Source organism: Arachis hypogaea, chromosome 16 (genome assembly GCF_003086295.3).
Source record: "Arachis hypogaea cultivar Tifrunner chromosome 16, arahy.Tifrunner.gnm2.J5K5, whole genome shotgun sequence".
Lineage (NCBI taxonomy): Eukaryota > Viridiplantae > Streptophyta > Magnoliopsida > Fabales > Fabaceae > Arachis > Arachis hypogaea.
The window spans coordinates 64666096-64738184 of record NC_092051.1 but is presented as its reverse complement, the minus strand read 5'-3'; the positions used below and the strand labels follow the sequence as shown (position 1 = coordinate 64738184).

At 38.5% G+C, this 72089-nt stretch overlaps 4 non-coding genes and 1 pseudogene across 4 annotated transcripts; 4 read left to right on the top strand and 1 right to left on the bottom strand.

Moving 5' to 3' along the window:
* The first annotated feature begins 28894 nt into the window (after nucleotides 1-28894).
* LOC112761896 (small nucleolar RNA R71) lies at nucleotides 28895-29002 on the top strand. Its single transcript, XR_003182267.1, has one exon. It is a non-coding gene; the product is annotated as a small nucleolar RNA R71 (small nucleolar RNA).
* Nucleotides 29003-33447: 4445 nt separating this feature from the next.
* LOC112760444 (small nucleolar RNA R71) lies at nucleotides 33448-33555 on the top strand. The gene has a single exon (XR_003180885.1). It is a non-coding gene; the product is annotated as a small nucleolar RNA R71 (small nucleolar RNA).
* Nucleotides 33556-40911: 7356 nt separating this feature from the next.
* On the top strand, nucleotides 40912-41019 carry LOC112761997 (small nucleolar RNA R71). The gene has a single exon (XR_003182360.1). It is a non-coding gene; the product is annotated as a small nucleolar RNA R71 (small nucleolar RNA).
* A 14336-nt stretch (nucleotides 41020-55355) lies between these two features.
* LOC112761572 (small nucleolar RNA R71) lies at nucleotides 55356-55446 on the top strand (annotated as a pseudogene).
* A 6553-nt stretch (nucleotides 55447-61999) lies between these two features.
* LOC112761333 (small nucleolar RNA R71) lies at nucleotides 62000-62103 on the bottom strand. Its single transcript, XR_003181733.1, has one exon. It is a non-coding gene; the product is annotated as a small nucleolar RNA R71 (small nucleolar RNA).
* Between the last annotated feature and the right edge of the window lie 9986 nt (nucleotides 62104-72089).

The following is a 72089-nucleotide window of genomic DNA, read 5'->3' as shown; positions in this document are numbered from 1 at the left end:
GTGGTCAATGGCTGTATCCTATCCTCTTGTGAAAATGGTCCAAATGCTCTGTCACAGCACGGCTAATCATCTGAGGTTCTCGATCATACTGGAATAGGATTCACCCTCCTTATGCGTCTGTCACTTCGCCCAGCACTCGCGAGTTTGAAGTTCGTCACGGTCATTCAATCCCAGAGCCCTATTCAGAATACCACAGACAAGGTTTAGACTTTCTGGACTCTCATGAATGCCGCCATCAATCTAGCTTATACCACGAAGATTCTGATTAAGAGATCCAAGAGATAATCATCCAATCTAAGGTGGAACGGAAGTGGTTGTCAGGCACGTGTTCGTGGGGGAATGATGATGATTGTCACGTTCATCACATTCATATTGAAGTGCGAATGAATATCTTAGAAGCAGAATAAGTTGAATTGAATAGAAAAACAGTAGTACTTTGCATTAATTCATGAGGAACAGCAGAGCTCCACACCTTAATCTATGGAGTGTAGAAACTCTACCATTGAAAATACATAAGTGATGAAGGTTCAGGCATGGCCGAATGGCCAGCCCCCAAAACGTGATCACAGGATCAAAAATACAATCCAGGATCTTCCAAAAGATGTCAAATACAATAGTAAAAAGTCCTATTTATACTAAACTAGTTACTAGGGTTTACAGAAGTAAGTAATTGATGCATAAATCCACTTCCGGGGCCCACTTGTTGTGTGCTTGGGCTGAGCTTGAATGTTACACGTGCAGAGGCTCTTTCTACAGTTGAACGCCAGGTTGTAACGTGTTTTTGGCATTCAACTCTGGTTCGTGACGTGTTTCTGGCGTTTAACTCCAGACTGCAGCGTAGAACTGGCATTCAACGCCCTTTTGCGTCGTCTAAACTCGGCCAAAGTATGAACTATTATATATTGCTGGAAAGCCCTGGATGTCTACTTTCCAACGCAATTAGAAGCGTGCCATTTTGAGTTCTTTAGCTCAAGAAAATCTACTTTGAGTGCAATGAGGTCAGAATCCAACAGCATCAGCAGTCCTTCTTCAACCTCTGAATCTGATTTTTGCTCAAGTCCCTCAATTTCAGCCAGAAAATACCTGAAATCACAGAAAAATACACAAACTCATATTAAAGTCCAGAAATGTGAATTTAACATAAAAACTAATAAAAACATCCCTAAAAGTAACTAGATCCTACTAAAAACATACTAAAACAATGCCAAAAAGCGTATAAATTATCCCCTCATCACAACACCAAACTTAAATTGTTGCTTGTCCCCAAGCAACTGAAAATCAAATAGGATAAAAAGAAGAGAATATACTATAAATTCCAAACTATCAATGAAACATAGCTCCAATCAGATGAGCGGGACTTGTAGCTTTTTGCCTCTTGAATAGTTTTGGCATCTCACTTTATCCATTTAGGTTCAGAATGATTGGCATCAATAGGAACTCAGAGTTCAGATAGTGTTATTGATTCTCCTAGTTCAGTATTTTGATTCTTGAACACAGCTACTTTATGAGTCTTGGTCGTGGCCCTAAGCACTTTGTTTTCCAGTATTACCACCGGATACATAAATGCCACAGACACATAATTGGGTGAACCTTTTCAGATTGTGACTCAGCTTTGCAAAAGTCCCCAATTAGAGGTGTCCAGGGTTCTTAAGCACACTCTTCTTTTGCTTTGGACCTTGACTTTAACCGCTCAGTCTCAAGTTTTCACTTGACACCTTCACGCCACAAGCACATGGTTAGGGACAGCTTGGTTTAGCCGCTTAGGCCAGGATTTTATTCCTTTAGGCCCTCCTATCCACTGATGCTCAAAGCCTTGGGATCCTTTTTATTTACCCTTGCCTTTTGGTTTTAAGGGTTATTGGCTTTTTGCTCTTGCCTCTTGGTTTTAAGAGCTTTTGGCTTTTTCTGCTTGCTTTTTTCAAAAACTTGGTGCACGAAATTGTGATGTCAATGTTCACATTACTCTCTAACAATTTTGCACAACTAACCAGCAAGTGCACTGGGTCGTCCAAGTAATACCTTACGTGAGTAAGGGTCGATCCCACGGAGATTGTTGGCTTGAAGCAAGCTATGGTTATCTCGTAACTCTTAGTCAGGATATAATATCAATAATAATTCTTAATTTGAATTGTGAAAAGTAAGAAGGGCAGAACACAAATTATACTTCTATGCAGTAATGGAGAATATGTTGGAGTTTTAGAGATGCTTTGTCTTCTGAAATTCTGCTTTCCTCTGTTTCTGATTCACGCACGCACGTCCTCCTATGGCAAGCTGTGTGTTGGTGGATCACCGTTGTCAATGGCTACCATCCATCCTTCCAGTGAAAAGGGTCCAGGTGCGTTGTCACCGCACGGCTAATCATCTGCAGGTTCTCAATCGTACCGGAATAGGATTTACTATCCTCTTGCATCTGTCACTATGCCCAGTACTCGCGAGTTTGAAGCTTGTCACAGTCATTCAATCCCTGAATCCTACTCGGAATACCAAAGACAAGGTTTAGACTTTTTGGATTCTCTTGAATGCTGCCATCAATCTAGCTTATACCACGAAGATTCTGATTAAGAGATCCAAGAGATATTCCTTCATTCTACGGTGAACGGGAGTGGTTGTCAGGCACACGTTCGTGGGGGAATGATGATGATTGTCAGGTTCATCACATTCATGTTGAAGTGCGAATGGATATCTTAGATAGGAACACACATGTTTGAATAGAAAACAAAAATACTTGCATTAATTCATCAGGACACAGCAGAGCTCCTCACCCCCAACAATGGAGTTTAGAGACTCATGCCGTCAAAGAGTACAAAATTCAGATCTAAAATGTCATGAGATACAAAATAAATCTCTAAAAGTTGTTTAAATACTAAACTAGTAACCTAGGTTTACAGAAAATGAATAAACTATGATAGATAGTGCAAAAATCCACTTCTGGGGCCCACTTGGTGTGTGCTGGGGCTGAGACTAAAGCTTCTCACGTGCCTGGGCTGTTTTGGGCGTTCAACGCCAGGCCGTAACCTGTTTCTGGCGTTGAACTCCAACTTGTAACGTGTTTCTGGCGCTGGACGCCAGACTGCAACATGGAACTGGGGTTGAACGCCAGTTTACGTCATCTATCCTTAAGCAAAGTATGGACTATTATATATTTCTGGAAAGCCCTGAATGTCTACTTTCCAACGCAATTAGAAGCGCGTCAATTGGAATTCGGTAGCTCCAGAAATTCCATTCCGAGTGCAGAGAGGTCAGGATCCAATAGCATCAGCAGTCCTTTTTCAGCCTGAATCAGATTTTTGCTCAGCTCCCTCAATTTCAGCCAGAAAATACCTGAAATTACAGAAAAACACACAAAATCATAGTAAAGTCCAGAAATATGAATTTTTCCTAGAAACTAATGAAAATAAACTTAAAACTAACTAAAACATACTAAAAACTATATGAAATTAACCCCAAAAAGCGTATAAAATATCCGCTCATCATAACACCAAACTTAAACTGTTGCTTGTCCTCAAGCAAATAGATAAATAAAATAGAATACAAATGAGTCAAGAAACAATAATATCTCAGAGTTTTTGAGTGAAGCTCAGATTCTAATTAAATGAGCGGGGCTAGTAGCTTTTTGCTTCCGAACAGTTTTGGCATCTCACTTTATCCATTGAAGCTCAGAATGATTGGCATTTAGAGGAACTTAAAATTCAGATAGTGTTATTGATTCTCCTAGTTCAGTATGTTAATTCTTGAACACAGCTACTTTTATGAGTCTTGGCCGTCGCCCTAAGCACTTTGTTTTCCAGTATTACCACCGGATACATAAATACCACAGACACATAATTGGGTGAACCTTTTCAGATTGTGACTCAGCTTTGCTAAAGCCCCCTATTAGAGGTGTCCAGGGTTCTTAAGCATACTCTTCTCTTTGCTTTGGACCTTGACTTTAACCGCTCAGTCTCAAGTTTTCACTTGACACCTTCACGCCACAAGCACATGGTTAGGGACAGCTTGGTTTAGCCGCTTAGACCAGGATTTGGTTCCCTTAGGTCCTCCTATCTACTGATGCTCAAAGCCTTGGATCCTTTTTATTACCCTTGCCTTTTGGTTTTAAGGGTTATTGGCTTTTTCTGCTTGCTTTCTCTCTCTCTTTTTTTTTGTATTCACTGCTTTTTCTTGCTTCAAGAATCATTTTTATAATTTTTCAGATTACCAATAACATGTCTCATGTTTATCATTCTTTCAAGAGCCAACAAATTTAACATTCAAGAACATCAAATTCCAAAGACATATGCACTGTTCAAGCATTCATTCAGAAGGCAGAAAGCATTTCCCCCACATGTAAACAATTAGAATTTGTTTTATTAAAAACTCGAAATTTATTTCCTCCTTGTTCTAAAGAAAATCTTCTATTTTATTCATGTTTAATGATGATGAGAAAAATAAACTATAGCATAATTGGGGATAAAATCAAAATATAAATACTAATTGCCATTATATGACTCCTAAGGTGAAACTCAAATAACAGAAAAAAAGTTATCACAGGGTTAAGGTTAAGATCAGAACTCAACAACCTTGACTTTGGAAAGCGGATGCCTCTTTAGTCTGTGGGGTGCTTGGTCCTTCAAGGGATAGTTTCTGACGCTTTAGTTCTCTTAATTCACGCCCTTGCACCTCTTGTTCTCTGAGCAGTTTGCAAAGCATGCTGTTTTGATTTTGCTGTTCTTCCTTCAATTGGTCCATGGTTTCTTGAAACTTAGTGACAGATGCCTCAAGATGCTCCCAGTATTCAAATTGAGGGAGTTCTGGTAGGAATTCTTGTGCCCTCCTCTTGATGGGGTCATCCTGCATTTGTTGTTTTTCCATTGTGATTTTAGTGATTGGTTGCTCCACTGAGATATACTCTGTTATTCCCATCTTTACTCCAGCATCTTTGCAGAGCATAGAGATTAGGCTTGGATAAGCCAACCTGGCATCCTTGGAGTTCTTGTTGGCAAGTATGTAGAATTCAGATGGGATCAGTTGATGAACTTCTACTTCTTTTCCCAACATAATGCAATGGATCATCACTGCTCTTCTAATATTGACTTCAGAACGGTTGCTGGTGGGCAATATAGAACGCCCAATGAAGTCCAGCCATCCTCTGGCGACTGGTTTGAGATCTTCTCTCTTGAGTTGACTTGGGGCACCCTTCGTGCTGGTGGTCCACCTAGCTCCAGGGATGCATATATCCTCTAGAATCTTATCCAGGCCCTTGTTTGTTCTCATCATTCTCCTATTGAAGGAGTCTGGGTCATCTTTCAGCTGAGGTAGCTTAAAGATCTCCCTGATTTTGTCAGGGTGGATGTGAACAATCTTTCCTCTGACCACAGTCCTGTAGTCATAGAGGGCAGCTCCAGATATTCTCTGCCTGTCTGTTTGCCACAGATTAGCATAGAATTCTTGAACCATACTCCTTCCCACTTTTGTTTCAGGATTAGCTAGGACTTCCCAGTTCCTGTTTCGAATCTGCTCTTGGATCTCCGGATATTCATCTTCTTTCAGATCGAACTTGACTTTCGGGATCACAGATCTTAGACCCATTATTTTGTAGTAATGGTCTGAATGTTCTTTGGTTAAGAACCTCCCTTGATTCCAAAGTGGTTTTGGAACACTCTCTTTCTTGCCTCTTGGAGTGGGTTGTTTTCCTTTAGGAGCCATGATCTTTAGTGGGTATGGTTTAGTGATCACGGATAAACACACCAAACTTAGAGGATTGCTTGTCCTCAAGCAAAAGAAAAGAAAGGAGAGGGATAGAAGGAGAGCTAGTGTTGAATGGTGGATGAGAGGAAGAAGGCCGAATGTGTTTTTAAAAGGGAGGGCAGGTGGGTTTTTCGAAAATAGGGAGAAAGATAAGATAGAAGATATGATTTAAAAAGAGATAAGTATGATAAGAAAAGATATAATTTAAAATTGAAAAGATATGAAAGATATTTGAAAAAGATAAATTTGGATATTTTTTTTTGAAAAAGATAATATGGAGATTTGAAAAAGATATTGATTAGTTGAAAAGATTTTTGAATGAAAAGAGATAGATTTGTTTTGAAAATTTTGAAAAAGAGTTGAATTGGATAAAAAAAGGATTTGTGCTTATGGATTAAGATACATTTGATATTTTGAAAGTGGGGTTTTTAGAAATTAGGGATTTTAGAAATCAGGGTTTGTAACATGTTTATGCAAGAAATCATGAATTAAAACATGAAAATTAAGATTAAAATGAAAAATATGAAGAAAAAATGAATTTACCTCCTCCCCACCATCCTGGCGTTTGAACGCCCAAACGCTGCATGTTTTGGGCGTTCATCGCCCAACTGCTGCTTCTTCTGGGCGTTCAACGCCTAGCTGTTGCTTCTTTCTGGCGTTGAACGCCAGGAACTCCTTTGTCACTGGGCGTTTTTCTGAACGTCCAGGACGCTATAAATCTGGCGTTAAACGCCCAGAAGGAGCTTTTTTCTGGCGTTCAACACCCAGAAAATGCTTCTTTCTGGCGTTTAACGCCCAGATGGCTATCCTTACTGGCGTTTTCTTGCCAGTGAGCTCTTTTACTCTGTTTTGTGTGTAGAATCCTTATGTAACCCTGTAAACTTATACAATTGACTCTTTACCTTAGTATCAATGAAGTTTTTGTAAACAAATAAAATCAAGAATAGGGCAAAATGCTTAGAGGAAGTGATGCCCCCTGGCTGGGTTGCCTCCCAGCAAGCGCTTCTTTATTGTCTTTAGCTGGACCTTGCTTAGCTTTTAATCTAGCCTAAGCTTTGAGCACTCTTGCTCAACATTGCCTTCAAGATAGTGCTTGATTCTCTGTCCATTAACAATGAACTTCTTATCAGAATCAATATCTTGAAGCTCCACATAACCATATGGTGATACACTTGTAATCACATATGGTCCTCTCCACCGGGACGTCAGTTTCCTGGGAAATAGCTTGAGCCTAGAGTTAAACAACAGAACCTTTTGTCCTGGTTCAAAGATTCTAGATGACAACTTTCTGTCATGCCACCCTTTTGATTTCTCTTTGTAAAGCTTGGCATTTTCGAAAGCAGTGAATCTGAATTCCTCTAGCTTATTCAGCTGGAGCAATCTTTTCTCTCCAGCTAATTTGGCATCAAAGTTAATGAATCTGGTTGCCCAGTAGGCCTTAAGTTCCAGTTCCATGGGCAGGTAACAAGCCTTACCATACACAAGTTGGTAAGGAGAGGTCCCTATGGGAGTCTTGAATGCTGTTCTGTAAGCCCACAGAGCATCATCCAAGCTTCGTGTCCAATCCTTTCTACGGGTACTTACAGTCCGTTCTAGGATTCTTTTTAGTTCTCTATTAGAGACTTCAGCTTGCCCATTTGTCTGTGGATGATATGGAGTTGCCACCTTATGGCGAATCCCATACCGGACCATGGCAGAGTAAAGCTGTTTGTTGCAGAAGTGAGAGCCCCCATCACTGATTAGTACCCTAGGGACACCAAACCTGCTGAATATATGTTTCTGGAGGAATTTCAGTACTGTTTTAGTATCATTGGTAGGTGTGGCAATGGCCTCTACCCACTTTGATACATAGTCAACCGCCACCAGAATATAAGTGTTTGAGTATGATGGTGGGAAAGGCACCATGAAATCAATACCCCAAACTTCAAACAACTCAATCTCCAAGATTCCTTGTTGAGGCATGGCGTAACTGTAAGGAAAATTACCAGCTCTCTGGCAACTGTCACAGTTACGTACAAACTCTCTGGAATCTCTGTAAAGTGTAGGCCAGTAGAAACCACATTGGAGGACCTTGGTGGCTGTTCGCTCACCTCCGAAATGACCTCCATATTGTAGAGGGGGAGGACGCCCCTTCCACTGGTTCTATCCGGGACAGATGGTCAGTCACTTGGTTCTCTGTCCCTTTTCTGTCTCTTATTTCTATATCAAACTCTTGCAGAAGCAACACCCATCTTATGAGTCTGGATTTTGAATCCTGCTTTGTGAGTAGATATTTAAGAGCAGCATGATCTATATACACAATCACTTTTGATTCTACTAAATGTGATCTAAACTTGTCAATGGCCTAAACCACTACAAGCAATTCTTTTTCTGTGGTTGTGTAATTTTTTTGGGCATCATTCAAAACACGGCTAGCATAATAAATGACATGCAGAAGCTTGTCATGCCTCTGCCCAAGTACTGCACCAATGGCGTGATCACTGGCATCACACATTAATTCGAATGGTAATGTCCAGTCTGGTGCAGAGATAACTGGTGCTGTGACCAGCTTAGCTTTCAGAGTTTTAAACGCCTGTAGGCATTCTGTGTCAAATACAAATGGCGTGTCAGCAGCTAACAGGTTACTTAGAGGTTTTGCAATTTTTGAAAAATCCTTTATAAACCTCCTATAGAATCCTGCATGCCCCAGAGAGCTTCTGATTGCCTTAACATTGGCAGGTGGTGGTAATTTTTCAATTACCTCTATTTTAGCTTGATCCACCTCTATTCCCTTGTTTGAAATTTTATGCCCAAGGACAATCCCTTCAGTCACCATAAAGTGACATTTTTCCCAGTTTAAAACCAGGTTGGTCTCTTGGCATCTTTTCAAAACCAGTGTCAGGTGATCAAGACAGGAGCTGAATAAGTCTCCATATACTGAGAAGTCATCCATGAAGACTTCCAAAAATTTTTCCACCATATCAGAGAAAATAGAGAGCATGCATCTCTGAAAGGTTGCAGGCGCAATACACAGCCCAAAAGGCATCCTTCTGTAAGCAAATACTCAAGATGGACATGTGAATGCTGTTTTCTCTTGATCCTGGGGATCTACTGCAATTTGGTTGTAGCCTGAATAGCCATCCAAAAAGCAGTAATAATTATTTCCTGCTAGTCTTTCTAGCATCTGGTCTATGAATGGTAAAGGAAAATGATCCTTTCTGGTGGCTATATTGAGCCTTCTGTAATCAATACACATGCGCCACCCTGTAACTATTCTTGTAGGAACCAGTTCATTTTTTTCATTATGAACCACTGTCATGCCTCCCTTTTTAGGGACAACTTGAACAGGACTCACCCAGGGGCTATCTGAAATAGGATAAATAATCCCAGCCTCCAGTAATTTAGTGACCTCTTTCTGCACCACTTCCTTCATGGTTGGATTTAGCTGCCTCTGTGGTTGAACCACTGGCTTAGCATTGTCCTCCAATAAGATCTTGTGCATGCATCTAGCTGGGCTTATGCCTTTAAGGTCACTTATGGACCACCCAAGAGCTGTCTTGTGTGTCCTTAGCACTTGAATTAGTGCTTCCTCTTCCTGTGGATTTAAAGCAGAGCTTATGATCACTGGAAAAGTGTCACCTTCTACCAGAAATGCATACTTCAGTGATGGTGGTAATGATTTGAGCTCGGGTTTAGGAGGTTTTTCCTCTTCCTGAGGAAATTTCAGAGACTCTTTCAATTCCTCTGAATCCTTTAGATCAGGTGGAACATCTTTAAAGATGTTTTCCAGCTATGATTCGAGACTTTCATCCATGTTGATCTCTTCTACCAAAGAGTCAATAAGATCAACTTTCATGCAGTCTTTTGGTGTGTCTGGGTGCTGCATGGCATTGACAGCATTCAACTTAAACTCATCTTCATTGACTCTCAGGGTGACTTCCCCCTTTTGGACATCAATGAGAGTTCGTCCAGTTGCTAGGAAAGGTCTTCCTAGAATGAGAGTAGCACTCTTGTGCTCCTCCATTTCCAGCACTACGAAGTCAGTGGGAAAGGCGAAAGGCCCAACCCTGACAATCATGTCCTCAATCACGCCTGATGGGTATTTAATGGAGCCATCAGCAAGTTGGAGACATATCCGGGTTGGTTTAACTTCTTCAGTTAAACCATGCTTTCTGATAGTGGATGCAGGTATTAGGTTGATCCTTGCCCCAAGATCGCATAAAGCTGTCTTGGTGCAATTTCCCTCTAATGTGCATGGTATTAGAAAGCTTCCGGGATCTTTAAGCTTTTCAGGAAAGCTTTTCAGAATGACTGCACTGCATTCTTCAGTGAGGAAAACTCTTTCAGTTTCTCTCCAATCCTTCTTATGACTCAAAATCTCTTTCATGAACTTGGCATCAGAAGGTATTTGCTCAAGTGCCTCTGCAAACGGAATTTTAATTTCAAGAGTCCTGAGATAATCTGCAAAGCGAGCAAATTGCTTATCCTGCTCCTCTTGGCGGAGTTTTTGAGGATAAGGTATCTTGGCTTTATATTCCTCAACCTTGGTTGCTGTAGGTTTATTTCCTACAGAAGTGGTTGAAGAAGCCTTTTTAGAGGGGTTGTCATCAGTACTTGTGTGTGTCTGATCCCTCACTGGCATTTGAATGCCAGGGTTGGAAGCTGGACTGACGTTAGATGCCAACTCCTCAGCTGTTCCTAGCGTCTGAATGCCAGAACTGTGCTTCCTTTGGGCATTCAACGCCAGTTCCTTGCTTGTTTCTGGCGTTGAACGCCAGTCCTGAGCATGGTCTGGGCGTTTAGTGCCAGCCTTCCACCCAATTTCTGGTGTTTTACTGCCAGAATTATTTTTTCCTGGGCTCTTACTGTCCTCAGATGGATTTTGGGTGGTTTGATCAATTCTTAGCTTCCTGCTGCCTTGAGGTGGGGTATTTAATGTTTTCCCACTTCTTAATTGAACTGCTTGGCATTCTTCTGTTATTTGTTTTGACAGCTGCTGTTTTGTTTGCTTCAATTGTTCTTCCATATTTATATTAGCCATCCTTGTCTCTTGTAGTCTATCTTTGAATTCGGCTAACTGTTGTGTTAGAAAGTCCAATTGCTAATTGAATTCAACAGCTTGTTCTACAGGACTGAGTTCAGCAGTTACTGTTTTAGCCTCTTCTTTCATGGAAGGGTCACTGCTTAGCTTCTTCAATTGTCTTTCTCATGTGGATTGATCCACCAGTTGAGTAATCTAGAGAGATCTGAGCTCTTTCTGTAAGCCCATAATAGAAGATGTCTAACTGAACCCACTCTGAAAACATTTCAGAGGGGCATTTTCGTAGCATCTCTCTGTATCTCTCCCAGGCATCATAAAGAGATTCATTATCTCCTTGTTTAAAAGCCTTGGATGTCCAGCCTTAGCTGTGTCATCCGTTTTGGAGGAAAGTATTGATTCAGGAATTTTTCTGTCAGCTGTTTCCATGTCCTTATGCTAGCCTTAGGTTGGTTATTTAACCACCTCTTGGCTTGGTCTTTTACAGCAAATGAAAACAGTAATAATCTGTAGACATCCTGATCTACTTCCTTATCATGTACTGTGTCAGCAATTTGTAAAAACTGTGCTAGAAACTCTGTTGGTTCTTCCTGTAGAAGACCGGAATACTGACAGCTTTGCTACACCATGATAATGAGCTGAGGATTCAACTCAAAGCTACTGACTCCAATGGAGGGTATGCAGATACTACTCCCATATGAAGCAGTAGAGGGGTTAGCATATGACCATAGAGTCCTTCTGGACTGTTCATTTCCACTTGGATCCATGATGGAGAAAGGGAGATGATGTAATAAAAAAAATTATTTTTATTTATTTATTTATTTCAAAAATAAAATAAATTAAAATAAAATAAATAAAAAGGGGTGAAGATTTTCGAAAAAATGAGGAGAGAGAAAGTGGTTAGGAAGTTTTGAAAAGGATATGATGATTTTTGAAAAAGGTTTTAAATTTTAAAATAAAAATCTGAATTTTAAAGGTAAATTTCAAAAATTTGCTTTAAAATAGAGAGAAAAGATATTTTTGAATTCAAAGAGGAGAGAGAAAAATAATAAGATAGCACAAGATTTAAAATTTTTAGATCTAATGCTCCTTGTTTTCAAAAATTTTGGAGAGAAAACACCAAGGAACACTAAACTTAAAAATTTTAAGATCAAGATACAAGGAAAACTCAAGAACACTTTGAAGATTCACAAGAACACAAGAACATGAAGAATGAACACCAAACTTAAAATTTTTAGAAAACCAAAATAAGATTTTTCGAAAACCAAAGAAAACTCAACAAGAAAACACTAAACTTAAAGTTTGGCACAAGATTTAATGTAAAAATTATTTTTGAAAAAGAATTTTAAAAGGAAGGTACCCAATTTACCAAGAACACAGACCAACGCTCTAGCCAAATGGGCATTAAATGTAACACTTGTTTTGAAAAATATTTTTAATAACTAAGAAAAAATATTATTTTTATTTTTTTTTGAAAGGAATATAAAAGACTCTGACCCAAAAGACAAAATTTTCCTAATCTAAGCAACAGAATTCACCGTCAGTTGTTCAAACTCAAACAATCCCCGGCAACGGCGCCAAAAACTTGGTGCACGAAATCGTGATGTCAATGTTCACATTACTCTCTTACAATTTCGCACAACTAACCAGCAAGTGCACTGGGTCGTCCAAGTAATACCTTACGTGAGTAAGGGTCGATCCCACGGAGATTGTTGGCTTGAAGCAAGCTATGGTTATCTCGTAACTCTTAGTCAGGATATAATATCAATAATAATTCTTAATTTGAATTGTGAAAAGTAAGAAGGGCAGAACATAAATTATACTTGTATGCAGTAATGGAGAATATGTTGGAGTTTCGGAGATGCTTTGTCTTCTGAAATTCTACTTTCCTCTATTTCTGATTCACGCACGCACATCCTCCTAACAAGATGTGTGTTGGTGGACCACCGTTGTCAATGGCTACCATCCATCCTTCCAGATAAAAGGGTCCAGGTGCGCTGTCACCGCACGGCTAATCATCTGCAGGTTCTCAATCGTACCGGAATAGGATTTACTATCCTTTTACGTCTGTCACTACGCCCAGCACTCCCGAGTTTGAAGCTTGTCACAGTCATAAAATCCCTGAATCCTACTCGGAATACCACAGACAAGGTTTAGACTTTCCGGATTCTCTTGAATGCTACCATCAATCTAGCTTATACCACGAAGATTCTGATTAAGAGATCCAAGAGATATTCATTCATTCTACGGTGAACAGGAGTGGTTGTCAGGCACGCGTTAGTGGGGGAATGATGATGATTGTCACGTTCATCACATTCATGTTGAAGTGCGAATGGATATCTTAGATAGGAATACACATGTTTGAATAGAAAATAGAAATACTTGCATTAATTCATCAGGACACAGCAGAGCTCCTCACCCCCAACAATGGAGTTTAGAGACTCATGCCGTCAAAGAGTACAAAATTCAGATCTAAAATGTCATGAGATACAAAATAAATCTCTAAAAGTTGTTTAAATACTAAACTAGTAACCTAGGTTTACAGAAAATGAATAAACTATGATAGATAGTGCAGAAATCCACTTCTGGGGCCCACTTGGTGTGTGCTGGGGCTGAGACTAAAGCTTCTCACGTGCCTGGGCTGTTTTGGGCGTTCAACGCCAGGCTGTAACCTGTTTCTGGCGTTGAACTCCAACTTGTAACGTGTTTCTGGCGCTGGACGCCAGACTGCAACATGGAACTGGCGTTGAACGCCAGTTTATGTCATCTATCCTTAAGCAAAGTATAGACTATTATATATTGCTGGAAATCCCTGGATGTCTACTTTCCAACGCAATTAGAAGCGCATCAATTGGACTCTTGTAGCTCCAGAAATTCCATTCCGAGTGCAGAGAGGTCAGGATCCAACAGCATTAGCAGTCCTTTTTCAGCCTGAATCAGATTTTTGCTCAGCTCCCTCAATTTCAGCCAGAAAATACCTGAAATTACAGAAAATACACAAACTCATAGTAAAGTCCAGAAATATGAATTTTGCCTAGAAACTAATGAAAATAAACTAAAAACTAACTAAAACATACTAAAAACTATATGAAATTAACCCCAAAAAGCGTATAAAATATCCGCTCATCACAACACCAAACTTAAACTGTTGCTTGTCCTCAAGCAACTAGATAAATAAAATAGAATACAAATGAGTCAAGAAACAATAATATCTCAGAGTATTTGAGTGAAGCTCAGATTCTAATTAAATGAGCGGGGCTAGTAGCTTTTTGCTTCCGAACAGTTTTGGCATCCCACTTTATCCATTGAAGCTCAGAATGATTGGCATCTATAGGAACTTAAAATTCAGATAGTGTTATTGATTCTCCTAGTTCAGTATGTTGATTCTTGAACACAGCTACTTTTATGAGTCTTGGCCGTGGCCCTAAGCACTTTGTTTTCCAGTATTACCACCGGATACATAAATGCCACAGACACATAATTGGGTGAACCTTTGACTAAAGCCTCCAATTAGAGGTGTCCAGGGTTCTTAAGCACACTCTTCTCTTTGCTTTGCACCTTGACTTTAACCGCTCAGTCTCAAGTTTTCACTTGACACTTTCACGCCACAAGCACATGGTTAGGGATAGCTTGGTTTAGCCGCTTAGACCAGGATTTGATTCCCTTAGGTCCTCCTATCCACCGATGCTCAAAGCCTTGGATCCTTTTTATTACCCTTGCCTTTTGGTTTTAAGGGTTATTGGCTTTTTCTGCTTGCTTCTTGGTTTTAAGAGCTTTTGGCTTTTTCTGCTTGCTTTTTTTCTTTTTTTTTTCTTTTTATTCGAAATTGTGATCTCAGGCAATGGCGCCAAAAACTCTGTACGCATGTCTTAATAAATTGTTTTTCATTCACAACTTCGATACAACTAACCAGCAAGTGCAATGGGTCGTCCAAGTAATAAAACCTTACGTGAGTAAGGGTCGATCCCACGGAGATTATTGATATGAAGCATGCTATGGTCACCTTATAAATCTCAGTCAGGCGGATATAAAAATGTTATGGAGTTTTCGAAAATATATAATAATTAAACATAAAATAAGGATAGAAATACTTATGTAAATCATTGGTGAGAATTTCAGATAAGCGTATAGAGATGCTTTTGTTCCTCTGAACTTCTGCTTTCCTGCTGTCTTCATCCAATCAATCCTACTCCTTTCTATGGCTGGCTTTATTTAAGGACATCACCATTGTCAATGGCTACTTTTCATCCTCTCTGGAAAATGGTCCGATGCATTGTCACTGCATGGCTAATCATCTGGAGGCATCACCGTGGTCAAAGGCTGCATCCTATCCTCATGTGAAAATGGTCCAAATGCTCTGTCACAGCATGGCTAATCATCTGAGGTTCACGATCATACTGGAACAGGATTCACCCTCCTTTTGCGTCTGTCACTACGCCCACCACTTGCGAGTTTGAAGTTCGTCACAGTCATTCAATCCCAGAGCCCTACTCGGAATACCACAGACAAGGTTTAGACTTTCTGGACTCTCATGAATGCCGCCATCAATCTAGCTTATACCACGAAGATTCTGATTAAGAGATCCAAGAGATAATCATCCAATCTAAGGTGGAACGGAAGTGGTTGTCAGGCACGCGTTCGTGGGGAAATGATGATGATTGTCACGTTCATCACATTCATATTGAAGTGTGAATGAATATCTTAGAAGCGGAATAAGTTGAATTGAAGAGAAGAACAGTAGTACTTTGCATTAATTCATGAGGAACAGTAGAGCTCGACACCTTAATCTATGGAGTGTAGAAACTCTACCGTTGAAAATACATAAGTGGTGAAGGTTCAGGCTTGGCCGAATGGCCAGCCCCCAAAACGTGATCACAGGATCAAAAATACAATCCAGGATCTTCCAAAAGATGTCAAATACAATAGTAAAAAGTCCTATTTATACTAAACTAGTTACTAGGGTTTACAAAAGTAAGTAATTGATGCACAAATTCACTTCTGGGGCCCACTTGGTGTGTGCTTGGGCTGAGCTTGAATGTTACACGTGCAGAGGCTCTTTCTGGAGTTGAACGCGAGGTTGTAACGTGTTTTTGGCGTTCAACTCTGGTTCGTGACGTGTTTCTGGCGTCTAACTCCAGACTGCAGCGTAGAACTGGCGTTCAACGACCTTTTGCGTCATCTAAACTCGGCCAAAGTATGGACTATTATATATTGCTGGAAATCCCTGGATGTCTACTTTCCAACGCAATTAAAAGCGCGCCAGTTTGAGTTCTATAGCTCCAGAAAATCTAATTTGAGTGAAAGGAGGTCAGAATCCAATAGCATCCGCAGTTCTTCATCAACCTCTGAATCTGATTTTTGCTCAAGTCCCTCAATTTCAGCCAGAAAATACCTGAAATCACAGAAAAACACACAAACTCATAGTAAAGTCCAGAAATGTGAATTTAACATAAAAAATAATAAAAACATCCCTAAAAGTAACTAGATCCTACTAAAAACATACTAAAAACAATGGCAAAAAGCGTATAAATTATCCCCTCATCACAACACCAAACTTAAATTGTTGCTTGTCCCCAAGCAACTAAAAATCAAATAGGATTAAAAGAAGAGAATATACTATAAATTCCAAACTATCAATGAAACATAGCTCCAATCAGATGAGCGGGACTTGTAGCTTTTTGCCTCTTGAATAGTTTTGGCATCTCACTTTATCCATTGAGGTTCAGAATGATTGGCATCTATAGGAACTCAGAGTTCAGATAGTGTTATTGATTCTCCTAGTTCAGTATGTTGATTCTTGAACACAGCTACTTTAAGAGACTTGGCCATGGTCCTAAGCACTTTGTTTTCCAGTATTACCACCGGATACATAAATGCCACAGACACATAATTGGGTGAACCTTTTCAGATTGTGACTCAGCTTTGCTAAAGTCCCCAATTAGAGGTGTCTAGGGTTCTCAAGCACACTCTTATTTTGCTTTGGACCTTGACTTTAACCACTCAGTCTCAAGTTTTCACTTGACACCTTCACGCCACAAGCACATGGTTAGGGACAGCTTGGTTTAGCCGCTTAGGTGGTGCACGAAATTGTGATCTCAGGCAACTTCAGGGAAAACTCTGTACGCACGTCTTAATAAATCGTTTTTCATTCACAACTTCGATACAACTAACCAGCAAGTGCATTGGGTCGTCCAAGTAATAAACCTTACGTGAGTAAGGGTCGATCCCACGGAGATTGTTGGTATGAAGCAAGCTATAGTCACCTTGTAAATCTCAGTCAGGCGGATATCAAAAGGTTATGGAGTTTTCGAAATTAAATAATAAGTAAACATAAAAAAAGGATAGAAACACTTATGTATATCATTGTTGAGAATTTCAGATAAGTGTATAGAGATGCTTTCGTTCCTCTGAACCTCTGCTTTCCTGCTGTCTTCATCCAATCAGTCTTACTCATTTCCATGGCTGGCTTTATGTAAGGACATCATCGTTGTCAATGGCTACATTTTATCCTCTCTGGAAAATGGTCCGATGCACTGTCACTGCATGGCTAATCGTCTGGAGGCATCACCCTTGTCAATGGCTGCATCCCATCCTCTTGTGAAAATGGTCCAAATGCTCTGTCACAGCACGGCTAATCATCTGAGGTTCTCGATCATACTGGAATAGGATTCACCCTCCTTTTGCATCTGTCACTACGCCCAGCACTCGCGAGTTTGAAGTTCGTCACAGTCATTCAATCCCAGAGTCCTACTTGGAATACCACAGACAAGGTTTAGACTTTCCGGACTCTCATGAATGCCGCCATCAATCTAGCTTATACCACGAAGATTCTGATTAAGAGATCCAAGAGATACTCATTCAGTCTAAGGTGGAACGGAAGTGGTTGTCAGGCACGCGTTCGTGGGGGGAATGATGATGATTGTCACGTTCATCACATTCGGTTGAAGTGCGAATGAATATCTTAGAAGCGGAATAAGTTGAATTGAATAGAAAAAAACAGTAGTACTTTGCATTAATCTTTGAGGAACAGCAGAGCTCCACACCTTAATCTATGGAGTGCAGAAACTCTACCGTATGAAAATACATAAGTGATAATGGTTCAGGCATGGCCGAATGGCCAGCCCCCATGAAAGTCTAAGATAGCATAAAACTGATCAAAGATGTCTAATACAATAGTAAAAAGTCCTATTTATAATAAACTAGTTACTAGGGTTTACAGAAGTAAGTAATTGATGCATTAATCTACTTCCGGGGCCCACTTGGTGTGTGCTTGGGCTGAGCTTGAATGTTACACGTGTAGAGGTCAATCTTGGAATTGAACGCCAGTTTGTAACGTATTTCTGGCGTTCAACTCTGGCCTGTGACGTGTTTCTGGCGTTTAACTTCAGACAGCAGCGTAGAACTGGTGTTCAACGCCCTTTTACGTCGTCTAAACTCGACCAAAGTATAGAATATTATATATTTCTGAAAAGCCCTGGATGTCTACTTTCCAACGCAATTGGAAGCGCGCCATTTTAAGTTCTGTAGCTCCAGAAAATCTACATTGAGTGCAGGGAGGTCAGAATCCAACAACATCAGCAGTCCTTCTTCAACCTCTGAATCTGATTTGTGCTCAAGTCCCTCAATTTCAGCCAGAAAATACCTGAAATCACAGAAAAACACACAAACTCATAGTAAAGTCCAGAAATGTGAATTTAACATAAAAACTAATGAAAACATCCCTAAAAGCAACTATATTCTACTAAAAACATACTAAAAACAATGCCAAAAAGCGTATAAATTATCCGCTCATCACAACACCAAACTTAAATTGTTGCTTGTCCCCAAGCAACTGAAAATCAAATAGGATAAAAAGTAGAGAATTTACTATAAATTCCAAACTATCAATGAAACATAGCTCCAATTAAATGAGCGGGACTTGTAGCTTTTTGCCTCTTGAATAGTTTTGGCATCTCACTTTATCCATTGAAGTTCAGAATGATTGGCATCTATAGGAACTCAGAGTTCAGATAGTGTTATTGATTCTCCTAGTTCAGTATGATGATTCTTGAACACAGCTATTTTAGGAGTCTTGGCCGTGGCCCTAAGCACTTTGTTTTCCAGTATTACCGCCGGATACATAAATGCCACAGACACATAATTGGGTGAACTTTTTCAGATTGTGACTCAGCTTTGCTAAAGTCCCCAATTAGAGGTGTCCAGGGTTCTTAAGCACACTCTGTTTTTGCTTTGGACCTTGACTTTAACCGCTCAGTCTCAAGTTTTCACTTGACACCTTCACGCCACAAGCACATGGTTAGGGACAGCTTGGTTTAGCCGCTTAGGCCAGGATTTTATTCCTTTAGGCCCTCCTATCCACTGATGCTCAAAGCCTTGGGATCCTTTTTATTTACCCTTACCTTTTGGTTTTAAGGGTTATTGGCTTTTTGCTCTTGCCTCTTGGTTTTAAGAGGTTTTGGCTTTTTCTGCTTGCTTTTTCTCTTTTTTTTCTTTCTTTATATTTTTTCGCTATTTTTTTTTCTGCAAACTTTGTTCTTTGCTGCTTTTTCTTGCTTCAAGAATTATTTTTATGATTTTTCAGATTATCAAATAACATGTCTCCTTATCATCATTCTTTCAAGAGCCAACATATTTAACATTCTTAAACAACAACTTCAAAAGACATATGCACTGTTCAAGCATTCATTCAGAAAGCAAGAAGCATTGTCACCACATCAATATAATTAAACTAAGTTCAAGGATAAATTCGAAACTCATGTACTTCTTGTTCTTTTGAATTAAATCAGTTTTCATTTAAGAGAGGTGATGGATTCATAGGACATTCATAACTTTAAGACAAAGTTACTAAATACTAATGATCATGTAATGAAGACACAAACATGGATAAGTACTTAACATAGAGAAAACGAAAAATAGAGAATGTAAGAACAAGGAATGAGTCCACCTTAGTGATGGTGGCGTTTCCTTCTTGAGGAACCAATGATGTCCTTGAGCTCTTCTATGTCTCTTCCTTGTCTTTGTTGCTCCTCCCTCATTGCTTTTTGATCTTCTCTTATTTCATGAAGGATGATGGAGTGCTCTTGATGTTCCACCCTTAGTTGTCCCATGTTGGAACTTTATTCTCCTAGGGAGGTGTTGATTTGCTCCCAATAGTTCTGTGGAGGAAATTGCATTTGAGGCATCTCCGGGATCTCATGGTGATGAGCTTCATGCGTCTCTTGAGATCCATGAATGGGTTCTCTTGCTTGCTCCATCCTTTTCTTAGTGATGGGCTTCTCTTCCTCAATGGGAATGTCTCCTTCTATGAAAGCTCTAGCTGAGTAACATAGATGGCAAATAAGATGAGGAAAAGCTAGCCTTGCCCCAGGAGAGGGCTTTTCGGCTATTTTGTAGAGTTCAAGGGAGATGACTTCATGAACTTCTACTTCTTCTCCAATCATGATGCTATGGATCATGATGGCCCGATCCACAGTAACTTCAGATCGGTTGCTAGTGGGGATGATGGAGTGTTGGATGAACTCCAACCATCCTCTAGCCACAGGCTTGAGGTCCAGTCTTCTTAATTGAACCGGCTTGCTTTTGGAGTCAATCTTCCATTGAGCTCCTTCCACACATATGTCCATGAGGACTTGGTCCAACCTTTGATTAAAGTTGACCCTTCTAGTGTAGGGGCGTGCATCTCCTTGCATCATAGGCAAGTTAAACGCCAACCTCACATTTTCCGGACTAAAATCTAAGTATTTCCCTCGAACCATTGTAATATAATTCTTTGGGTTTGGATTCTTACTTTGATCATGGTTCCTAGTGATCCATGCATTGGCATAGAACTCTTGAACCATTAGGATGCCGACTTGTTGGATGGGGTTTGTTAGAACTTCGCAACCTCTTCTTTGGATTTCATGTCGGATCTCTGGATACTCATTCTTCTTGAGCTTGAAAGGGACCTCGGGGATCACCTTCTTCTTGGCCACAACATCATAGAAGTGGTTTTGATGAGCTTTGGAGATGAATCTTTCCATCTCCCATGACTCAGAGGTGGAAGCTTTTGTCTTCCCTTTCCCTTTTCTAGAGGATTCTCCGGTCTTGGATGCCATCAATGGTAATGGAAAAACAAAAAGCTTATGCTTTTACCACACCAAACTTAGAATATTGCTCGCCCTCGAGCAAGAGAAGAAAGAATAGATGAAGAAGAAGAAGAAAATATGGAGGAGAGGGGGGAGGGGTGTATTCGGCCAAGTAGGGGAAGAGAGGGTTGTGTTGTGTGAAAATGAAGAAGAATGGAGGACTTTATATAGGGAAGGCAGGGGGGGTAAGGTTCGGCCATAAGGGTGGGTTTTGGGTGGGAAATTGATTTTGAATTTTGAAGGTAGGTGGGGTTTATGAGGTAGGTTTATGGGGAAGAGTGGATGGATGTGAGTGGTGAAGTGGTTATAGGGAAGAGAGATTGAGGTGATTGGTGAAGAGTTTTGGGGAAGAGTATTTATGGGATTGTGTGAAAGAGGGGTGAGAAGAAGTGAGTGGAGGTAGGTGGGGATCCTGTGGGGTCCACAGATCCTGAGGTGATCCTGTAGGGTCCACAGATCCTGAGGTGTTCAAGGATTTACAACCTTGCACCAAATTAGGCATGCAAAATGCCCTTGCACACAACTCTGGGCGTTCAGCGCCAGATTGGTGCTTGTTCTGGGCGTTGAACGCCCATTTGTTGCCTATTTCTGGCGTTGAACGCCAGAATCATGCTTGTTCTGGGCGTTTAGCACCAGCTCTTCTCCAGGGTGCAATTCTGGCATTCAAATGCCCAGATGCTGCCCATTTTGGGCGTTCAGCGCCAGAACCATGCTCTGTTCTGGCGTTGAACGCTAGCCAGATGCTTCTTACTAGCGTTTAAATGCCAGTAAGGTCTTCCTCCAGGGTGTGATTTTTCTTCTGCTGTTTTTGATTCCATTTTCAATTTTTATATTTAGTTTGTTACTCCACATGATCATGAAAGAACAAGAAAAATAAAATCAGATAAATAAAAATTGGGTTGCCTCCCAACAAGCGCTTCTTTAATGTCAATAGCTTGGCAGTGGGCTCTCATGGAGCCTCACAGATATTCAGAGCATTGTTGAGACTTCGCAACACCAAACTTAGAGTTTGGATATGGGAGTTCAACACCAAACTTAGAGTTTTGTTGTGGCCTCCTAACACCAAACTTAGAGTTTAACTGTGGGGGCTCTGGTTGACTCTGTTTTGAGAGAAGCTTACTGTGCCTCTTTTCCATGTTTACAGAAGGGTAACTTTGAGTTGTAAACACAAGGGAGTCCTCATTCAATTGAAGGACTAATTCACCTCTGTCAACATCAATCACAGCTCTTGCTGTGGCTAGGAAAGGTCTTCCAAGGATGATGGATTCATCCTCATCCTTCCCAGTATCAAGGATTATGAAATCAGCAGGGATGTAAAGGCCTTCAACCTTTACTAACACGTCCTCTACTTGTCCATAAGCCTATTTTCTTGAATTGTCTGCCATCTCTAATGAGATTTTAGTAGCTTGCACCCCAAAGATTCCCAGTTTCTCTATTACAGAGAGGGGCATGAGGTTTATCCCTGAACCAAGGTCACACAGAGCCTTTTCAAAGATCATGTTGCCTATGGTACAAGGTATTACGAACTTTCCAGGATCCTGTTTCTTTTGAGGCAATGTCAGTGGATCCAGATCACTCAGTTCATTAGTGAACAAGGGAGGTTCATCTTCCCAAGTCTCAATACCAAATAATTTGGCATTCAGCTTCATGATTGCACCAAGGTACTTGGTAACTTGCTCCTCAGTAACATCCTCATTCTCTTCAGAAGAGGAATACTCATCAGAGCTCATGAATGGCATCAGGAGGTTCAATGGAATCTCTATGGTCTCTAGATGAGCTTTAGAGTCCTTTGGTTCCTCAGAGAGAAACTCCTTATTGATCACTGGGCGTCCCAGGAGGTCTTCCTCCTTGGGATTCACGTCCTCCCCTTCCTCTTTGGATTCGGCCATGATGGTTATATCAATGGCCTTGCACTCTCCTTTTGGATTTTCTTCTGTATTGCTTGGGAGAGTACTAGTAGGGATTTCAGTGATCCTTTTACTCAGCTGGCCCACTTGTGCCTCCAAATTTCTAATTGGGGACCTTGTTTCATTCATGAAACTTACAGTGGCCTTGGACAGATCAGAGACTAAGTTTGCTAAATTAGAGGTATTTTGTTCAGAGTTCTCTGTCTGTTGCTGAGTGGATGATGGAAAAGGCTTGCTATTACTAAACCTGTTTCTTCCACCTTTATTAAAGCCTTGTTGAGGCTTTTATTTATCCTTCCATGAGAGATATGGGTGATTTCTCCATGAGGGGTTATAGGTGTTTCCATAAGGTTCACCCATGTAATTCACCTCTGCTATTGCAGGGTTTTCAGGATCATAAGCTTCTTCTTCAGAAGATACCTCTTGAGTATTGTTGGATGCAGCTTGCTGGTGCACGAAATTGTGATCTCCAGGCTCGAACAAATCCTGGTAATGGCTCCAAAGCTTGGTGCTCTGATCTTAATTCAAGATTGTCACAACTTCGATACAACTAACCAGCAAGTGCACTGGGTCGTCCAAGTAATACCTTACGTGAGTAAGGGTCGAATCCCACGGAGATTGTTGGTATGAAGCAAGCTATGGTCACCTTGTAAATCTCAGTCAGGCAGATATAAAGTGATAATGGTGTTTTCGAATATTATATAATAAAATAGGGATAGAGATACTTATGTAATTCATTGGTAGGAATTTCAGATAAGCGAATGGAGATGCTTTTCGTTCCTCTGAACCTCTGCTTTCCTGCTATCTTCATCCAATCAGTCTTACTCCTTTCCATGGATGGCTTTATGTGATACATCACCACTGTCAATGGCTACTTTCGGTCATCTCTCGGGAAAATGATCCAATGCCCTGTCATGGCACGGCTAATCGTTTGGAGGCATCACCCTTGTCAATGGCTTCATCTTATCCTCTCAGTGAATAATATGCTCACGCACCCTGTCACGGCACGGCTATTCATCTGTCGGTTCTCGATCATGCTGGAATAGGATTTACTATCCTTTTGCGTCTGTCACTAACGCCCTGCAATCGCGAGTTAGGAGCTCGTCACAGTCATTCAATCATTGAATCCTACTCGGAATACCACAGACAAGGTTTAGACCTTCTGGATTCTCTTGAATGCCGCCATCATTCTAGCTTACGCCACGAAGATTCTGGTTAGGAGATCTAAGAGATATTCATTCTAGCTTAATTCATGTAGAACGGAAGTGTTTGTCAGGCACGCGTTCATAAGGGAGAAGGATGATGAGCGTCACACATAATCATCACCTTCATCACGTTCTTGGGTGCGAATGGATATCTTAGAAGCGAAATAAGAAGAATTGAATAGAAAACAGTAGTACTTTGCATTAATCTTTGAGGAACAGCAGAGCTCCACACCTTAATCTATGGAGTGTAGAAACTCTACCGTTAAAAATACATAAGTGAAGGTCCAGGCATGGCCGAGATGGCCAGCCCCCTAAAACGTGATCAAAGGATCATAAGGTAATCCAAAGATGCCTAATACAATAGTAAGAGGTCCTATTTATAATAAACTAGCTACTAGGGTTTACATGAGTAAGTATTTGATGTATAAATCCACTTCCGGGGCCCACTTGGTGTGTGTTTGGGCTGAGCTTAAGTGTTGCACGTGCAGAGGCCAATTGTGGAGTTGAACGCCAGTTTTTGTGCCAGTTTGGGCGTTCAACTCTGGTTTTGGATCCTTTTTTGGCGCTGGACGCCAGATTTGGGTAGAAAGCTGGCGTTGAACGCCAGTTTACGTCGTCAATTCTTGGCCAAAGTATGGACTATTATACATTGCTGGAAAACCCTGGATGTCTACTTTCCAACTCAATTGGAAGCGCGCCATTTCGAGTTCTGTAGCTCCAGAAAAGCCACTTTGAGTGCAGGGAGGTCAGAATCCAACAGCATCAGCAGTCCTTTTTCAACCTCTGAATCTGATTTCTGCTCAAGTCCCTCAATTTCAGCCAGAAAATACCTGAAATCACAGAAAAACACACAAACTCATAGTAAAGTCCAGAAATGTGAATTTAACACAAAATATATTAAAAACATCCCTAAAAGTAACTAGATCCTACTAAAAACATACTAAAAACAATGTCAAAAAGCGTATAAATTATCCGCTCATCACAACACCAAACTTAAATTGTTGCTTGTCCCCAAGCAACTGAAAATCAAAATAGGATAAAAAGAATAGAATATACTATAAATTCCAAACTATCAATGAAACAGAGCTTCAATCATATGAGCGGGACTTATAGCTTTTTGCCTCTTGAATAGTTTTGGCATCTCACTTTATCCATTGAGGTTCAGAATGATTGGCATCTATAGGAACTTCAGATTTCGAATAGTGTTATTGACTCTCTTAGTTCAGTATGATGATTCTTGAACACAGCTTCTTTATGAGTCTTGGCCGTGGCCCTAAGCATTTTGTTTTCCAGTATTACCACCGGATACATAAATGCCATAGACGCATAATTGGGTGAACCTTTTCAGATTGTGACTCAGCTTTGCTAAAGTCCCCAATTAGAGGTGTCCAGGGTTCTTAAGCACACTCTGTTTTTGCTTTGGACCTTGACTTTAACCGCTCAGTCTCAAGTTTTCACTTGACACCTACACGCCACAAGCACATGGTTAGGGACAGCTTGGTTTAGCCGCTTAGACCAGGATTTTATTCCTTTAGGCCCTCCTATCAACCGATGCTCAAAGCCTTGGGGTCCTTTTTAATTGCCCTTGCCTTTTGGTTTTAAGGGTTATTGGCTTTTTGCTCTTGCCTCTTGGTTTTAAGAGCTTTGGCTTTTTCTGCTTGCTTTTTCTTTTTCTTTCTATTTTTTTTTGCCTATTTTTTTTTTTCTGCAAGCTTTGTTCTTTGCTGCTTTTTCTTGCTTCAAGAATCATTTTTATGATTTTTTAGATTATCAAATAACATGTCTCCTAGTCATCATTCTTTCAAGAGCCAACATATTTAACATTCTTAAACAACAACTTCAAAAGACATATGCACTGTTCAAGCATACATTCAGAAAAGAAGAAGCATTGTCACCACATCAATATAATTAAACTAAGTTCAAGGATAAATTCGAAACTCATGTACTTCTTGTTCTTTTGAATTAAAACATTTTTCATTTAAGAGAGGTGATGGATTCATAGGACATTTATAACTTTAAGACAAAGTTACTAACTACTAATGATCATGTAATGAAGACACAAACATAGATAAGCACACAACATAGAAAACGAAAAGCAGAAGAATTAAGAACAAGGAATGAATCCACCTTAGTGATGGTGGCATTTCCTTCTTGAGGAATCAATGATGTCCTTGAGCTCTTCTATGTCTCTTCCTTGCCTTTGTTGCTCCTCCTTCAGTGCTTTTAGATCTTCTCTGATTTCATGAAGGATGATGGAGTGCTCTTGATGTTCCACCCTTAGTTGCTTCCAATAATTGTGTGGAAGAAAATGTATCCCTTGAGGTATCTCAGGGATCTCTTGATTTGCAGTCAAATGTTCTACCACTGAGCTATAGACCCTTGATGGAAGCTTTTGTCTTCCCTTTCCTCTTTCTAGAGGTTTTTCTGGCCTTAGGTGCTATCAATGGTTATGGAAAAAACAAAAAAGCTATGCTTTTACCACACCAAACTTAGAATGTTGCTCACCCTCGAGCAAAAGAAGAAAGAATAGAAGAATAAGAAGAAGATATGGAGGAGATGGATGGGAGTGTGTATTCGGCCATATGGATGGGATTGGGTGGGAGAGAGATATTGAATTATTGAAGGTAGTGGGTGTATGGATGTGAGTGGTAAATGGAAAAAAAGAAGGGATGATCATGAATGGAAAGAGAGATGATGAGGTAGGTGGGGATCCTGTGGGGTCCATAGATCCTGAGATGATCCTGTGGGGTCCACATATCCTGAGATGATCCTGTGGGGTCCACAGATCCTGAGGTGTCAAGGCATTTACATCCCTACACCAATTTAGGCATGTAAAATGCCCTTGCACACAACTCTGGGCGTTCAGCGCCAGGTTGGTGCCCATTTTGGGCGTTCAACGCCCCTTTGCTGCCATTTCTGGCGTTGAACGCCAGAACCATGCTTGTTCTGGGCGTTCAGCGCCAGGATGCTCCCATTCTGGGCGTTCAGCGCCAGAACTATGCTCTGTTCTGGCGTTTGAACGCCAGACAGATGCTCCTCCAGGGTGTGATTTTTCTTCTGCTGTTTTTGATTCTGTTTTCAATTTTTATATTTATTTTGTGACTCCTCATGATCATGAACCTATAAAGACACATAACTAAGAAAAATATAGTTAGATAAATAAACATTGGGTTGCCTCCCAACAAGCGCTTCTTTAATGTCAATAGCTTGACAGTGGGCTCTCATGGAGCCTCACAGATGTGCAGAGCTTTGTTGAGACTCTCCAACAGCAAACTTAGAGTTTGGATATGGGAGTTCAACACCAAACTTAGAGTTTGGTTGTGGCCTCCCAACACCAAACTTGGAGTTTGACTGTGGGGGCTCTGGTTGACTCTGCTTGGAGAGAAGCTTTTTCTGCTTCCTCTCCATGGTTGCAGAGGGAGATCCTTGAGTTTTAAACACAAGGGAGTTCTCATTCCATTGAAGGAATATTTCACCTCTGTCAACATCAATCACAGCTCTTGCTGTGGCCAGGAAAGGTCTTCCTAGGATGATGGATTCATCCTCTTCCTTTCCAGTATCCAGGACTATGAAATCAGCAGGGATGTAAAGGCCTTCAACCTTTACTAACACGTCCTCTACTTGTCCATAAGCCTGTTTTCTTAAGCTGTCTGCCATCTCTAATGAGATTTTAGCAGCTTGCACCCCATAGATTCCCAGTTTCTCTATTACAGAGAGGGGCATGAGGTTTATTCCTGAACCAAGGTCACACAGAGCCTTAAAGATCATGGTGCCTATGGTACAGGGTATTATGAACTTTCCAGGATCCTGTCTCTTCTGAGGCAATGTCAGTTGATCCAGATCACTTAGTTCATTGATGAACAAGGGAGGTTCAACTTCCCAAGTATCAATGCCAAATAATTTGGCATTTAGCTTCATGATTGCTCCAAGAAACTTGGCAGTTTGCTCTTCAGTAACATCCTCATTCTCTTCAGAAGAGGAATACTCATCAGAGCTCATGAAGGGCATAAGGAGGTTCAATGGGATCTCTATGGTCTCTAGATGGGCCCCAGAGTCCTTTGGTTCCTCAGAGGGAAGCTCCTTATTGACCACTGGACGTCCCAGGAGGTCTTCCTCCTTGGGATTCACGTCCTCTCCTCTCCTCACAGGTTCGGCCATGATGCTTATGTCAATGGCCTTGCACTCTCCTTTTGGATTCTCTTCTGTATTGCTTGGGAGAGTACTAGGAGGGATTTCAGTGATCCTTTTACTCAGCTGGCCCACTTGTGCTTCCAGATTTCTAATGGAAGACCTTGTTTCATTCATGAAACTTACAGTGGCCTTAGATAGATCAGAGACTAGATTTGCTAAATTAGAAGCATTTTGTTCAAAGTTCTCTGTCTGTTGCTAAGTGGATGATGGAAAAGGTTTGCTATTGCTAAACCTGTTTCTTCCACCATTATTAAAGCCTTGTTGAGGCTTTTGATCCTTCCATAAGAAATTTGGATGATTTCTCCATGATGAGTTATAGGTGTTTCCATAAGGTTCACCTAAATAATTTACCTCTGCTATTGCAGGGTTTTCAGGATCGTAAGCTTCTTCTTCAGAAGATGCCTCTTGAGTACTGTTGGATGCAGCTTGCATTCCATGCAGACTCTGAGAGATCATATTGACTTGCTGAGTCAATATTTTATTCTGAGCCAATATGGCATTCAGAGTATCAACCTCAAGAACTCCCTTCTTCATAGGCGTCCCATTACTCACAGGATTCCTTTCAGAAGTGTACATGAACTGGTTATTAGCGACCATGTCAATGAGTTGTTGAGCTTCTGCAGGCGTTTTCTTTAGGTGAATGGATCCACCTGCAGAAGTATCCAATGACATCTTAGATAACTCAGACAGACCATCATAGAATATATCCAGGATGGTCCATTCTGAAAGCATGTCAGAAGGACACTTTTTGGTCAACTGTTTGTATCTTTCCCAAGCTTCATAGAGAGATTCACCTTCTTTCTGTCTGAAGGTTTGAACATCAGCTCTAAGCTTGCTCAGCTTTTGAGGAGGAAAGTACTTGGCTAAGAAAGCCGTGACCAGCTTATCCCAAGAGTTCAGGCTGTCTTTGGGTTGAGAATCCAACCATAATCTAGCTCTGTCTCTTACAGCAAAAGGGAAAAGCATGAGTCTGTAGACTTCAGGATCTACTCCATTAGTCTTAACAGTATCACATATCTGCAAGAATTCAGTTAAGAACTGAAAAGGATCTTCGGATGGAAGTCCATGAAACTTGCAGTTCTGCTGCATCAGAGAAACTAATTGAGGTTTAAGCTCAAAGTTGTTTGCTCCAATGGCAGGAATGGAGATGCTTCTTCCATGTAAATTGGAATTAGGTGCAGTAAAGTCACCAAGCATCTTCCTTACATTATTATTATTTTTGGATGCCATCTCCTCTGCCTGTTCGAAAATTTCTGAAAGGTTATCTCTGGATTGTTGTATTTTAGCTTCTCTTAATTTTCTCTTCAGAGTCCTTTCAGGTTCTGGATCTGCTTCCACAAGAATGTTCTTATCCTTGCTCCTGCTCATATGACAAAGAAGAAGGCACAGAAAATTAATAATAATAATAGAGATCCTTTATTCCACAGTATAGGGATCCCTGTGTGAGTAGAAGAAGAGGGGGAGACAAAGAATGTAATATAATGGAAGAAACACAACTGTGAGGAGGCTAGAGATGTGAGATGAGATGTTATGATATGAATGAATAAATAGAGTAAGATGGGGGAGGGAAATTTTTCGAAAATTATTTTGAAAAAGAGTTAGTGATTTTTGAAAATAGTTTTTGAAAAATGATTAGTATTTTTTTTTCGAAAATTTTTTTGAAATCAAAAATAAAAATTAAAAATAATTAGTTAATTAAAAAGAAATTTTGAAAAAGAGGGAATATATTTTCGAAAATTAGAAAGAGAGAATTAGTTAGGTGGTTTTGAAAAAGTTAAGAAACAAACAAAAAGTTAGTTAGTTAGTTGAAACAAATTTTGAAAACCAATTTTGAAAAGATAAGAAGTTAGGAAGTTAGAAAAGATATTTTGAAAAGATATTTTGAAAAAGATAAGATAAGAAGATATTTTTGAAAAGATATGATAGAAATTAGTTTTTGAAAAAGATTTGATTTTTAAAATCACAATTAATGACTTGATTCACAAGAAATCACAAGATATGATTCTAGAACTCAAAGTTTGAATCTTTCTTAACAAGCAAGTAACAAACTTGAAATTTTTGAATCAAAACATTAATTGATTAGTTATTTTCGAAAATTTTATATAAAAATAAGAAAAAGATTTTTGAAAAATATTTTTGGAATTTTCGGAAATAACTAATAATTTTGAAAAAGATTTGATTTTTTTTGAAAAAGATTTTGAAAAAGATAAGATTTTCAAATTGAAAATTTGATTTGACTCATAAGAAACAACTTGATTTTAAAAATTTTTGAAAAAGTCAATCCAAATTTTCGAATTTGATGAGAGAAAAAGGGAAAGATATTTTTTTTTATTTTTGAATTTTTATGATGAGAGAGAAAAACAAGAAAAATAATGCAATGCATGGCAATTTTAGATCAAAACTATGAATGTGTGCAAGAATGCTATGAATGTCAAGATGAACACCAAGAACACCGTGAATATCATGATGAACATCAAGAACATATTTTTGAAAAGATTTTTTAATGCAAAGAAAACATGCAAGACACCAAACTTAGAAATCTTTCATGTTTAGACTCTAATAAATAAAAAATGTACATGTAAAACAAGAAAAGACACAAAACAAGGAAAACATCAAGATCAAACAAGAAGACTGACAAAGAACAACTTGAAGATCATGAAGAACACTATGAATACATGAAATTTTCAAAAAATGCAAGATGCACATGCAATTGACACCAAACTTATAATATGACTCAAGACTCAAACAAGAAACACAAAATATTTTTGATTTTTATGATTTTCTAATTTTTTTTGTATTTTTTTTTTTCGAAAATTATTTGAAAAACAAAAATAAGGATTTCAAAATTTTTAATATGAATTCCAGGAATCTCGCCATGTTAGTCTTAAAGCTCCAATCAAAGGGTCAGGCATGGCTTAATAGCCAGCCAAGCTTTAGTATATAATTACATGGACTGGAGTGATTAGTTGAATGCCAATCCCAAAGTAGTTTGGGGATGGCTTTATAGCCAGATAGGCTTCAACATGCTTCATGAAACACTAGAATTCATTCTTAAAAATTCTGAAGAAAAATAATATTTTTGAAAACATTTTTTTTTTTCGAAAACAAGTGAGAAAATTTTGAAATATTTTTGAAAAATTTTTGAAAAGAAAACAAAAAGAAAATTACCTAATCTGAGCAACAAGATGAACCGTCAGTTGTCCAAACTCGAACAATCCCCGGCAACGGCGCCAAAAACTTGGTGCACGAAATTGTGATCTCCACGCTCGAACAAATCCTGGTAATGGGTCCAAAGCTTGGTGCTCTGATCTTAATTCATGATTGTCACAACTTCGATACAACTAACCAGCAAGTGCACTGGGTCGTCCAAGTAATACCTTACGTGAGTAAGGGTCGAATCCCACGGAGATTGTTGGTATGAAGCAAGCTATGGTCACCTTGTAAATCTTAGTCAGGTAGATATAAAGTGATAATGGTGTTTTTGAATATTATATAATAAAATAGGGATAGAGATACTTATGTAATTCATTGGTAGGAATTTCAGATAAGCGAATGGAGATGCTTTTCGTTCCTCTGAACCTCTGCTTTCCTGCTATCTTCATCCAATCAGTCTTACTCCTTTCCATGGCTGGCTTTATGTGATACATCACCACTGTCAATGGCTACTTTCGGTCATCTCTCGGGAAAATGATCCAATGCCCTGTCACGGCACGGCTAATCGTCTGGAGGCATCACCCTTGTCAATGGCTTCATCTTATCCTCTCAGTGAATAATATGCTCATGCACCCTGTCATGGCACGGCTATTCATCTGTCGGTTCTCGATCATGCTGGAATAGGATTTACTATCCTTTTGCGTCTGTCACTAACGCCCTGCAATCGCGAGTTAGGAGCTCGTCACAGTCATTCAATCATTGAATCCTACTCGGAATACCACAGACAAGGTTTAGACCTTCTGGATTCTCTTGAATGCCGCCATCATTCTAGCTTATGCCACGAAGATTCTGGTTAGGAGATCTAAGAGATATTCATTCTAGCTTAATTCATGTAGAACGGAAGTGTTTGTCAGGCACGCGTTCATAAGGGAGAAGGATGATGAGCGTCACACATAATCATCACCTTCATCACGTTCTTGGGTGCGAATGGATATCTTAGAAGCGAAATAAGAAGAATTGAATAGAAAACAGTAGTACTTTGCATTAATCTTTGAGGAACAGCAGAGCTCCACACCTTAATCTATGGAGTGTAGAAACTCTACCGTTAAAAATACATAAGTGAAGGTCCAGGCATGGCCGAGATGGCCAGCCCCCTAAAACGTGATCAAACGATCATAAGGTAATCCAAAGATGCCTAATACAATAGTAAGAGGTCCTATTTATAATAAACTAGCTACTAGGGTTTACATGAGTAAGTATTTGATGTATAAATCCACTTCCGGGGCCCACTTGGTGTGTGTTTGGGCTGAGCTTAAGTGTTGAATGTACAGAGGCCAATTGTGGAGTTGAACGCCAGTTTTTGTGCCAGTTTGGGCGTTCAACTCTGGTTTTGGATCCTTTTCTGGCGCTGGACGCCAGATTTGGGTAGAAAGCTGGCGTTGAACGCCAGTTTACGTCATCAATTCTTGGCCAAAGTATGGACTATTATATATTTCTGGAAAGCCCTGGATGTCTACTTTCCAACGCAATTGGAAGCGCGCCATTTCGAGTTCTGTAGCTCCAGAAAATCCACTTTGAGTGCAGGGAGGTCAGAATCCAACAGCATCAGCAGTCCTTTTTCAACCTCTGAATCTGATTTCTGCTCAAGTCCCTCAATTTCAGCTAGAAAATACCTGAAATCACAGAAAAACACACAAACTCATAGTAAAGTCCAGAAATGTGAATTTAACACAAAATCTATTAAAAACATCCCTAAAAGTAACTAGATCCTACTAAAAACATACTAAAAACAATGTCAAAAAGCGTATAAATTATCCGCTCATCACTTGCATTCCATTCAGACTCTGAGAAATCATATTGACTTACTGAGTCAATATTTTATTCTAAGCCAATATGGCATTCAAAGTATAAATTTCAAGAACTCCCTTCTTCTGAGGCGTCCCATTACGCACAGGATTCCTCTCAGAAGTGTATATGAACTGGTTATTAGCAACCATGTCAATGAGTTCTTGAGCTTCTGCAGGCGTTTTCTTTAGGTGAATGGATCCACCTGCAGAAGTATCCAATGACATTTTAGCCAATTCAGATAGACCATCATAGAATATGTCCAGGATGGTCCATTCTGAAAGCATGTCAGAAGGACACTTTTTGGTCAGTTCTTTGCATCTCTCCCAAGCTTCATAGAGGGATTCACCTTCTTTCTGTCTGAAGGTCTGGACATCCACTCTAAGCTTACTCAGCTTTTGAGGAGGAAAGAACTTGGCTAAGAAAGCCTTGACCAGCTTATCCCAAGAGTTCAGGCTATCCTTAGGTTGAGAGTCCAACCATATTCTAGCTTTGTCTCTCACAGCAAAAGGGAAAAGCATGAGCCTGTAGACTTCAGGATCTACTCCGTTAAACTTAACAGTATCACAGATCTGCAAGAATTCAGTTAAGAACTGAAAAGGATCTTCAGATGGAAGTCCATGAAACTTGCAGTTCTGCTGCATCAGAGAAACTAATTGAGGTTTCAGCTCAAAATTGTTTGCTCCAATGGCAGGAATGGAGATGCTTCTTCCATGTAAATTGGAATTAGGTGCAGTAAAGTCACAAAGCATCCTCCTTGCATTATTATTATTTTCGGCTGCCATCTCCTCTTCCTGTTCGAAAATTTCTGAAAGGTGCTTGCTGGATTGTTGTAATTTAGCTTCTCTTAGTTTTCTCTTCAGAGTCCTTTCAGGTTCTGGATCTGCTTCAACAAGAATATTCTTGTCCTTGCTCCTTCTCATATGAAAAAGAGGGACAGAAAAATAATAATAATAGGGGTCCTTTTTACCACAGTATAGAGGTCCCTATGTGAGTAGAAGAAAAGAAGAAGAAAAAAAATCCGAACACAAATGGAAGAGGGGGTTCGAATTTGGGTGAGATGAAGTGTTAGTAGATGAATAAATAAATAGAAGGAGATAAGAGAGAGAGAGAATTTTTCGAAAATAATTTTTGAAAAAGAGTTAGTGATTTTCGAAAATAGTTTTTGAAAAAGGTTAGTAATTTTCGAGAATTAAAATCAAAAATTAAAATAATTAGTTAATTAAAAGAAATTTTGAAAAAGAGGGAGATATTTTCGAAAATTAGAGAATAGTTAGGTAGTTTTGAAAAAGATAAGAAACAAACAAAAAGTTAGTTAGTTAGTTGAAACAAATTTGAAAATCAATTTTGAAAAGATAAGAATATAAGAAGTTAGAAAAGATATTTTAAAATCAAATTTTTGAAAAAGATATGATTTTGAAAAAGATGAAATAAAAAGATATTTTTGAAAAGATATGATTGAAATTAGTTTTGAAAAAGATTTGATTTTTAAAACCACAATTAATGACTTGATTCACAAGAAATCACAAAATATGATTCTAGAACTTAAAGTTTGAATCTTTCTTAACAAGTAAGTAACAAACTTGAAATTTTTGAATCAAAACATTAATTGATGGTGTTATTTTCGAAAATTATGTGATAAAGATAAGAAAAAGATTTTTTAAAAAATATTTTTAAAATTTTCGAAAATAACTAAGAAAAATGAAAAAGATTTGATTTTTGAAAAAGATTTTGAAAAAGATAAGATTTTTAAATTGAAAATTTGATTTGACTCATAAAAACAACTAGATTTTAAAAAGTTTTGAAAAAGACAACTCAAATTTTCGAAATTTATGAGTGAAAAAGGGAAAGATATTTTTTTTTATTTTTGAATTTTTAATGATGAGAGGGAAAAACATGAAAAAGACTCAATGCATGAAAATTTTGGATCAAAACAATGAATGCATGCAAGAATGCTATGAATGTCAAGATGAATACCAAGAACACTTTGAATGTCAAGATGAACATCAAGAACTTATTTTTGAAAAATTTTTAATGCAAAGAAAACATGCAAGACACCAAACTTAAAAATTTTTCATGTATAGACACTATGAATGCAAGAATGCATATGAAAAACAAGAAAAGACACAAAACATGAAAACATCAAGATCAAACAAGAAGACTTACCAAGAACAACTTGAAGGTGATGAAGAACACTATGAATGCATGAATTTTTCGAAAAATGCAAGATGAATATGCAATTGACACCAAACTTTCAACTTGACTCAAGACTCAAACAAGAAACATGAAATATTTTTTTATTTTTATGATTTTTTTATTTTTTTTTATTTTTTTTGTATTTTTATTTTATATTTTTCGAAAATTATTTAGAAAAAGAAAAATAAGGATTCCAAAATTTTTAACATGAATTCCAGGAATCTTGTATTCTTTGTCTAAAGCTCCAATCTGAGGGTTAGGCATGGCTTAATAGCCAGCCAAGCTTTAGTATGCTATTACATATTTACATGCATTGAAGTGATTAGTTGAATCCTCAGTCCAAAGGAATTTGGACATGGCTTCACAGCCAGCCAGGATTCAACAAATCATCATGAAACACTAGAATTCATTCTTAAAAATTATGAAGAAAAATATATTTTTTGAAAACAGTTTTTTTTTTTTCGAAAACAGATGAGAAATTTTTGAAAGGTTTTTGAAAACTTTTTAAAAATAAAACAAAAAGAAAATTACCTAATCTGAGCAACAAGATGAACCGTCAGTTGTTCAAACTCGAACAATCCCTGGCAACGGCGCCAAAAACTTGGTTTACGAAATTGTGATCTCAGGCAACGGCGCCAAAAACTCTGTACGCACGTCTTAATAAATCGTTTTTCATTCACAACTTTGATACAACTAACCAGCAAGTGCACTGGGTCATCCAAGTAATAAACCTTACATGAGTAAGGGTCGATCCCACGGAGATTGTTGGTATGAAGCAAGCTATGGTCACCTTGTAAATCTCAGTCAGGAGGATATCAAAAGGTTATGGAGTTTTCGAAATTTAATAATAAGTAAACATAAAATAAGGATAGAAACACTTATGTATATCATTGGTGAGAATTTCAGATAAGTGTATAGAGATGCTTTCATTCCTCTGAACCTCTGCTTTCCTGCTGTCTTCATCCAATCAGTCTTACTCCTTTCCATGGCTGGCTTTATGTAAGGACATCACCGTTGTCAATGGCTACTTTTTATCCTCTCTGGAAAATGCTCCGATGCGCTGTCACTGCATGGCTAATCATCTGGAGGCGTCACCCTTGTCAATAGCTGCATCCCATCCTCTTGTGAAAATGGTCCAAATGCTCTGTCATAGCACGGCTAATCATCTGAGGTTCTCGATCATACTGGAATAGGATTCACCTTCCTTTTGCGTCTGTCACTACGCCCAGCACTCGTGAGTTTGAAGTTCGTCACAGTCATTCAATCCCAGAGTCCTACTCGGAATACCACAGACAAGGTTTAGACTTTCCGGACTTTCATGAATGCCACCATCAATCTAGCTTATGCCACGAAGGTTCTGATTAAGAGATGCAAGAGATACTCATTCAGTCTAAGGTGGAACGGAAGTGGTTGTCAGGCACGCGTTCGTGGGGGAATGATGATGATTGTCACGTTCATCACATTCAGGTTGAAGTGCGAATGAATATCTTAGAAGCGGAATAAGTTGAATTGAATAGAAAAACAGTAGTACTTTGCATTAATCTTTGAGGAACAGCAGAGCTCCACACCTTAATCTATGGAGTGCAGAAACTCTACCGTATGACAATACATAAGTGATAATGGTTCAGTCATGGCCGAATGGCCAGCCCCCATGAAAGTCTAAGATAGCATAAAACTGATCAAAGATGTCTAATACAATAGTAAAAAGTCCTATTTATAATAAACTAGTTACTAGGGTTTACAGAGAAGTAAGTAATTGATGCATAAATCCACTTCCGGGGCCCACTTGGTGTGTGCTTGGGCTGAGCTTAAATGTTACACGTGTAGAGGTCAATCTTGGAGTTGAACGCCAGTTTATAACGTATTTCTGGCGTTCAACTCTGGCTTGTGACGTGTTTCTGGCGTTTAACTCCAGACAGCAGCGTAGAACTGGCGTTCAACGCCCTTTTACATCATCTAAACTTAGCCAAAGTATGGACTATTATATATTGCTGGAAAGCCCTGGATGGCTACCTTCCAACGAAATTAGAAGCGCGCCATTTTGAGTTCTGTAGCTCCAGAAAATCCACTTTGACTGCAGGGAGGTCAGAATCCAACAGCATCAGCAGTCCTTCTTCAACCTCTGAATCTGATTTTTGCTCAAGTCCCTCAATTTCAGAGAAAATACCTGAAATCACAGAAAAATACACAAACTCATAGTAAATTCCAAAAATGTGAATTTAACATAAAAACTAATGAAAAGATCCCTAAAAGTAACTAGATTCTACTAAAAACATACTAAAAACAATGCCAAAAAGCGTATAAATTATCTGCTCATCATTAGGGCAGGATTTTATTCCTTTTGGCCTTCCTATCCACTGATGCTCAAAGCCTTGGGATCCTTTTTATTTACCCTTGCCTTTTGGTTTTAAGGGTTATTGGCTTTTTGCTCTTGCCTCTTTGTTTTAAGAGCTTTTGGCTTTTTCTGCTTGCTTTTTTTCTTTTTTTTTTCTATTTTTTTTTCTGCAAGCTTTTGTATTCACTGCTTTTTCTTGCTTCAAGAATCATTTTTATGATTTTTTAGATTATCAAATAACATGTCTCCTTGTCATCATTCTTTCAAGAGCCAACATATTTAACATTCATGAACAACAACTTCAAAAGACATATGCATTGTTCAAGCATTCATTCAGAAAACAAGAAGCATTGTCACCACATCAATATAATTAAACTAAGTTCAAGGATAAATTCGAAACTCATGTACTTCTTATTCTTTTGAATTAAAGCATTTTTCATTTAAGGGAGGTGATGGATTCATAGGACATTCATAACTTTAAGACAAAGTTACTAAATATTAATGATCATGTAATAAGACACTAACATAGATAAGCACTTAACATAAAGAAAACGAAAAATAGAAAATTTAAGAACAAGGAATGAATCCACCTTAGTGATGATGGCGTTTCCTTCTTGAGGAACCAATGATGTCCTTGAGCTCTTCTATGTCTCTTCCTTGTCTCTGTTGCTTGATCCCTAGTGATTTTGGTGCTCCTATCCTTAGTTGCTCCCAATAATTGTGTGGGAAAAAATGTATCCCCTGAGGTATCTCAGGGATCTTTTGATTTTGCAGTCAAATGTTCTACCACTGAGCTATAGATCCTTTACATGAATCTCTCCATCTCCCATGACTTGGAGGTGGAAGCTTTTGTCTTCCCTTTTCTCTTCTTTCTTTTTTTTTTTTTTGAGGTTTCTTTGGCCTTGGGTGCCATCAATGGTTATGGAAAAGCAAAATAAGCAATACTTTTACCACACCAAACTTAGAATGTTGCTCGCCCTCGAGCAGGAGAAGAAAGAATAGATGAAGAAGAAGATGTAGAAGAAAAACTAGGATTATGAGGAGGGAAGGTGGGGATCCTATGGGGTCCACAGATCCTGAGATGATCCTGTGAGGTCCACAGATCTTGAGGTGTCAAGGATTTACATCCCTACACCAATTAGGCATGTAAAATGCCTTTGCATGCAATTCTGGCATTTAAACGCCGAACTGATGCTTGTTCTGGGCGTTCAACGCCCAGATGCAGCATGTTTCTGGCGTTAAACGCCAGCTTCATGCTTGTTTCTGGCGTTCAGCGCCAGCTCCATGCTCTGTTCTGGCGTTACTGGCGTTTGAACGCCAGTGAACTCCTCTTCCAGAGTGCGCTGTTTTTAATGCTGTTTTTGATTTTTCTTCAATTTTTTCAGTTGTTTTTGTGACTCCACAAGATCACGAACCTATGAAGACATATAACTAATAAAAATATAATTAAATAAAAATTGGGTTGCCTCCCAACAAGTGCTTCTTTAATGTCAATAGCTTGACAGTGGGCTCTCATGGAGCCTCACAGATGTTCAGAGCATTGTTGAGACTCCCCATCACCAAACTTAGAGTTTGGATATGGGAGTTCAACATCAAACTTAGAGTTTGGTTGTGGCCTCCCAACACCAAACTTAGAGTTTGACTGTGGGGGCTCTGGTTGACTCAGTTTTGAGAGAAGCTTACTGTGCCTCTTTTCCATGTTTATAGAAGGATGTCCTTGAGTTTTAAACTCAAGGGAGTCCTCATTCAATTGAAGGACTAGTTCACCTCTGTTAACATCAATCACAGCTCTTGCTGTGGCTAGGAAGGGTCTTCCAAGGATGATGGATTCATCCTCATCCTTCCCAGTATCTAGGATTATGAAATCAGCAGGGATGTAAAGGCCTTCAACCTTTACTAATATGTCTTATACTTGTCCATAAGCCTGTTTTCTTGAATTGTCTGCCATTTCTAATGAGATTTTAGTATCTTGCACCCCAAAGATTCCCAGTTTCTCTATTACAGAGAGGGGCATGAGGTTTATCCCTGAACCAAGGTCACACAGAGCCTTTTCAAAGATCATGTTGCCTATGGTACAAGGTATTACGAACTTTCCAGGATCCTGTTTCTTCTGAGGCAATGTCAGTTGATCCAGATCACTCAGTTCATTAGTGAACAAGGGAGGTTCATCTTCCCAAGTCTCAATACCAAATAATTTGGCATTCAGCTTCATGATTGCACCAAGGTACTTGGTAACTTGCTCCTCAGTAACATCCTCATTCTCTTCAGAAGAGGAATACTCATCAGAGCTGATGAATGGCATAAGGAGGTTCAATGCAATCTCTATGGTCTCTAGATGAGCTTCAGAGTCCTTTTGTTCCTCAGAGGGAAACTCCTTATTGATCACTGGGCGTCCCAGGAGGTCTTCCTCCTTGGGATTCACGTCCTCCCCTTCCTCTTTGGATTCGGCCATGATGGTTATATCAATGGCCTTGCACTCTCCTTTTGGATTTTCTTCTGTATTGCTTGGGAGAGTACTAGGAGGGATTTCAGTGATCCTTTTACTCAGCTAGCCTACTTGTGCCTCCAAATTTCTAATTGAGGACCTTGTTTCATTCATGAAACTTACAGTGGCCTTGGACAGATCAGAGACTAAGTTTGCTAAGTTAGAGTTATTTTGTTCAGAGTTCTCTATCTGTTGCTGAGTGGATGATGGAAAAGGTTTACCATTGTTAAACCTATTTCTTCCACCATTATTAAAGCCTTGTTGAGGCTTTTGTTGATCCTTCCATGAGAGATTTGTGTGATTTCTCCATGAGGGGTTATAGGTGTTTCCATAAGGTTCACCCATATAATTTACCTCTGCTATTGCAGGGTTCTCAGGATCATAAGCTTCTTCTTCAGAAGATGCCTCTTGAGTACTGTTGGATGCAGCTTGCATTCCATTCAGACTCTGAGAAATCATATTGACTTGCTGAGTCAATATTTTATTCTGAGCCAATATGGCATTCAGAGTATTAATTTCAAGAAATCCCTTCTTCTGAGGCGTCCCATTACTCACAGGATTCCTCTCAAAAGTGTACATAAATTGGTTGTTAGCAACCATGTCAATAAGTTCTTGAGCTTCTGCAGGCGTTTTCTTTAGGAGAATGGATCCACCTGCAGAAGTATCCAATGACATCTTAGCTAATTCAGACAGACCATCATAGAATATATCCAGGATGGTCCATTCTGAAAGCATGTCAGAAGGACACTTTTTGGTCAGTTGCTTGTATCTCTCCCAAGCTTCATAGAGGGATTCACCTTCCTTCTGTCTGAAGGTTTGAACATCCACTCTACGCTTACTCAGCTTTTGAGGAGGAAAAAACTTGGCTAAGAAAGCCGTGACCAGCTTATCCCAAGAGTTCAAGCTATCCTTGGGTTGAGAGTCCAACCACACTCTAGCTCTGTCTCTTACAGCAAAGGGGAAAAGCATGAGCCTGTAGACTTCAGGATCTACTCCATTAGTCTTAACAGTATCACAGATCTACAAGAATTCAGTTAAGAACTGAAAAGGATCTTCAGATGGAAGTCCATAAAACTTGCAGTTCTGCTGCATCAGAGAAACTAATTGAGGTTTTAGCTCAAAATTGTTTGCTCCAATGGTGGGGATGCAGATGTTTCTTCCATGTAAATTGAAATTAGGTGTAGTGAAGTCACCAAGTATCCTCCTTGCATTATTATTATTTTCGGCTGCCATCTCCTTTTCTTGTTCGAATTTTTCAGTAAGGTTGTCTCTGGATTGTTGTAATTTAGCTTCTCTTAGTTTTCTCTTCAGAGTCTTTCTGGTTCAGGGTCTGCTTCAACAAGAATGTTCTTGTCCTTGCTCCTGCTCATATGAAAAAGAGGGAACAGAAAAATAATAATAATAGGGATCCTTTTTACCCATGTATAGAGGTTCCCTTATGTGAGTAGAAGAAAAGAAGAAGAGAAAATCTGAACTCAGAGAGAGAGAGGGTTCGGATTTTTGGTGAGTGAGGGAGGGATGTTAGTAGATGAATAAATAAATCAAAGGAGATGAGAGAGAAGGATTTTCGAAAATTATTTTAGAAAAATGGTTAGTGATTTTCGAAAATTAAAAGAAGAAATAAATTAAAATTGAATTTTGAAACAATTAGTTAATAAAAAAGAATTTTTGAAAAAGAGGGAGATATTTTCGAAAATTAGAGAGAGAGAGAGTTAGTTAGGTAGTTTTGAAAAAGATAAGAAAAAACAAAAAGTTTGTTAGTTAGTTAAAACAAATTTTGAAAATCAATTTTGAAAAGATAAGAAGATAAGAAGTTAGAAGGGGTATTTTAAAATCAAATTTTTTAAAAAGATATAATTTTGAAAAAGATAAGATAGAAAGATATTTTTGAAAAGATATGATTGAAATTAGTTTTGAAAAAGATTTGAATTTTAAAATCACAATTAATGACTTGACTCACAAGAAATCACAAGATATGATTCTAGAACTTAAAGTTTGAATCTTTCTTAACAAGTAAGTAACAAACTTGAAATTTTTGAATCAAAACATTAATTGTTGATGATATTTTCGAAAATTATGAGATAAGATTAAGAAAATGAAAAAGATTTAATTTTTGAAAAAGATTTTGAAAAAGATAAGATTTTTAAATTGAAAATTTGATTTGACTCATAAGAAACAATTGAATTTTAAAAATTTTTTAAAAAGTCAACTCAAATTTTCGAAATTTATGAGAGAAAAAAGGAAAGATATTTTTTTGATTTTTGAATTTTTAAAGATGAGAGAGAAAAACATGAAAAAGACTTAATGCATGAAAGTTATGGATCAAAACAATGAATGCATGCAAGAATGCTATAAATGTCAAGATGAACACCAAGAACACTATGAACATCATGATGAACATCAAGAACAAATTTTTAATGCAAAGAAGACATGCAAGACACCAAACTTAGAAATCTTTCATGTTCAGACACTATGAATGCAAAAATGCACATGAAAAACAAGAAAAGACATAAAACAAGAAAACATCAAGATCAAACAAGAAGACTTACTAAGAACAACTTGAAGATCATGAAGAACACTATGAATGCATGAATTTTTCGAAAATTTTATGCAAACTTTAAAACATGCAATTGACACCAAACTTAAAATTGACTCAAGACTCAAACAAGAAACATAAAATATTTTTAATTTTTATGATTTTATAAATTTTTTTTTGGATTTTTTGAAAATTAATGTGAAAAAGAAAAATAAGGATTCCAAAATTTTTAATATGAATTCCAGGAATCTTGCACTCTTAGTCTAAAGCTCCAATCTGAGGGTTAGACATGGCTTAATAGCCAGTCAAGCTTTAGCATGTAAATCTTTTGGATCTGGAACAGCCGCAGGTGGATTAGCAACAACTAGCTTGCTCTTGATAATGTTGGGTTGGAAGCCCCAGTCCAAATGAATTTAGACATGGCTTTACAGCCAGTCAGGCTTCAACATGCTTCATGAAACACTAGAATTCATTCTTAAAAAATTTTAGAATAATTTTCGAAAACAGATGAGAAATTTTTGAAAGATTTTTGAAAAAATTTTGAAAACAAAATAAGAAGAAAATTACCTAATCTGAGCAACAGGATGAACCGTCAGTTGTCTAAACTCGAACAATCCCCGGCAACAGTGCCAAAAACTCTATACGCACGTCTTAATAAATCGTTTTTCATTCACAACTTCGATACAACTAACTAGCAAGTGCACTGGGTCGTCCAAGTAATAAAACCTTACGTGAGTAAGGGTCGATCCCACGGAGATTGTTGGTATGAAGCAAGCTATGGTCACCTTGTAAATCTTAATCAGGCGGATATAAAAAGGTTATGGAATTTTCGAAAATATATAATAATTAAACATAAAATAAGGATAGAAATACTTATGTAAATCATTGGTGAGAATTTCAGATAAACGTATAGAGATGCTTTTGTTCCTTTGAACTTCTGCTTTCCTACTGTCTTCATCCAATCAATCCTACTCCTTTCTATGGCTGGCTTTATTTAAGGACATCACCATTGTTAATGGCTACTTTTCATCCTCTCTGGAAAATGGTCCGATGCGCTGTCACTGCATGACTAATCATCTGGAGGCATCACCGTGGTCAATGGCTGCATCCTATCCTCTTGTGAAAATGGTCCAAATGCTCTGTCACAGCACGGCTAATCATCTGAGGTTCTTGATCATAATGGAATAGGATTCACCCTCCTTTTGCGTCTGTCACTACGCCCAGCACTCGCGAGTTTGAAGTTTGTCACAGTTATTCAATCCCAGAGCCCTACTCGGAATACCACAGACAAGGTTTAGACTTTCCGGACTCTCATGAATGCTGCCATCAATCTAGCTTATACCACGAAGATTCTGATTAAGAGATCCAAGAGATAATCATCGAATCTAAGGTGGAACGGAAGTGGTTGTCAGGCATGCGTTCGTGGGGGAATGATGATGATTGTCACGTTCATCACATTCATATTGAAGTGCGAATGAATATCGTAGAAGCGGAATAAGTTGAATTGAATAGAAAAATAGTAGTACTTTGCATTAATTCATGAGGAACAGCAGAGCTCCACACCTTAATCTATGGAGTGTAGAAACTCTACCGTTGAAAATACAAAAGTGATGAAGGTTCAGGCATGGCCGAATGGCCACCCCCAAAACGTGATCACAGGATCAAAAATACAATCCAGAATCTTACAAAAGATGTCAAATACAATAGTAAAAAGTTCTATTTATACTAAACTAGTTACTAGGATTTACAGAAGTAAGTAATTGATGCATAAATCCACTTCCGAGGCCCACTTGGTGTGTGCTTGGGCTGAGCTTGAATGTTACACGTGCAGAGGCTCTTTCTGGAGTTGAACGCCAGGTTGTAACGTGTTTTTGGCGTTCAACTCTGGTTCATGACGTGTTTCTGGCGTTTAACTCCAGACTGCAGCGTAGAACTGGCGTTTAACGCCCTTTTTCGTCATCTAAACTCGGCCAAAGTATGGACTATTATATATTGCTGGAAAGCCCTGGATGTCTACTTTCTAACGAAATTAAAAGCGTGCCATTTTGAGTTTTGTAGCTCCAGAAAATCCACTTTGAGTGCAGGGAGGTCAGAATCCAACAGCATCAGCAGTCCTTCTTCAACCTCTGAATCTGATTTTTGCTCAAGTCCCTCAATTTCAGCCAGAAAATACCTGAAATCACAGAAAAACACACAAACTCATAGTAAAGTCCAGAAATGCGAATTTAACATAAAAACTAATAAAAACATCCCTAAAAGTAACTAGATCCTACTAAAAATATACTAAAAATAATGCCAAAAAGCGTATAAATTATCCGCTCATCAAAGCCCCAGTCCAAATGAATTTAGACATGGCTTTGTAGCCAGCTAGGCTTCACATGCTTTATGAAACTCTAGAATTCATTCTTAAAAATTTTGAAGAAAAAATATATATTTTTTTTTTTAAAATATTTTTTTTTTGTAAAATTTTTTTGAAAACTTTTTGAAAATAAAATAAGAAGAAAATTACCCAATCTGAGCAATAAGATAAACCGTCAGTTGTCCACACTCGAATAATCCCCAGCAACGGCGCCAAAAACTTGGTGCTCGAAATTGTGATTTATACTTAAGTTGTTGTTCGAAATTGATTCCCTGGTAATGGCTCCAAAAACGTATGCACAATACCATTGTCCAGACATAACTTCACAACTTCGCGCAACTAACCAGGAAGTGCACTGGGTCGTCCAAGTAATAAAACCTTACGTGAATAAGGGTCGATCCCACGGAGATTGTTGGTATGAAGCAAGCTGTGGTCATCTTGTAAATCTCAGTCAGGCGGATATCAAATGGTTATGGAGTTTTCGAATAATAATAAATAAACAGAAAATAAAGGTAGAAATACTTATGTAAATCATTGGTGAGAATTTCAGATAAGCGTATAGAGATGCATTGGTTCCTCTGAACTTCTGCTTTCCTACTATCTTCATCCAATCAATCCTACTCCTTTCCATGGCTGGCTTTATGTAAGGGCATCACCGTTGTCAATGGCTACATCCCATCCTATTGTGAAAAAGGTCCAAATGCTCTGTCACGACATGGCTAATCATCTGAGGTTCTCGATCATACTGGAATTGGATTCACCCTCATTTTGCGTCTGTCACTACGCCCAGCACTCGTGAGTTTGAAGTTCGTCACAGTCATTCAATCCCAGAATCCTACTCGGAATACCACAGACATGGTTTAGACTTTCCGGATTCTCATGAATGCTGCCATCAATCTAGCTTATACCACGAAGATTCTGATTCAGAGATCCAAGAGATAATCATCCAATCTAAGATGGAACGGAAGTGGTTGTCAAGCACGCGTTTGTGGGGGAATGATGATGATTGTTACGTTCATCACATTCATATTGAAGTGCGAATGAATATCTTAGAAGCGGAATAAGTTGAATTGAATAGAAAAACAGTAGTACTTTGCATTAATTCATGAGGAACAGCAGAGCTCCACACCTTAATCTATGGAGTGCAGAAACTCTACCGTTTAAAAATACATAAGTGAAAGGTTCAGGCATGGCCAAATGGCCAGCCCGCATGATCTAAGAACTAGACGTCCCAAGATGATCCGAAGATGTCAATACAATAGTAAAAAGTCCTATTTATATTAAACTAGTTACTAGGGTTTACAGAAGTAAGTAATTGATGCATAAATCCACTTTCGGGGCCCACTTGGTGTGTGCTTGGGCTGAGCTTGAAGTTTACACGTGCAGAGGCTCTTTCTGGAGTTGAACGCCAGGTTGTAACGTGTTTCTGGCATTCAACTCTGGTTCGTGACGTGTTTCTGGCGTTTAACTCCAGACTACAGCGTAGAACTAGTGTTCAACGCCCTTTTGCGTCATCTAAACTCGGCCAAAGTATGGCCTATTTTGAGTTCTGTAGCTCCAGAAAATCCACTTTGAGTGCAGGGAGGTCAGAATCCAACAGCATCAGCAGTCCTTCTTCAACCTCTGATTCTGATTTTTGCTCAAGTCCCTCAATTTCAGTCAGAAAATACCTGAAATCATAGAAAAATACACAAACTCATAGTAAAGTCCTGAAATGTGAATTTAACATAAAAACTAATAAAAACATCCCTAAAAGTAACTAGATCATACTAAAAACATACTAAAAACAATGCCAAAAAGCGTATAAATTATCCGCTCATCAGTGTTAATTTGCTCCCACTAATTTTGTGGAGGAAAATGCATTCCTTGAGGCATCTCAGGGATTTCATGATGAGGAAATTCCTCATGCTCTTGGTGAGGTTCTCTTATTTGCTCCATCATTTTCTTTGTGATGGGCTTGTCTTCATCAATGAGAATGTCTCCCTCTATGTCAATTCCAACCGAATTGCAGAGGTGACAAATGAGATGAGGAAGGCTAACCTTGCCAAAGTAGAGGACTTGTCCGCCACCTTGTAGAGTTCTTGGGATATAACCTCATGAACTTCTACTTCCTCTCTAATCATGATGCTATGAATCATGATAGCCCTATCTATAGTAACTTCAGACCGGTTGCTAGTGGGAATGATCGAGCGTTGGATGAACTCCAACCATCCCCTAGCCACGGGCTTGAGGTCATGCCTTCTTAGTTGAACCAGCTTCCCTCTTGAATCTCTCTTCCATTGAGCGCCCTCTTCACAGATGTCCATGAGGACTTGGTCCAACCTTTGATCAAAGTTGACCCTTCTAGTGTAGGGGTGTGCATCTCCTTGCATCATGGGCAAGTTGAATGCCAACCTTACATTTTTCGGACTAAAATGTAAGTATTTCCCCCGAACCATTGTAAGCCAATTCTTAGGGTCTGGGTTCACACTTTGATCATGGTTCTTGGTGATATATGCATTGGCATAGAACTCTTGAACCATTAAGATTCTGACTTGTTGAATGGGGTTGGTGAGAATTTCCCAACCTCTTCTTCGAATCTCATGTCGGATATCTGGATATTCACCCTTTTTGAGCTTGAAAGGAACCTCGGGGATCACCTTCTTCTTGGCCACAACTTTATAGAAGTGGTCTTGATGCACCCTTGAGAGGAATCTCTCCATCTCCCATGACTCAGAGGTGGAAGCTTTTGCCTTCCCTTTCCTCTTTCTAGAGGTTTCTCCGGCCTTTGGTGCCATAAATGGTTATGGAAAAACAAAAAGCTTTAGCTTTTACCACACCAAACTTAGAAGGTTTGCTCGTCCTCCAGCAAAAGAAGAAAGAAGAGAGCAGAAGAAGAAGAAATAGAGGAGATGGAAGGGGCTTTGTTTTTCGGCCAAGGGGGAGAAGTAGTGTTTAGGTTGTGGGAAAATGAAGGAGTGAAGATGGGTTTATATAGGAGTGGAGAGGGGGGTATGGTTCGGCCATTATGGGTGGGTTTAGGAGGGAAAGTGGTTTGAATTTGAATGGTGAGGTAGGTGGGGTTTTATGAAGGATGGATGTGAGTGGTAAAGAGATTATGGAGAAGAGGGTAGAATTTGATATGTAAGGGGTTTTTGGGGAAGAGGTATTGAGGTGATTGGTGAATGGATGAAGAAGAGAGAGAGAGAGATGAGGTAGGTGGGAATCCTGTGGGGTCCATAGATCCTGAGGTGTCAAGGATATCTCATCCCTGCACCAAGTGGCGTGCAAAAATGCCCCTTTCTGCCAATCCTGGTGTTAAACGCCAGGCTGCTGCCCATTTCTAGCGTTTAACGCCAGCTTCTTGCCCTTTTCTGGCATTAAACGCCAGTCTGGTGCCCATTTTTGGCGCTAAACACCCAGAATGGTGCCAGACTGGGCGTTTAACGCCCATTCTGCTACCCTTACTGGCGTTTAAATGCCAGTAAGTTTCTCCTCCAGGGTGTTCTATTTTTAATACTATTTTTCCTTCTGTTTTTTCTTTTTCAATTGTTTTTGTGACTTTACATGATCATCAAGCTACAGAAAACATAAAATAACAAAAGAAAATAGAAATTTAACATAGATAATTAAAGATTGGGTTGCCTCCCAACAAGCACTTCTTTAATGTCAATAGCTTGACAGTGGCTCTCATGAAGTCTCACAGATGTTCAGAGCAATATTGGAACCTCCCAACACCAAACTTAGAGTTTGAATGTGGGGGTTCAACAGCAAACTGAAAGTTTGGTTGTGGCCTCCTAACACGAAACTTAGAGTTTGACTGTGGGGGCTCTGTTTGTCTCTGTTTTGAGAGAAGCTCTTCATGCTTCCTCTCCATGGTTACAGAGGGATATCCTTGAGCTTAAAACACAAGGGGGTCTTCATTCACTTGAATGATAAATTCTCCTCTATCAACATCAATCACAGCTTTTGCTGTGGATAGGAAGAGTCTGCCAAGGATGATGAATTCATCCATACACTTGCCAGTCTCTAGGATTATGAAGTCAGCAGGGATGTAGTGGCCTTCAACCTTTACTAAGACATCCTCTACAAGTCTATAAGCCTGTTCCTTTGAATTGTCTGCCATTTCTAGTGAGATTCTAGCAGCTTGTACCTCAATGGTCTCTAGCTTCTCCATTATAGAGAGAGGCATGAGGTTTATACTTGACCCTAGGTCACACAGAGCCTTCTCAAAGGTCATGGTGCCTATGGTACAAGGGATTGAGAATTTTCCAGGGTCTTGTCTCTTTAGAGGTAATTTCTGCCTAGTCAAGTCATCCAGTTCTTTGATGAGCAATGGAGGTTCATTCTCCCAAGTCTCATTACAAAATAACTTGGCGTTTAGCTTCATGATTGCTCCAAGGTACTTAGCGACTTGCTCTTCAGTAACATCTTCATCCTCTTCAGAGGAAGAATACTCATCAGAGCTCATGAATGGAAGAAGTAAATTCAATAGAATCTCTATGGTCTCTGTGTGAGCCTCAGATTCCCATGCTTCCTCATCAGGGAACTCCATAAAGACCAGTGGACGTCCATTGAGGTCTTCCTCAGTGGAGATCACTACCTCTTCCTCCTCTCCAGGTTCGGCCGTGTGGGTTGTGGTTATGGCCTTGCACTCTCTTTTTGGATTCTCTTCTGTATTGCTTGGGAGAGTACTAGGAGGGAGTTCAATAATTTTCTTACTCAGCTAACCCACTTGTGCCTCCAAATTTCTAATGGAAGACCTTGTTTCAGTCATGAAACTTTGAGTGGTTTTGATTAGATCAGAGACAATAGTTGCTAAGTCAGAGTGGCTCTGCTTAGAATTCTCTGTCTGTTACTTAGAAGATGATGGAAAAGGCTTGCTGTTGCTAAATCTGTTTCTTCCACCATTATTGTTGTTGAAACCTTATTGAGGTCTCTGTTGATCCTTCCATGAGAGATTTGGATGATTTCTCCATGAAGGATTATAGGTGTTTCCATAGGGTTCTCCCATGTAATTCACCTCTTCCATTGCTGGGTTCTTAGGATCATAAGCTTCTTCTTCAGAGGAAGCTTCCTTAGTACCACCTGTTGCTGTTTGCATTCTAGACAGACTCTGAAAAATCATATTGACTTGTTGAGTCAATATCTTATTCTGAGGCAATATGGCATTTAGAGTATGACCATTATTCACAGGATTCCTTTCAGAAGTGTACATGAATCGGTTATTTGCAACCATTTCAATGAGTTCCTGAGCTTCTGCAGGCGTCTTCTTCAGATGAAGAGATCCTCCAGCAGAGCTATCCAATGACATCTTGGATAGTTCAGACAGACCATCATAGAATATACCTATGATACTCCATTCTGAAAGCATGTCAGAAGGACACCTTCTGATCAATTGCTTGTATCTTTCCCAAGCTTCATAGAGGGATTCACCTTCCCTTTGTCTGAAGGTTTGGACTTCCACTCTAAGCTTACTCAATTTTTGAGGTGGAAAGAACTTTGCCAAGAAGGCATTGACTAGCTTTTCCCAATAGTTCAGGTTTTCTCTAGGTTGTGAGTCTAACCATGTCCTAGCTCTGTCTCTTACAGCAAAAGGGAAGAGCATAAGTCTGTAGACCTCAGGATCAACCCCATTGGTCTTGACAGTGTCACAGATTTGCAAGAATTCAGCTAAAAACTGATGAGGATCTTCCAATGGAAGTCCATGAAACTTGCAGTTCTGTTGCATTAGAAAAACTAATTGAGGCTTAAGCTCAAAGTTGTTTGCTCCAATGGCAGGGATTGAGATGCTTCTCCCATAGAAGTCGGGAGTAGGTGCAGTAAAGTCACCCAGCACCTTCCTTGCATTGTTGGCATTGTTGTTTTTAGCTGCCATTGTTTCTTCTTCTTTGAAAAGCTCTATTAGGCCCTCTAGAGAGAATTGTGCTTTAGCTTCTCTTAGCTTTTTCTTCAAGGTCCTTTCAGGTTCAGGATCAGCTTGAACAAGTATGCCTTTATCTTTTCTCCTGCTCATATGAAAAAGAAGAGAACAAGAAAGTAGGGAATCCTCTATGTCACAGTATAGAGATTCCTTGAGGTGTCAAAGGAAAAGAAGAATAGAAGGAGGAGGTAGATAGAAGAGAATTCAAACTTATCAAGAGGGATAGAGTTCAAATTGCACCTTGAGGAGGAGTGTTAGTCCCTTAAATAGAAGGATGTGAGAAGAGGGGAAGAATTTTTAAAAATAAATTGAAAAGATTTTGAAATAATAAAAAGAAATTTGAAAATTTGATTGAGATTTTCGAAAATTAAGATTGGGAAAGAAATTAAGTGATTTTTGAAAAGGATTTTGAAATCAGAAATCAAAAAGAAATGATTGAGAGTTAATTTTGAAAAAGATGTGATTGAAAAGATATGATTGAGAAGATATGATTGAAAATCAATTTTAAAAAAAAAGAAAGTTTTAAAATTAAAGTTGATTACTTGACTAACAAGAAATTAAAAGATATGATTCTAAAATTTAAAATTTGATCCTTTCTTAATAAGCAAGTAACAACTTGAAAATTTTGAAGTAAATCATTAATTGTAGCAAGGATTTTTGAAAATAGTAATAAATAAAACAAATTGAAAAGAAATTGATTTTGAAGAGATATGATTGAAAAGATATGATTTGAAAAAGATTTGATTTTGAAAAATTATGAAAATTTGAAAAAGATTTGAATTAAAAACAAAATCTTCCCTCTAGTGTCCTTCTGGTGTTAAACGCCCAGAATGGCATCCATTCTGGCGTTTAACGCCCAAAATCCTACCTTTTTGGGCGTTTAATGCCCAGCCAGGTACCCTGGCTGGCGTTTAAACGCTAGTTTTCCTTCTTCACTGGGCGTTTTGAACGCCCAGCTTTTTCTGTTTGATTTCTCTGCTGAATGTTCTGAATCTTCAATTCTCTTTATTATTGACTTGAAAAGACATAGTTTTGAAAATTTTTTTGAATTTTTCAATGATGAGAAACAATCAAAATACAACTAATCTTAGGAAACTCAAATCAAATAAACAATGCATGCAGGACACCAAACTTAAAAATTTTCATATAAGAGACACTAACAAATTGAGAATGCATATGAGAAACAACAAAACACACAAAACAAGAGAATTCAAAGATCAAAACAATGAAATCATCAAGAACAACTTGAAGATTAATGAAGAACATAATTCATGTAATTTTCGAAAATTAGAGGCATGCAATTGACACCAAACTTAAAATTAGACACTAGACTCAAACAAGAAACATAAAATATTTTTTATTTTTATGATTTTATAAAATTTTTTGTGGTTTTTCGAAAATTGAGTGGAAAAGAAAATAAAGGGATACAAAATTTTTAATAAGAATTCCAGGAATCATTGAAATGTTAGTCTAAGACTCCGGTCCAGGAATTAGACATGGCTTACTAGCCAGCCAAGCTTTCAATGAAAGCTCCGGTCCAAAACACTAGACATGGCCAATGGCCAGCCAAGCTTTAGCAGATCATTGCTAACAATAGCAAAATTGATAGAAATCAACAAGCTCTTGTGATGATAAGTTGAAACCTCGGTCCAATAAGATTAGACATGGCTTCACAGCCAGCCAGACTTCAACAGATCATCATGAAACTCTAGAATTCATTCTTAAAAATTCTGAAGAACAAAATAAAAAAAAATTCTTTTTTATATAAAAAAATTTCGAAAATAAAAAGTAAAATTACCTAATCTAAGCAACAAGATGAACCGTCAGTTGTTCAAACTCAAACAATCCCCGGCAACGGCGCCAAAAACTTGGTGCACGAAATTATGATCACAATTCCGCACAAACGTGAATCACACTTTGTCACAATTCCGCACAACTAACCAGCAAGTGCACTGGGTCGTCCAAGTAATACCTTACGTGAGTAAGGGTCGATCCCACGGAGACTGTCGGCTTGAAGCAAGCTATGGTCATCTTGTAAATCTCAGTCAGGCGGATTCAAATGGTTATGGAGGATTGATAATTAAAAGATAAATAAAACATAAAGTAAAGATAGAGATACTTATGTAATTCATTGGTAGGAATTTCAGATAAGCGTATGAAGATGCTTTGTTCCTCTTGAACCTCTGCTTTCCTATTGCCTTCTTCCAATCATTCATACTCCTTTCCATGGCAAGCTTTATGTTGGGCATCACCGTTGTCAATGGATACTTCCCATCCTCTCAATGAAAATGTTCCAAATGCACTGTCACCGCACGGCAAATCATCTGTCGGTTCTCGATTATGTTGGAATAGGATCCATTGATCCTTTTGCGTCTGTCACACGCCCAACAATCGTGAGTTTGAAGCTTGTCACAGTCATCCCTTCCCAGATCCTACTCGGAATAACACAGACAAGGTTTAGACTTTTTGGATCTCAAGAATGACCGCCAATAATTCTAGCCTATACCACGAAGGTTCCAATATTAGATTAGAAACCCAAGAGATAAACATTCAAGCTTGTTTGCATGTAGAACGGAAGTGGTTGTCAGTCACTCGTTCATAGGTGAGAATGGTGATGCGTATCACATAATCATCACATTCATCATGTTCTTGGGTGCGAATGAATATCTTGGAGAAGAAATAGACTTGAGTTGAATAGAAAAACAATAGTACTTGTATTAATTCATGAAGAACAGTAGAGCTCCACACCTTAATCTATGGTGTGTAGAAACTCCACCGTTGAAAATACAAAAGTGATAATGGTGTAAGCATGGCCGAATGGCCAGCCTCCAAGGTCTAGGGACTAAACGTCCAAAGATCAAAATACAATAGCAAAAGGTCCTATTTATAGAAAACTAGTAGCCTAGGGTTACAGAAATGAGTAATTAATGCATAAATCTTCTTCTGAGCCCACTTCGTGTGTGCTTGGGCTGAGCATTGAAGCTTCCATGTGTTGAGACTTTTCTTGGAGTTAAACGCCAGCTTTTATGCCAGTTTGGGCGTTTAACTCCAGCTTTTGTGCCAGTTCTGGCGTTAAACGCCAGAATTCTTGAGCTGACTTGGAACGCCTATTTGGGCCATTAAATCTCGGGCAAAGTATGGACTATTATATATTTCTGGATGTCTACTTTCCAACGCAATTGAGAGCACGCCAATTGAGTATCTGTAGCTCTAGAAAATCCACTTCGAGTGCAGGGAGGTCAGAATCCAACAGCATCTGCAGTCCTTTTTCAGCCTCTGAATCAGATTTTTTCTCAGCTCCCTCAATTTCAGCCAGAAAATACATGAAATCACAGAAAAACGCACAAACTCATAGTAAAGTCCAGAAGAGTGATTTTTATTTAAAAACTAATAAAAACATAATAAAAACTAACTAAAATATACTAAAAACATACTAAAAACAATGCCAAAAAGCGTATAAATTATCCGCTCATCCGTGATCTTGAGTCATGAAAACTCAACTTATGTTGGTGATCTAGAGTTGTTAGATAATATTGTTTTCATTGACGCTAATCTTTTGGTAATTTAATTAGTAAGTTGATTAGGACTTTTGGATTGAGATTAGCTAGTCTTATTAGACTTTCTCTCATGGAAGATAATATGATACCTTCTTCCAATGTTGGAGATGACATAATAAGATAAATTCTTGTTTATATTTGTGACATGATTAATTGGTCTTGTTTGACTTTCTCCCTATGTGAAGATGACATGATACCTTCTTTCATTTGTTGGAGTTGACTAGATAAGATGAATTAATCATTGCATTACTAGGATAGAAAGCCTATGTTCTCAACGCTTGCCATGAATGTCTCTCTCTTTATTACTTGCTTTCTCTTATTTACTTGTTTGATTTACTCTTCTTGTCATTTAAATTCTTGCCCCTTTATATTTTATTGTCCCTATATAAATCAAAACTCCCTTGTCCCCTCATACCCAATAATCATACACTTCATTACAATTCCTCGTGAGACGACCCAGAGTCTAAATACTCCGGTTAATTTTCATTTGGGGTTTGTACTTGTGACAACTCAATTTTTTTATTGGGAGGATTGTTTGTTGGTGTACAACTATACTTGCAACGAGAATTTATTTGTGAAATTGTATACCGACACGACAAATTCCTCATTAATCAAAATGGCGCCGTTGCCGGGGAGTTGCAATGGTGTTACATTATTAGCTATTGTGAATATTGTGAATATGTTTGCCTTTTGCTTAGAGGAATATGTCTAGAGGGCATATTATCAAAATTCCTCATACCTGCAGAATTATCAAAACACATCTTGGACATTTCACCTAAGCCCTCATAAAAGATATCCAGCTGAGTCCACTTAGAGAATATGTCTAGAGGGCATTGCCTAGTCAGTAGCTTGAATCTCTTCCAAGCTTCATAAAGGGTATCACCATCTTTCTGTCTTAAAGTCTGAACCTCCACCCTCAGCATAGTCAGCTTTTGTGGTGGGAAAAATCTAGTCAAAAATCTGGTGACCACCTTGTCCCAAGTATCTAGACTCTCCTTCGGTTGAGAATCTAACCACAACTTTGCTCTATCCCTCACAGCAAATGGGAAGAGCATGAGTTTCTACACCATAGGATTCACTCCATTGGTCTTCACAGTATGACAAATCTATAGGAAATCAGAGATAAATTGATTTCGGTCTTCATGAAAAAGTCCATGATACTGGCAATTTTGTTGCACAAGAGTGACAAGCTGAGGCTTCAGTTCAAAATTGTTTGTAGCTATAGGAGGCACCACAATGCTTTTTCCATAAAGATCTACATTGGGAGCAGTGTAAGAGCCAATCACTCTTCTAGGCTGCTCATTCTCATTCAGATTTGCCATGTTGGCATTCACATCACGATTTTGATCCATGCTCAGATTTTCATTAGTCTTGTAAAGTCTAGCTTGTTGCAAACGCCGCCTCAAATTCTTTTCAAGCTCAGGATCAAAATCTACAAGAGGTTTCTTGTCCCTGTTCCTGCTCATAAACAGACAGAAGACAAGAAATGAAGGGACTCTTGCGTACGCATGACCCACGCGTACGCGTCGATGCTCGCACATGACTTCATTAAAGTGAAAACACTGGGGGCGATTTCTGGGCTTCCCAGGCCCAAATCCAACTCGGTTTCTGAGCCTATTACATGTAGAAATTAAGAGGAGTCAAGGGGAGAGAACACATAGTTTAGTTTTGGGGAGAATGCTTTAGTTAGTTTCTAGAGAGAGAAGCTCTCTTTTCTCTCTAGAATTAGGTTAGATGTAGATTAGGATTTCTTAGATCTAGATTTAATTCATGCTTTGATTTACTTTTCCTTTGTAATTCCTTGTTCTTCTACCTTTTCTTTCTTTGTTTAGCATTTTAATTCTTGTAATTCTTTACCTTGTTGTTGATGCACTTTTGTTTCTCTTATTTTCCTTTAATGCAATTTGAGTTTGATTTCTTTTATTGTTGATTTGAATTGTCGATGTTAATTTCCTTGCAATTGGTAGTTCTAGATTTACTTTTCTTGCAATCTTATTTTTCATTCCTTTTATGCATTCCAAGTGTTTGATTAAATACTTGGAAGGATGTTAGAGTAGATTTTTGTGTTCTTAGCTTGGGATGGTAACTTAGGTGAACTTGAGTTGCTAATGTCCAAGGGTTGATAATTGGTGTCCATTAAATCTAGCTTTCCCTAATTTAATTAATGGATTAGGATTAGTGTAGCTCATTTGACTTTCTTTTACTCGTTAGAGGATGACTTAATGGGATTGATCCTTGCAATTATCATGTTGTGGTTAGTGACAAGGATAAAGATCCTTGACCATCATTCCTTACCAAGACCTTTTTATCATTAGAGTTTCCATTTACTTTCTTGCCATTTATCTTTCATGTTCCTTATTCAAAACCCGAAAATACATGTCCCATAATTAATAGCAAGAACACTTCCCTGCAATTCCTTTAAGAGACGACCCGAGATTTGAATACTTTAGTTATTTTTATTGGGGTCTGTTACTTGTGACAACCAAATTTTTACATGAGAGGATTATTTGTTGGTTTAGAAACTATACTTGCAACAAGATTTTATTTGTGAAATTATTTACCAACGAATTTTCCTTTCATCAACCTACCCCACCTTCTTCTACTCTACTTTGCTCGAGGATGAGCAAAAGTCTTAAGTTTGGTGTTGCAAAAGCTTTGCTTTTTGACTTCTACCATTCCTAAGTTTGGTGTTACAAGAGCCTGTGAAGCCGCTCAAAAGATGAAGGAGTGACCTTGAAGAGATCAAGCAATACATTGGATCTTCAAGGAGGAGCACTAGCCACCATCATTCAGGTGGATTCGTTCTCTTTACACCCCTTTCCTGTTATTTTTCTATTTTTTCTCTGTTTATTTATCTGTTCTCTAGTTCTAGTTGCATGATCATTTGCATTGATGTCTTAAAATTGTAAAATGTTCTATATATCTCTCACCTTGCTTAAATAAAAAAATTTTATTGAAAAGAATCGAGAGATGCATGAATTTCAAGTTTAAAATAAGATTAGTTTAATTATGTTGATGTGGTGTCATTTGCTTTTGTTTTCTGAATGTATGAAATAAACAATACTTATGTTTGAAGTTGAAATTTTAGAATGTTGGCTCTTGAAAGAATAAGAAAAAAGGAAAAATATTATTGATAATCTGAAAAATCTGAAAATTGATTCTTGAAGCAAGAAAAAGCAGCAAAAAGCAAAAGAAAAAGCATGTTGCAAAAGAAAAAAAATTATTATGCATGTGAGAAAAAAAAGGAAAAAAATGGCCAAAAGAAAAAAAAATAAAAAGTAGAAAAATCCATTACTGCCCATAAATGCAGCAAAAGGAAGGCAGATTGAAAAAGCAAGTAACCCTTTAAACCAAAAGGCAAGGGTAAAAGAACCCAAGGCTTTGAGCATTAATGGTTAGGAGGGCCCAAAGGAAATAAAATTCTGGCCTAAGTGGATAATCCAAGTTGTCCCAAGCCATGTGCTTGTAGCGTGATGGTGTCAAGGGAAAAGCTTGAGACTGAGTGGTTAAAGTCGTGGTCCAAAGAAAAAAGAGTGTGCTTAAGAACTCTGGACACCTCTACCTGCAGACTCTAGCAAATCTGAGTCACAATCTGAAAAGGTTCACCCAGTTAAAGTGTCTATGGCATTATTGTATCCGGTGGTAATACTGGAAAACAAGGTGCTTAGGATCACGGCCAAGACTCTGAAAGCTATGTTGAATAATCAAAATAAGCTAACTAAGGGAGCCAATAACATCACCTGGATTCTAAGTGGTACACAGAATCGTGATCTCAACACTTCTTCACAACTCCGCGTAACTGACCAGCAAGTGCACTGGGTCGTCCAAGTAATACCTTACGTGAGTAAGGGTTGATCCCACAGAGATTGTCGGCTTGAAGCAAGCTATGGTCACTTTTTAGTATGATTTAATTAGTTTTCATTATATTTTTATTAGTTTTTAATCAAAATTTATATTTCTGGACTTTACTATGAGTTTTTGTGTTTTTCTGTGATTTCAAGTAATTTCTGGCTGAAATTGAGGGGCCTGAGCAAAAATCAGATTCAGAGGTTGAAGAAGGACTGCAGATGCTGATGGATTCTGACCTTCCTGCACTCAAAGTAGATTTTTTGGAGCTACAGAACTTCAAATGGCGCGCTTCCAATTGCGTTGGAAAGTAGACATCCAGGGCTTTCCAGCAATATATAATAATTTATACTTTGCCTGAATTTAAATGACGCAAACTGGCGTTGAATGCTAGTTCCATGTTGCAGTCTGGCGTTCAGCGCCAAAAACAAGTTGCAAAGTGGAGTTCAACGCCAGAAACACGTTACAAACTGGCGTTCAACTCCAAGAATGACCTCTCCACGTGTAAACTTCAAGATCAGCCCAAGCACACACCAAGTGGGTCCCGGAAGTGGATTTCTGCATCAATTGCTTATTTCTGTAAACCCTAGTAGCTAGTCTAATATAAATAGGACTTTTTACTATTCTATTTACATCTTCGGAACATCTTTGGATTATCTTTTTGTCCTTTGATCATGCCTGGACCTTATCACTTATGTATTTTCAACGGTAGAGTTTCTACACACCATAGATTAAGGTGTGGAGCTCTGCTATTCCTCAAGGATTAATGCAAAGTACTACTGTTTTTCTATTCAATTCAACTTATTCCGCTTCTAAGATATTCATTCGCACTTCAATATGATGGATGTGATGATCGTGACAGTCATCATCATTCTCAACTTATGAACGCGTGCCTGACAACCACTTCCGTTCTACCTTAGATTGAATGGATATCTCTTGGATATATAATACAGGGGACCGAGTCCGAGTTTTTAATGTCTTCGTGGTATAAGTTAGAACCCATGGATGCCATTCCTGAGATCCGGAAAGTCTAAACCTTGTCTGTGGTATTCCGAGTAGGATCTGGGAAGGGATGGCTGTGACGAGCTTCAAACTCGCGAGTGCTGGGTGTAGTGACAGACGCAAAAGGATAGTAAATCCTATTCCAGTATGATTGAGAACCGACAGATGATTAGCCATGCAGTGACAGCGCATTGGACCATTTTCACAGGAGGATGGGATGTAGCCATTGACAACGGTGATGCCCTACATAAAGCTTGCCATGGAAAGGAGTAGGATTGATTGGATGAAGACAGCAGGAAAGCAGAGATCATAGGAATGAAAGCATCTCTATACGCTTATCTGAAATTCTCACCAATGAATTACATAAGTACCACTATCCTATTTTATATTTTATTTATTTTCATCCACTATAATTTCTTAATACAATATAATCTGCCTGACTGAGATTTACAAGGTGACCATAGCTTGCTTTAAGCCGACAATCTCCGTGGGATCGACCCTTACTCACGTAAGGTTTATTACTTGGACGACCCAGTGCACTTGCTGGTTAGTTGTACGAAGTTGTGAAACAGATATAAGATCATGAACGTGCTTACTGAGTTTTTAGCACCGTTACCAAGGAATGGAATGATCACGATTTCGGACACCAAGTTTTTGGCGCCGTTGCCGGGGATTGTTCGAGTTTGAACAACTGACGGTTCATCTTGTTGCTCAGATTAGGTAATTTTCTTTTTCGTTTTATTTTCAAAATTTTTTTTTCGAAAATCTTTCAAAAAAAATTCTTTTCCTTTTGTTTTCGAAAATTATTTTAAAATTTTTAAGAATGAATTCTAAAGTTTCAAAATGGTATGCTGAAGTTTGGCTGGCCATCAAGCTTTAGACTAACCTGGTATGATTCCTGGAATCTTGATTGAGGACTTTGAATTCATTGCTTCCTTTTTCCTATATGTTTTCGAAAAAAGTAAAGTAAAATACAAAAAATATATATATAGAAAATCATAAAAAAATATTTTATGTTGTTTGTTTGAGTCTTGAGTCAATTTTTAAGTTTGGTGTCAATTGCATACTTTTATTTTTCTAAAAATTTTCGAAAATTTATGCATTCACAGTGTTCTTCATGATCTTCAAGTTGTTCTTGGTATGTCTTCTTGTTTGATCTTCATATTTTCTTGTTTTGTGTCTTTTCTTGTTTTTCATATGCATTTTTAATTTGTTAGTTTCTAAGGTTTGAAAATTCCTAAGTTTGGTGTCTTGCATATTTTTCTTTCATTAAAAATTTTCAAAAATAAGTCTTGAGGTTCATCTTGATCTTCAAAGTGTTCTTGGTGTTCATCTTGACATTCATAGTGTTCTTGCATGCATTGTGTGTTTTGATTCATAATTTTTATGTTATGAGTCTTTTTCATGTTTTTCTTTTTCTTCATTAAAAATTCAAAAATAAAAAAAAGAAATATCTTTCCCTTTTTCTCTCTTAAAATTTCGAAAATTTGGATTGAATTTTTCAAAAATTTTTAAAATCTAGTTGTTTCTTATGAGTCAAGTCAAATTTTCAATTAAAAAAATTCTTATCTTTTCAAAAACTTTCTCAAAAATCAAATATTTTTCAAATTTTCTTTATAATTTCGAAATTTTTAAAATTAATTTTCAAAAATCTTTTTCTTATCTTTATTTCATATTTTCGAAATTAATACTAACATTTAATATGATTGATTCAAAAAATGTTAAGTTTGTTACTTGCCTAGTAAGAAAGGTTCAATCTTTAGATTTTAAAATCTTATCTTTTTGTTTCTTGTTAGTCAAGTAATCAACTTTAATTTTAAAAATCAAATCTTTTTAAATCTCTTTTTCAAATCTTTTTCAAAATAAGTTTCAATCAATGATATCTTTTTAAATTTCAATCATATCTTTTTAAATTTCAATCATATCTTTTTCAAATTTCAATCTTATCTTTTCAAAATTTGACTTTCAAAATCTCTTTCCATTAACCACTTAACTTTTTATTTGATGCTTATCTTTAGTAAAACTGCCCAACTAACTTTTTACCTTTAATTTTCGAAAATTCCTTCCCTCTTTTTCAAAATTCCTTTTTAATTAACTAATTGCTTTAAATTTTAATTTAATTTAATTTCAAACTTTAATTTTTGAAATTTAACTTTATTTTTTAATTTTTATTTTAATTAATTTTCGAAATTCCCTCTCTCTCAGGAAAGAAAGAGGTGATGGCAGCCAAAAATAATAATAATTCAAGGAGGATGCTTGGTGATTATACTACACCTACTTCCAAGTTTGATGGAAGAAGCATCTCAATCCCTATCATTGTTGCAAACAATTTTTGGCTGAAACCTCAATTAGTTGCTCTAATGCAACAGAACTGCAAATTCCATGGACTTTCATCAGAAGATCCCTACCAGTTTTTAACTGAGTTCCTGCAGATCTGTGAGACTGTTAAGACTAATGGAGTAGATCATGAAGTCTACAGGCTCATGCTTTTCCCTTTTGCTGTAAGAGACAGAGCTAGAACATGGTTGGACTCACAACCTAAAGATAGCCTGAACTCTTGGGATAAGCTGGTCACGGCCTTCTTGGCTAAGTTCTTTCCTCCTCAAAAGCTGAGCAAGCTTAGAGTGGATGTTCAGACCTTCAAGCAAAAAGATGGTGAATCCCTCTATGAAGCTTGGGAAAGATACAAGCAGATGACCAAAAGGTGTCCTCCTGACATACTTTCAGAATGGACCATTCTGGATATCTTCTACTATGGTCTGTCTGAGTTCTCCAGGATTTCACTGGACCATTCTGCAGGTGGATCCATTCACCTAAAGAAAACGCCTGCAGAAGCTCAAGAACATATTGACATGGTTGCAAATAATCAATTCATATATACTTTTGAGAGAAATTCTGTGATAATGGGACGCCTCAGAAAAAGGTAGTTCTTGAAATTGATACTCTGAATGCCATATTGGCTCAGAATGAAATATTGACTCAGCAAGTCAACATGATCTCTCAGAGTCTGAATGGATTGAAGGAATCATCCAACAGTACTCAAGAGGCATCTTCTGAGGAAGAAGCCTATGATCCTGAGAACCCTGCAATAGCAGAGGTGAATTACATGGGTGAACCTTATGGAAATACTTATAATCCCTCATGGAGAAATCATCCAAATCTCTCATGGAAGGATCAACAAAAGCCTCAACAAGGCTTTAATAATGGTGGAAGAAACAGGTTTAACAATAGCAAGCCTTTTCCATCATCTTCTCAGCAACAGACAGAGAACTCTGAACAAAATACCTCTAATTTATCAAACTTAGTCTCTGATCTGTCCAAGCTACTCTAAGTTTCATGAGTGAAACAAGGTCCTCCATAAAAAATTTGGAGGCATAAGTGGGCCAGCTAAGTAAGAAAATCACTGAAACACCTCCTAGTACTCTCCCAAGCAATACAGAAGAGAATCCAAAGAGAGAGTGCAAGGCCATTGATATAACCATCATGGCCGAACCTACAGGGGTGGAAAAGGACGTGAATCCCAGTGAGGAAGACCTCCTAGGACGTCCAATGATCAACAAGGAGTTTCCCTTTGAGGAACCAAAGGAATCTGAGGCTCATCTAGAGACCATAGAAATTCCATTGAACCTCCTTATGCCCTTCATGAGCTTTGATGAGTATTCTTCTTCTGAAGAGAATGAGGATGTTACTGAAGAGCAAGTTGCCAAGTACATTGGTGCAATCATGAAGCTGAATGCCAAATTATTTGGCAATGAGACTTGGGAAGATGAACCTCCCTTGCTCACCAATGAACTGAGTGATCTGGATCAACTGAGATTGCCTCAGAAGAAACAAGATCCTGGAATGTTCTTAATACCTTGTACCATAGGCACCATGACTTTTGAGAAGGCTGTATGTGACCTTGGGTCAGGGATAAACCTCATGCCACTCTCTGTAATGGAGAAATTGGGAATCTTTGAGGTGCAAGCTGCCAGAATCTCATTAGAGATGGCAGACAACTCCAGAAAACAGGCTTATGGACTAATAGAGGATGTGTTAGTTAAGGTTGAAGGCCTTTACATCCCTGCTGATTTCATAATCCTAGACACTGGGGAGGATGAGGATGAATCCATCATCCTTGGAAGACCCTTCCTAGCCACAGCAAGAGCTGTGATTGTTGTAGACAGAGGAGAATTGATCCTTCAACTGAATGAGGACAACCTTGTGTTTAAAACTCAAGAATCTCCTTCTGTAACCATGGAGAGGAAGCATGAAAAGCTTCTCTCACTGCAGAGTCAACCAAAGCCCCCACAGTCAAACTCTAAGTTTGGTGTTGAACCCCCACAACCAAACTCTAAGTTTGGTGTTGGGAGGTCCCAACCATGCTCTGATTATCTGTGAGGCTCCATGAGAGCTCATTGTCAAGCTATTGACATTAAAGAAGCGCTTATTGGGAGGCAACCCAATGTTATTTAATCATTTTTATTTTATTTTGTCTTTGTTATTTCATGTCTTATTAGGTTGATAATCATGTGGAGTCACAAAAACTACTGAAAATCGAAAACAGAATGAAAAACAGCTTTGAAAATAGAACACCCTGGAGGAAGGACTTACTGGTGTTTAAACGCCAGTAAGGAGCATCTGGCTGGCGTTTAACGCCAGAACAGAGCATGAAATTGGCGTTAAACGCCAGAAACAAGCAGCATTCTGGCGTTTAAACGCTAGGAATACACCCTGAGAAGAGCTGGCGCTGAACGCCAGAAACAAGCATGAAGCTGGCGTTCAACACTAGAAACATGCTACACATGGGCGTTGAACGCCCAGAATAAGCATCACTTCGGCGTTTAAACGCCAGAAATGCATGCAAAGGCATTTCACATGCCTAATTGGTGCAGAGATGTAAATCATTGACACCTCAGGATCTGTGGATACCACAGGATCCCCACATACCTCCACTCACCTTACCTCCTCATAATCGTATATCACCCTTTCCCAAGAACCTTTCACCAATCACCTCTAATTCCCCTCCAAAACCATTATACACCCACCTACACCCAACCACTCAAAATTCAAACCATCATTCCCTCCTTTTCACACATCATAACCACCTGAAACCCCCAGTGGCCGAACCCTTCCCACACCTCCATCTCCTCCATCTCTTCTTTTTCTCATCCTTCCTTTCTTTTTTTGCTCGAGGACGAGCAAACATTCTAAGTTTGGTGTGGAAAAAGCATTGCTTTTTTTGTTTTTCCATAACCATTGATGGCACCTAAGGCCAGAGAAACCTCTAGAAAGAGGAAATGGAAGGCAAAAATCTCCACCTCCAAGTCATAGCAGATGGAGAAATTCATCTCAAGGGTCTATAGCTCAGTGGTAGAACATTTGACTGCAAATTAAGAGATCCCTGAGATACCTCAGGGGGTATATTTTCCTCCACACAATTATTGGGAGAAACTAAGGGTGGAACATCAAGAGCACTCCATCATCCTCCATGAAATTAGAGAAGATCAAAGAGCTATGAGGGAGGAGCAAGAAAGACAAGGAAGAGACATAGAGGAGCTCAAAAGCACCATTGGTTCTTCAAGAAGAGGAAGACGCCACCCTCACTAAGGTGGACTCATTCCTTAATCTCCTTGTTTATTTATTTCCCTGTTTTTCGATTTTTATGCTTTATGTTTGTTTATGTTTTTGTCTTCATGATCACTAGTATTTAAGTGTCTATGCCTTAAAGTTATGAATGTCCTAGGAATCCATCACCTCTCTTGAATGAAAAATGTTTTAATTACAAAAGAACAAGAAGTACATGGTTTCGAATTCATCCTTGAAACTAGTTTAATTATTTTGATGTGGTGACAATACTTTTTGTTTTTTGAATGAATGCTTGAACAGTGCATATGTCTTTTGAAGTTGTTGTTTAAGAATGTTAAATATGTTGGCTCTTGAAAGAATGATGAACAGGAGAAATGTTATTTGATAATCTGAAAAATCAAAAAAATGATTCTTGAAGCAAGAAAAAGCAGTGAATACAAAAAGCTTGCAGAAAAAAAAAGAGAGAAAGAAAAAGAAAAAGCAAGCAGAAAAAGCCAAAAGCTCTTAAAACTAAAAGGCAAGAGCAAAAAGCCAATAACCCTTAAAACCAAAAGGCAAGGGTAATAAAAAGGATCCAAGGCTTTGAGCATCAGTGGATAGGAAGGCCTAAAGGAATAAAATCTTGGCCTAAGCGGCTAAACCAAGTTGTCCCTAACCATGTGCTTGTGGCGTGAAGGTGTCAAGTGAAAACTTGAGACTGAGCGGTTAAAGTCAAGGTCCAAAGCAAAAGAAGAGTGTGCTTAAGAACCCTGGACACCTCTAATTGGGGACTTTAGCAAAGCTGAGTCACAATCTGAAAAGGTTCACCCAGTTATGTGTCTGTGGCATTTATGTATCCGGTGGTAATACTGGAAAACAAAGTGCTTAGGGCCATGCCCAAGACTCATAAAGTAGCTGTTTTCAAGAATCAACATACTGAACTAGGAGAATCAATAACACTATCTGAACTCTGAGTTCCTATAGATGCCAATCATTCTGAACCTCAATGGATAAAGTGAGATGCCAAAACTATTCAAGAGGCAAAAAGCTACAAGTCCCGCTCATCTGATTGGAGCTAAGTTTCATTGATATTTTGGAATTTATAGTATATTCTCTTCTTTTTATCCTATTTGAATTTTAGTTGCTTGGGGACAAGCAACAATTTAAGTTTGGTGTTGTGATGAGCGGATAATTTATACGCTTTTTGGCATTATTTTTAGTATGTTTTTAGTACTTTGCATTAATTCATGAGGAACAGCAGAGCTCCACACCTTAATCTATGGTGTGTAGAAACTCTACCGTTGAAAATACATAAGAACAAGGTCCAGGCATGGCCGAATGACCAGCCCCCTAAACGTCTAAGGAAAAACATTCCAAAGATCTAAAAATGATCCAAAGATGTAAAAACAATAGTAAAAAGTTCTATTTATACTAAACTAGTTACTAGGGTTTACAGCGATAAGTAAATGACGCAGAAATCCACTTCCGGGCCCACTTGATGTGTGCTTGAGCTGAGCATTGAAGCTTTCACATGTAGAGGTCTTCCTTGGAGTTAAACGCCAGTTTGTAACCTGTTTTTGGTGTTTAACTCTGCTTTGCAACCTATTTCTGGCGTTTAACTCCGGAATAGGGCAGAAAGCTGGCGTTAAACGCCAGTTTGCGTCATCTAAACGCGGGCACAGTATGGACTATTATATATTTCTGGAAAGCCCTGGATGTCTACTTTCCAACGCAATTGAGAGAGCGCCATTTGGACTCCTATAGCTCTAGAAAATCCACTTTGAGTGCAGGGAGGTTAGAATCCAACAGCATCTGCAGTCCTTCTTCAGCCTCTGAATCAGATTTTTGCTCAAGTCCCTCACTTTCAGCCAGAAATTACCTGAAATCACAAAAAAATACACAAACTCCTATTAAAGTCTAGAAATGTGATTTTTATTTAAAAACTAATAAAAATATACTAAAAACTATATAAAAATAATTCCAAAAAGCATATAAATTATCCGCTCATCAGGTACTATGTGATATCTTTGGGTAAGAAAGAGCTGCTGTAACGTATTTGGGAAAAGTGTATGAATGAAACAAAGGCAAATAGATTAGGAGGTGCTACTAGATGATTTGTAGCACGATTTGGTTGAAATGAATGGTGAGGATTGAGCATGTCTTTATTGAAAACTCATGGAATGGACGGTGTGCATGTAGAGGTGGATGAAGACAAGGATCACTCCTTTATTGGGCATGTGGTTCGGCTTCCTAGGTGTTGAACCATGCAAATTTTGCTTCCAAAGAGAACACCATTCCCTAAGCACATGTGACTCACTTTTTCCCCTTGTGACAACTGTACATGCATGCATTCTTTTGTCTTCTCCTAAATATTATTCACACCTGTCCATTTAAATTAAGGCAGCAGTAAGCTCAAAATTTGTGTTTGGTACTGTAATGTTTATCAAGTGAGAAGTATATATGAAAGAAAATAAAATTTGCTATATGTTTCTTATTTATGAATAACCAACTATGCCCTTTTGAAATTAAACAAAATGTTAGCAAACACAAAACTTGTTTTCTGCTATGGTTGGTATATTCATTACAAGGGACACTTTATTTTCTACCTTAGCAAAATATATTCACAAGAATAATACAGATATGGTTTAACTTTTCATGAACTTGACTCTTTGAGCAAATGTGACTTTCTTGAAATTCGTAGCATATGTAGAACATCAAACTTAGTGTTTGGCTATATACTCAAGTAAAATGAATGAGTATATATTCTAAGATGGGTATATGATCAGCATGCTTGAAAAGCTATTTTATAGTGCCTTTAGGCACACCAAACTTAGGAATCAAACATATGCTTCAAAATGATGTGTGCAGTTATCAAATCTGCTCATGAGAGCTCAAATTTATGCTAGAAGAACTATTAATTATTGAAATTAAAACAAAAGCAAGAATATTAAATCATGGTCTGCCTCCCATGGAGCGCTCTTTTAGTGTCACTAGCTTGACATTGGGTCCTTGTTAGGGTGGCTGATGATTATGGTGCCTGATGAGTGAACTTTTGTTGTTATCGAATTTCATCAATTGAATGAATTCTCGTCGCAAGTATAGTTCTACACCAACAAATAATCCTCACATAAAAAATTTTGGTTGTCACAAATAACAAACCCCAAATAAGAATTAACCGAAGTATTTAGACTCCGGATCGTCTCAGAAAGAATTGCAATGAAGTGTATGCTTGTTGGCTATGAAGGGGCAAAGGGGTTTTATTTATAAAAGGGCAAGAAATAAATGACAAGAAAAGTAAATCAAGCAAGTATTTAAAGAAGACAAGTAAATAAGAGAAAGCAAGTAATAAAGAGAGATATTCATGGCAAGGATTGAGATCATAGGCTTTCCATCCTAGTCACTAATAATAATAATTAACAAAAATTTATCTTATTACGTCATCTCCAACGATGGAAGAAGGTATGAGTTATTTTCCATGAGAGAAAGTCTAACAAGACTAGCTAATCTCAATCCAAATGTCCTAACAACTCTAGATCACCAACATCGGTTGGATTTTCATAACTCAAGATTGCCTAATTACTCTTTCCAAGCCAAGAATGCTCAAAGTCTACTCTAAAGCCCAACCAAGTATTTTGTCAAACACTTGGTGGGTGTACAAGGAAAGCATAATAAATTGCAAGAATGATAAATCTACCAACTACCAATTGTAAGAAAAGTAAATTCACAACTCAATCATCAATAAAGGAAACATCAAACATCAAATTTCATTAAATGTAAACCAAATCCAACATAGAATATTCATGAACATAAAAGAGACATGAATGTAAAATTAACACTACAAACCGTGAGAATAAAAGAGTAGAAACAAGAAATTGTAAAGAAAACAAGATGAAAACATGTAATTGAACCTAGATCTAAGATGGAAATGTCCTAGGAACCCTAATTCTAGAGAGAAGAGGGAGCTTCTCTCTCTAGAAACTACTCTACATGATGCTAACACTTCAAACAATTGCTCCCCCCTTTGCTTGGACTTCAATTCTACATGAAATACACTCAGAAACAAGTTGGATTTGGGCCTGGGCTGCTCAGAAATCGCCCCCAATGTTTTGCCTTTAAGTGGGTCACGTGAGAGTATCGGCGCGTACGCGCCATGTGCGCGTGCGCGTCGATTGGCTGTTTCTTCATCCGCGCATACACGGCATGTATGCGTGCGCGTCCTTATGTGAAATATTTTCTGTGCGTGCGCGCCTTGTACGCGTGCGTGCCCATCGATGAATTCCCAATTCTAGTTTCTTCATGCATTCTCCATTTTGTATGCTTCTCTCCTCACTTCTTCCATCGAATACTTGCCTTATGAACCTGAAATCACTGAACAAACACATCAAGGCATCGAATGGAATTAAAGTGAATCAAAATCTCCAATTTAAGGGCCTAAAAGGCATGTTTTTATACTTAAGCACAATTTAAGGGAGAATTACAAAACCATGCTATTTCATGGAATAAATGTGGAAAAAGGTGATAAAATCTCCTAAAATAAGCACAAGATAAACCACAAAATCGGAGTTTATCAGTGCCTCAGCTTGTCCCCTCTCACTGTGAGCCTTCTTCCTGTTCATTGATGATCAATCTCCATATGCTCCAGTGAGAGCATCTTATTGACGATGTAATAATCCTCAGTTTGTGAATCTGCCTCCAACTGTTGGTAGATCAATCTTACTCTGTCCCCTTTTGAGAATCCTTCAGTTGATACCCTTTTGTTCTTCCATCCTTTTGGAACCTTTTTCTTGCTCTTTTTTTCTTTCTTCAATGGCCCTTCTTTCTTGGTAGCAGGCTTTATGTCAGGGACTTTCTTCTCAATGATCAAATCTTCAATCTCCTCCTGCCTTCTCTTCTTAGCCTTCACATGTTCCTTACCCTCTTTTTCTTCTCCACTGTTTATCTCTTGCTTCTCAGGTGAGCTGATGAGTGCCTCCTTGGCTTTTTCCTTCCAGTTCAAGTTTTCCTTTTCAACTCTCATGCAGCTGTTCTCTTTAGCAGTATGCTGCATTTCCTTGAAGACATTCAGAATGATCTTCTCATTATGTGCTCTCAAAGTCATTTCCCCCTTTTCTACATCAATGATGGCTCTTACTGTGGCTAGGAAAGGCCTTCCTAGTATGATAGAGCCACCTCCCTCTTCATCCAAATCCAAAATAACAAAGTCAACTGGAAAAATAAACTTATCCACCTTGACCAAGAGATTTTTGACCACTCCATTAGGAGTTACCATGGATCTGTCAGCAAGTTGCAAGGTCATTCTTATAGGTTTCACCTCTTCTATGGACAACTTTCTCATCATAGATAAGGGCATTAGATTGATACTGGATCCTAAATCACACAATGCCTTATCGATGAATATGTTGCCAATGTTGCTAGGCAAGAAGAAGCTCCCAGGGTCTTTGAGTTTTGGTGGAAGACCTCTTTGAATGACAGCACTGCATTCTTGGGTCAAGATTATTATCTCTTTTTCATTCCAGCTCCACTTCTTGTTAATAAGTTCCTTGAGAAACTTTGCATATAGAGGCATTTGCTCCAATGCTTCAGCAAGTGGGTTGTTGATATCCAGCTTCTTAAACACTTCTAAGAACTTGAGGAATTGTTGATCCTTTAGCTCGTTTTTCAATCTCTGAGGTTATGGTAGAGGAGGAATGTAAAGCTTCAATTCTTTCCTCTGTGCTTGTGAATGTTCCTCAATAATCTGCTTCCCCTTCTTTGAAGCTTGAGGTTCCTCTTTCTCCTTGAGCTTCTCTTGGTCTTGCTTGTCCTTTTCTCCTACTTGCTTCTTGCTGCCAATATCATTCTCCACAGACTTCTTGTTAGCTTCTTTGCCATTCTCCAAGGTTCTTCCACTCCTTAATTGGATTGCTTGGCATTCTTCTTTGGGATTGGGAATGGTGTCACTTGGTAATGCATTGGGTGCTCTTTCAGCCACTGTTTGCTTGGACAACTGGCCAATTTGCCTCTCTAAATTCTGCAGTGAAGCTTCGTGGTTCTTATAGGCCAATTCTTGATGCTTGATCATCTTTTCAATTATTATCTCCAAGTTGGAGAACCTTTGAGATTCTTGGGGTAGTTGTGGTTGATTATGGGATGTTGAGGATGGATGATTGTTATTTTGGCTAGTGGATGGGTTGTTTGGTAGATAGCAGTTGGGTTAGGGTTGATTGTTTTGTGGTTTTTCTGTATTGGTTTTGGTTAGTGTTTTGATGGTTTTGATGGTTTGTGTTTTTGGAATTGTTCTAGGTTGAGTTTCTCTGCCATGAGTTTTGATTCTGATTGTCTCCCCACCTCAGATTGGGGTGGTTCTTTGATGATTGGTGGTTCACAAAATTGTGATCATCAATGGCGCCAACAACTTGGTACGCACAATTGTAATCTCAACTCTTTGTCACAACTCCGCACAACTAACCAGCAAGTACACTGGGTCGTCCAAGTAATAAACCTTACGTGAGTAAGGGTCGATCCCACGGAGACTGTCGGCTTGAAGCAAGCTATGGTCACCTTGTAAATCTCAGTCAGGCAGATTCAAATGGTTATGGAGAATTGATAATTAAAAGATGAATAATATATAAAATAGAGATAGAGATACTTATGCAATTCATTGGTAGGAATTTCAGATAAGCGTATGGAGATGCTTTGTTCCTTCTGAACCTCTGCTTTCCTATTGCCTTCTTCCAATCATTCATACTCCTTTCCATGGCAAGCTGTATGTTGGGTTTCACCATTTTCAATGGCTACCTCCCGTCCTCTCAGTAAAAATGTTCCAAATGCGCTATCACCGCACGGCTAATCAGCTGTTGGTTTTCGATCATGTTGGAATAGGATCCATTGACCCTTTTGCGTCTGTCACTACGCCCAACACTCGCGAGTTTGAAGCTCGTCGCAGTCATCCCTTCCCTGATCCTACTCGGAATACCACAGACAAGGTTTAGACTTTTCGGATCTCATGAATGGCTGCCAATGATTCTAAACTATACCATGAAGGTTCTAATCTTATATTAGAAACCCAAGAGATACACATTCAAGCTTGTTTGCATGTAGAACAGAAGTGGTTGTCAGGCACGCGTTCATAGGTGAGAATGGTGATGAGTGTCACGGATCATCACATTCATCATGTTG